Genomic DNA, 72,089 nt, shown 5'->3' with positions numbered 1-72,089 from the left:
TGACCAGAAAAGCATCAGATAAAGGTTCAGTTGGTTTCCAGGGGGCTTGGGAAGCCCGGAGACAGGAAGGTGGGCAGCACACCATGACTGGTGCGTGGGCAGGGGACCTGCCCCAACTTATTTCCCAAGTGTCCACTCAAGGGCGTATCAGTTGCATCTGTCTTGGACCTCTTGGCGAGTTCTTCCGTGAGTGCCCCACAGTCACCCTCTTGCTCCTTCTCAGAATCAGCCCCACCCCCTCACTGAGAGGCTCTGTGAGCCCATGGACAGGCAAGCCCTGTATCCTTTCCTACTGGAACTTTCTCGGGTTCCTCACATGATGTCTTCCTGGACACCTGAATTCAGCCTTCTCGACACCCTTCTGCTTTGGCCCTGACACACAGCAGCATGAAGGCCCACCTCTGCCACCACCTGAGACGTCCCGGTGATTCGAGGTACACAGACAGCTGTCTCTTGCATCACCAGTGCCCGCCTTTTGGTCGGGGTGACCCTACGTTGAAGGTAGTGCTCAGGGTGCTTCTGTATCTCCTTGATGACAGTGAGTTCTCCACGGAGGACAGAAACCAGCACATAGGACGGGGGGCCAGGCTGCCTTGGAGAAAGGAGGGAACTGGAGAACCACAGGCTTCCTGAGATCTTGGAGCCTCAGAAAATAAACCCAGTAAACTTTCCAATTACTTCTTCCACATGATTCATTTGAGGCTTGAGACTTCAGTTGTGGTGAAAGATTGTGCCTCGTTCTGGGTTTTTGGAGGGAGACTCTGCTGCTCCAGACCTGGTCTGGGGAGTTGTTAGCAGTGGAGGGTGGTCGAGGGGTCCTGGGCTGTGCCTGAGTGAGATCCAGGGTCTGTCCTTGGCCAGCATTCCAGGTAAGAGCTGGGGCTGGGACTTGTGCTGAGGCAGAGGCTGGGGTGGCACAGGAGTCAGCGTTCTTTAGATTGGGCCTTGGGGCATTAAAAATTATTTTAAGTCAAAAGAGTGCCTAGAAGGGACAGTCTGCCCAAATCAGGGCTCTGGCCATCACACACTCTCTGTGTCTAGCAAGGACAGCCTAGGCAGCTGGCTTCATGGCTGCAGCACGTGGCCTAGCACAGCTCTAGGGCTTGGGATCTGGCGAAGGCTGCAGCTGCTCTTGTCTCCTTTCAGTGCCCCAGAAGGACTGAGGCTCTCCTTTTAAGCAAGTGACTCTAAGGAATTCAAAGAAGTTAGTTCATGGCCCGGCCTCTGCTGTTTTGGCAGTGATGCCTCCTGTTCTTTCTCCAAGCGTATCTGGAGATTCACCCTCTTTACGATTCATCACTGCCGGCGTTCTTGAACACAAGCCTGAAGATGAAGATGCTACCAGGCTCTGCATGCCTGGTTTCAGGCTTTCCCTAGAGAATGGGCTCCATCTTACAAACAGAAAGTAGTTCTTGATAAAAACCACAATGTGAGGATGTGGGGAGGAGTATACGCTGCTAGATGCCTGCCTCCAGCAGAACACGCAGTGGTCCAAGCCTGAGAACTTTGGAACAAAAGAGGCCAACCGCAGGGCTAAGCTCTCTGTGACCACGTCCTGCAGGATAGGACGGCGGCCACGTGAGGTGAGTCCGAGTGAAAGTGAAGCTACAGTGAAGAACAGAGTGCGGGTGGGAAAGGTGACAGGGCACTGAACCTGGGAAAATCCTCACCTACGAGTGTGTGGTGTCAGGCAAGGGCATCCATGGTTTAGTTTTGACACTGAATAGCAAGAACAACACGAAAGGCGGGGACCCAGGTTTCTCTCTCCTCTCCCTGGGCAAGCTGTAGACATTCATTTTTCATGAATACTACCGTCTTCCTCTTTAAATCGTGGAGCTCTAAGTCCCTTTGTCATTATTCATCTTTCAGAGGTAAATTATGCCACATTGTTCCTTCTTTGAAAAAGTCAAATAAAGGAATGCTTTCTGTCGTGACCCTCAGGAGCCCTCGGCCAAGATGAGTGCGGAATCTCAGACCTGCAGGTGCACATAAGCTCCACTGAGCAGAATCCAGGCCCAGAGGCCGACCTTGCTCTCCAGACCTGCTCAAGGACACTGGACATGGGAGGGCAAGGCAGCTGATGAAGAAGTGGAGATGTTTTCTCTCATAGATATCCTGCTCTTTCTCAATAGTTCCCTCCAGGACCACTGGACAACAGTGGTGGGGATGTTAGCCTGGAACCCTCCGTCACACCACAGAGCTTTGCCTGTGAGCTTCGGATAGAAGGCTTGGTCCCCACCGTAACTCAGGCCCCACTCAGCTGCCTGAGAAGCAGTTAACAGCCATGCCCGTTTTCCCAGGATTCAGGGGATTCCCAAGATGTGAGATTTTCGGGATAAGTTGGTCCCCTTACAAAGGGATAACTGGGATAAGTTGGTTAACTGGGATAAGTTGGTCCCCCTTGCAGGATGATACTTCCATCTTTCCCAAGAGTTCTTACCAAAGGTGTCTCCTGTGAAAACAACTTTAATTTAATACGTTCAGAAAGCAGGAGTCCCAACACCAGCTGAGAGCTGAATCTAGGACTTGCTTACCTGGTTTCCACCTTCATTTTCAGGCATACTGAGGAACATGGATCCTTCTGAGGGGAGCAAAGAAACAGAAGCCAGGACCTCATGCCATGAAGCAAACAGAAAATGGATAAAATATCACCTGAAGTTGAGTTGGAGCTCAGTCATGGTCGCAAAGAACTCACAAACGCAGAGAGGCTCTTCCGTCATCGGAAGCTCACTGCTTCCTCTGGTGTGAGGACACTGAGCAGGTGCTCTCCAGTCTACAGTTCCCCGCCTGCATCACAGAGCAGGACAGCATCACGGCTTCTCATGGAACAAAAAGGAAAAGGTGAACCCCTAGCATCTCAGCCTTCACCAACCTGACAGGCCCCGGCACCCACCTGAGCCTCCTCCATCCCCCCATGCTCCTGGGGGCCTTCCTCCTCCCCAGCTCCAACCTTTCTGCATGTCCCACACACGCTCCATGTAGCTGCCCCACACATGACCCGGTGCTGACTGGATCCACCTTTGGCCTTTGGATAACCCGCTTTTCACACCATCGGTTTCGCAGCCTTGAACGTCTTGACATTTCCTGGAATTTGATTAGTTTTCAGCACCCTGGACTTCCTCTATCCTCACCTCCAGCCTCCCTATATACTATTTTTATCTTGAACCAACCCAGACATAGAACTCGACACCTTCTCAAGGTTTTCTCAAATCAAGCCACGTTCAGGGCGAGCATTAGGAAGTGAGGTGTCCTTCATTAAGGATCTCGTAAGAACGACCGGAAGGAGGTGCTCAGCCACCTTGTAGAAAATGGTTTGTACTAAAACTACTGCTCTGTAGTTGTTTTCCTGTCCACGTCCTTAACTGTTGCACTGCCCCCGAGGTCTCCCCACTCTCCTCCTCCATCCCGCCTCTGGGTCCATCTCTGCTCTCACCCAGGTCCACAGCCGACCCAACATTTTAAAGTCTTCCCCCGTATTACTCATGGAGAGCAATTTAGCTTGCCCCACTTCCTATCCCTAATGACTTAAATCCATCCGGATTTGAAGAATGGGTGATGTTGTCTATTACTCTAAACCCTTTAGGAGGGTAGTTGGAGTTACATATGGCAATATCTTCATTTAGTTGTGTTTGTTTGTTTGTTTTTGTGACGGAGTCTCGCTCTGTTGCCCAGGCTGGAGTGCACTGATGTGATCTCGGCTCACTGCAACATCCACTTCCTGGGTTCAATCGATCCTCCTGCCTCAGCCTCTGGAGCAGCTGGGACTACAGGCATCTGCCGCCACGCCCAGCTAATTTTTGTATTTTTTAGCAGAGACGGGGTTTCACCATTTGGTCGGGTTGGTCTTGAACTCCTGACCTCAGGTGATCCACTTGCCTTGGCCTCCCAATTCATTTAGTTTTGAGTTGTACCTGTGGTGAAGGGCTCCTGATTTTGTATTTACTTTCTTTCTATTAAAATCCCTGTTGGACTCTCAAAACTTAAAAAAAAAAAAAAAAAAAAAAAAAAATCCTTACAGTCATTTAGTTGATAGTAAATAGATAACATGATACGGGAATAGATAAATCTATGATTTGGATACATAGATTTATTTTTACTTTCTGGGTTTTTCCAAAATCCCTACCAGTCTTTCAATAATTCTAAATAATATGAAGTTAGAGATAGGTAGATAGGTAGATGATAGAGCAGTAGAGATAGATAAAAGCTGGTTGACAGTGGGTAGATGACAGAGAGTTAGATAATAAATAGGGAATAAACAGATGTATGGTAGACAGGTGAGTAGAAAACAGAGATAGCGGTCAGGGAGATGTATGTTTATCTCCCCGTGTTACACAAGCATGTGATAGAGTTTCATCGTTAAAACTATAAACTGTTGAAATTTATCATTGTTTCCTTTTCTTTCTTTCACTAACTTGATTTCCCAGCTAATTCTAATGAATCCGCCATGGCCAGAATATTTCCCCCCATGGGATGGGTCTTTCCCAGCATGGGCAGCTCCTCTCTATCTCCTTTGCTACAGCAGCCTGTCAGGTCCGACCCACACAGGCCTCCCCTCCCTCCTTCTCTCCCTTCACCGCGGAGACTTTCTGTTCGGAAAAGTCCCTCTGCACATCTTCTATTTCTGGCACTGTCACTTCTGGCTTGATTCTGGCTCTGAGTAGCCCCAAAGGCTACAAGGATCCCATCTGTAAATTCACCCTTCAAAGTTTGAGCAAAAATAAGCTCCAGGATGAGAATTTCCAGGGGGTAGAATTTCTTATGAAAATAGCTGATCAACTGTACTCCTCAAACATTTCAGTCATAATAGACGTGTTAAAAGGATTGGGGAGCTTTCACAGATGGAAGGAGATGAAAGAGACACGAGCACAATGTGTGATCAGTCCTTCACTGGGGGAAAAACGATGCTCTAAAGGACATTATAAACCGGGAAATGGAAATAGAGAGATAAATTTAAGTTCTCTATTAATAGTCCATTTACTGAAGGAGAAAGTAATACTGTGGGTATAAAAGAGTATTTTTCCTCAGGCAAAGAACCACATGTGTCCTTTTCTCAGATTCACCTGTTTTTGAGACTCTTTTCCCCATTTGCCTCTCTGCATATATACATATTTTCTTTTTAACTGTACATTTGTTTGATAGTAAATCATATATGTATATATATCATGTCCCTTTATCCTAAAATATTTCCCCATCTTTGTGGTTTTATCTGCCTTTGGTCTTTGATGATGGTGATGTACTGATGGGGTTTGGTATGGGTGTCCTTTCTGTTTGTTAGTTTTCCTTCTAACAGTCAGGACCCTCAGCTGTAGGTCTGTTGGAGTTTGCTTGAGGTCCACTCCAGACCCTGTGTGCCTGGGTGTCAGCAGCGGAGGCTGCAGAAGATAGAGTATTGCTGAACAGCGAGTGTTGCTGTCTACTTCTTGCTCTGGAAGCTTCGTCTCAGGGGTGTACCCAGCTGTGTGAGGTGTGAGGTGTCGGTCTGCACCTAGTGGGGGATGTCTGCCAGGTAGGCTACTCAGGGGTCAGGGACCCACTTGGGCAGGCAGTCTGTCCGTTCTCAGATCTCAACCTCTGTGCTGGGAGATCCACTGCTCTCTTCAAAGCTGTCAGACAGGGGCACTTACCTCTGCTGAGGTTTCTGCTGCTTTTTGTTTAGCTATGTCCTGTCCCCAGAGGAGGAGTCTACAGAGGCAGGCTGCCCTCCTTGAGCTGTGGTGGGCTCCACCCATTTCTAGCTTCCCAGCAGCTTTGTTTACCTACTTAAGCCTCAGCAATGATGGGCGCACCCCCCCCAAGCCTTGCTGCTGCCTTGCAGTTAGATCTCAGACTGCTGTGATAGCAATGAGGGAGGCTCTGTGGGCGTGGGACCCTCCAGGCCAGGTGTGGGATATAATCTCCTGGTGTGCCCGTTTGCTAAGACCCTTGGTAAAGCGCAGTATTAGGGTGGGAGTTACCCGATTTTCCAGGTGTTGTGTGTCTCAGTTTCCCTTGGCTAGGAAAAGAAATTCCCTTCCCGCTTGCACTTCCCAGGTGAGGCGATGCCTCGCCCTGCTTCAGCTCTCACTGGTTGGCTGCACCCGCGGACCAGCACCGACTGTCCGATCCGACACGCCCCAGTGAGATGAACTCGGTACCTCCGTTGAAAATGCAGACGTCACCCGTCTTCTGTGTCGCTGGCGCTGGGAGCTGGAGGCTGGAGCTGCTCCTATTCGGCCATCTTGGGTGCTCCGATCTGGTTTTTTACCCAAGATGAATCTTAAGTGGTGCTGCGTATTGTAAAATAAGGTAGGTTTGCTAGTAAGTCAATCAAAATCTACACAAATATGAGAAAGCCCTAGAGAGGGAGAGCAGAACATCCCCTCAGCACTCCCCAACCTCACAGAACCACACACACTTTCAGAGATGCAGGGCCCTTGCCGAGCAATGCAAGATGAGGTTTAACAGGATTGTGCCCCTAGATGGATAGTTTCTTACTCCTCTAAGTGAAAAACAAAATAATCACTTTCCCTAGTCTAGGGAAAATTTGCAACAGAGTGGTCACTTGAAATCAACTTGGAAAAGGCAGATTCAAAGTTCCATTGGCAGTTTGACCTGTAGCCATCTCTCCCATCCTCACAACCAGAAAAAAAGCTGAACAAACTGAGAAACAACAACTCTGCTGAGATCTCTCAGAGAATTGAAGTCATGGGCAAAGGATGCTTCAATAGTTGGAGAGAGAGGTGGGTACAAAGAATCACAGCTCACTGGGAGCAATAGTTCAGGGCAGAAGCCACTGCCGAGCCAGTTCTGACAGGAACACTTAAACTGTAGTTGATGAATTGCTGGAGGCACATGCCTAGCTTGAAATAAACTGAAGTCAACTTATCTTCAATGGAGAAGCAAAAGCAATTCAATGAAGAAAGAGTGTTTTCAACAAACGGTGCTGGAACAACTGGGCATGCACATGCAAAAAAGAGAGGAGATCTATACAGAATTCATATGTGTCACAAAAATCTCAAAACGGATTACAAACTTAAACATAAAACTCAAAATTTTAAAACTTCTAGCAGGTGACATAGGGGAGAATCTAGATGATCTTGGATTTGGTGATGATTTTTTAAATACAACACCTAAAGCCACACTCCGTGAAAGAACAAATTGTGTGAGTGGAAGCGGACATCCGCAAAACTAAAATATTCTGCACTGTGAAAGACACTTAAAAAATTTAAAGACAAACCAAAGACTGGGATAAAAAACTTGCAAAACTCATACTTGAGAGAGGACTTGGGAATGCAATGAACCTTAAAGCTGAACAATTAGAAAGTAACCAACTCAGTTTAAAAATGAGTAAAATATCTGAACAGACATCTCACCAAAGAAGATATACAGATGGAAAATGAGCATGTAAAAAGATGATCAACATCATATGCCATTATGAAACTACAAATTTAAACGAAGAGATACCACTACACTCCTATTAGAATGACAAAATCCAAAATGCTGACATCTCCAAATGCTGACGAGGATGTGGAGCAACAGGAACTCTCATTCATTGCTGGTGGGAACGCACAGTGCTATCGCCACTTTGAAAGACATTTTGGCAATCTTTTACAAAGTTAAATATACTCTGAATATACGATTTAATAATCATATTGCTTTGGTTTCACCCAGATGAGTTGAAAACTTATGTATACAGAAAAACATGCACAAACATGGTTACAGCAGCTTTATTTATAATTTCCAAAACTTGGAAGCAATCAAGATGCCCTTCAGCATGTGAAATGTATAAATAAACTCTGGTACATCTAGACTATGGAATATTATTCAGTGCTAAAAATAAATTAGTGATTGAGCTATGAAAAGATGTGGAAGAAACGTAAAGGTATATTGCTAAGTAAAGATGCCAATCTGAAAACACTGCATACTGTGTAATTCCAACTGTATGGCTGATCCAGTTTGAATTGGTCCTCTCTAAATCTCACACTGAGTTTTAATCCCCAGTGTTGGAAGTGGGTCCTGGTGGCAGGTGTTTGGGTCATGGGGACAGATCCCTCTTGGCTTGGTGCTGCCCTTGTGACAGTGAGTGACTTCTCACGAGACCTGGTTGCTTAAAAGTGTGTGACACCTCCCCCACCCCTTGTTCCTTCTCTGGCCATGTGAGATGCCTGCTCTTGCTTTATCTTTGTAAGACTGTAAGCTTCCTGAGGCCTACCCAGAAGCCCAGCAGATGCCAGCACCCTGCTTCCTGTACATCCTGCAGAACCATGAGCCAATTAAACCTCTTTTCTTTATAAATCACTCAGTCTCAGGTATTTCTTTACAGCAATGCAAGAACAGCCTAACACTATGACATTGTGAAAATGGCAAAACTATGGAGATAGTAAAAAGATCAGTGGTTGCCAGGAGTTGGGGGAGAGTGGGAATCATGGGTAGGTGGAGCACAGGGATCTTTAGGTCAGTGAAGCTGTTCTGGATGACACTATAATTTGTCAAAATCCATACAACTGTACACAAAGAGTGAATCCTAATGCAAGCCATGGCCTTGAGTTAGTAGTCAGGTGTCAAGACTGGTTCATCAGCTGGGTGCAGTGGCTCACGCCTGCAATCTCAGCACTTTGGGAGGCTGAGGTGGATGGATCACCTGAGGTCAGAAGTTCAAGACCAATCTGGTCAACATGGTGAAACTACATCTCCATTGAAAAAAAAATTAGCCAGGCTTGGTGATGCCCACCTGTGGTCCCAGCTCCTCAGGAGGCTGAGGCAGGAGAATCACTTGAACCTGGGAGGCAGAGGTTGCAGTGAGCCAAGATCACACCACTGCACTCCAGCCTGAAGCCTGAATGACAGAGTGAGACTCGTCTCAAAGAAAAAAAAAAAAAAAAGACAGGCTCATCCGTTGCAACAGGTGGACCACACTCGCGTAAGATGCTGGTGACAGAGAAGACTGCAAGCCGCAGTTGTGGGGGAGGGGGCTGTGTGTGGCAACGCTCTGCACTCTCTGAGCAATTTTTCTATAAACCGTAAACTGCTCTACAAAATAAAGTCTACTAATTTTCTTAAAACACATGTTTATTTATGTTTTGTTATTTTGTTTACATAAAAAATCCTCCATAGCCAGAGCTTTCCAGGTATGATAGTGCCACTGTAATTCAAGACATTAACTAAAAAGGGAGAAAAATTACATAATCTTCTTCAGAAACTTTTAAAAGCATTTGTTAAAATTCACAAAGAAAAATCTTAGAAAGTTAGAAGTAGAATGAAATGTCTTTAATCTTATAAATTGTATCTATTTTGTTGAATCACATGAAATTTCCATTCTTGTAAATCAAATCCCAAAAATGAATATCACACTTACCCTGAATTATTGAAAAAACAAGGAAAGGATGCTGCCTTTTATTCCTTCTACTCAATATTGTACTGGAGTTGCTAGTCAGTGCTTAGGATAAGATAAAGAAAAGAAAATCTTGTGGAGGGGAAAGAAAGAAAGAAACTTTTCCCGTAAACAACATGATCATGAACATAGAACCAGAAGTCACTTAACATTTTCAAAGTTAGTGAGTAGTTTTGTGGTGGAGATTCTCTTTCTCTGTCTCACACACACACTCTCATGCCCTTAGCGCAGCCTGGCACCACTCCTCCATCTGCATGGTAGCACAGGGTAGAAAGTTTTATATTGCTGGTATTTTGGAGGATGTCAAGCAAGTCAGTGATTAATCTGTGCTCAGCGCAGTGGCAGCCTTCACTCTGGGTCACTCTAGTGAAAGGCTTGCTGAGGAGCCTTCCCTGCAGTGTGATGGGTTCATTGTGAGGAGAAGATCTGTTCGTTTTGTTATCCCCAGCATCTGGCAAAAGATGGCTTAGAAAGGGCACTACAAGTGTTTGTGCCTGTTGATTTCTGCTCGAATGTATCAGCTCTGGAGAGCATCTCCTGTCTCCAGCCCTAGGCTGTGTGCTCTTCCATTGCCTGAATGTGTGGTGGAGCTCCAGCTTGTCAGGCCACCTAAAACTTCTACTATGGTATAATCCATACCCACTAAAATATTCCAGAGAGTAAAGGAAATTCATACATCTTAGGGAAAAGAAAATGTAGTGAACTCCATAAAATGCAGGTCAATCTCACTTTGAGCAAATTCACTGAGATCTTTTATACATTCAATCAATTAAATCAAGGACTCAACTTTTATAAATGGCTGCCTCTTTTTTGAAGCCAATCAAGGCTTCAAAGAAACTACAAAAGGAAAGTGAACTTCAAATGCCCGTGAAGGATCAATTAACACCTTGAAATTTCCATCTAAAAGCTTTCTTAATGGGTACCTGACTAATGCATGCTTAAATTCTAATAAGCACTGATAATGGAATCCTAATAGAGTTGTTTAGGTTTGGAGTTTTTAATGGCAGTACCTATTTGATAGTCTACATTGAGCAGTAGATAGAGTGTGAGAAGAATCTAATTTTAAGTAAATAAGTAGAGGTGTATATGATTATATAAGTCACAGAGATACAGATATATGTAAATACTCATAGTTTTTAAATAAACTTTTAAATTAATAACACACCTACATAAAATGCTCAAATATGTGTATACTATGATGAATTTCACAAAATGAACACACCCATGTAACCACCACCACCAAAAATAATGAATAGAATCCCTACATTCTGTTCCAGCCACTACTTACATCTTCTTTAAAGCTAACACTGTTCGGACGCTTAATAACACACATTAGTTCTGCTGGTTTGATCTGGAAGTAGAAAAGTATAGCAGAACAGTTGAGTACATAGAAGCTTTGTGTCTGGCTTTTTTGCTCAGCCTTTTATTTGTAAAACACACTGAGGTTGTTGCATGCAGCGGCCGTCTATTGGCATTTTATTATGTGAACACAGCCAGTGTTTTCTACTGATGCTTGAATTGTTTCTCGCTTGAGGCTGTTAAGAATTACGCTGCCATGTTGAGTCTCGTCCGTGGTTGGATTTTGCTTTTGCTGCATCTTGTGTTTCTGATGAGTATACACCAAGATGTGAAAAATCTGCTTCACCACAGTGAATGTGTCCACGACCCTTTAGTAGACACCGTCGGCCAGTTTTCCAAATGGTCTTACTGTTCCGTACGCCAACCCTCGGAATAAAGATTCCAGTTGTTCTACGTGTTCTCTGACACTTAATGGTGTCAGCATTTTATATTTTAGCCATTGCAGTGTGTGCATAGTGTTATCTAATTGTGCCTTTAATTTGTGTTTCCCTGATAACCAACTCATTTGAGCACATTTTCATGTATTTGTTGTGCATTGGATATGCTGATGTGTGAAATGTCTATTCAAGTACTTTGCCCTTTATTCTGTTGACTTGATAGCTCTGTATATATTCTGGGTAAAGATCCTTTGCTCAGTGTAAATATCTTCTGATATGCCCTGGCCTGCCTTTCCAGTCTCACGACGCTCAGATGAACAGTCTTCGTTTTATTGTAATCCAATTTATTGTTTTCTTTGCTTCCTATTTTATGCTTTCCTACTTAAGTTTATTAAGATAGTCTCACATGTGCTAGACTCTTTACTATTTTATTTTTCACATTTAAGGGCATAATCCTGGAAATTATATTGTTTGTTGAGTGAATTAAAAACTAAAGTCAATCTCCCCTTCTTTTCACTCTTTATTTCTCTTAAGCCACTATCTATTTGGTTTATTTTTTAAAATCTCCTTCTAGTTTAATCTTCATTTTAATGTCTATTTTTGTAGTATTTCTATTTATTTTCTTAATTTTTTTTCCTCCTTTCTGAATTTCTCTAACTTTTTAAGGCTGATTTTCATGTCTTCTGTTATTTTCTTAAGTATCTAGAGATTGTTTTGAAATATAAGGTTATAGTTTTTATTTGTTTCGTAGACATGTATTTCTGACATTTTTCCTTTGGCTGTAAGAATATGATTCTGTTCTTCATTCTCATTAAATTCTATAAAAAACATTACATGGCTTCCTCGTACAAGTGAGATCATGAGACATTTTTCTTTCTGCGTTTGGCTTATTTCACTCAGCACAATGTCCTCTGGGTTCATCCATGTGGTTGTAGATAGAAATTTATCCTTTTATAAAGTGTGGATAATGCTCCTTTGCATATGTACAGGAAACCCACTTTATTCATAGTTTTCACTTTCCGTGGTTTCAGTTACCCACCATCAACTGTATTCCAAAAATAGGTGAATACAGTACAGTAATTGTGGGCTGGGTGTGGTGGCTCACACCTGTAATCCCAGAACTCTGGGAGGCTGAGGCGGGCGGATCACAAGGTCAGAAGATCGAGACCACCCTGGCTAACACGGTGAAACCCCGTCTCTACTAAAAATACAAAAATCTAGCCGGGCGTGGTGGCGGCGCCTGTAGTCCCAGCTACTCGGGAGGCTGAGGCAGGAGAATGGCGTGAACCTGGGAGACAGAACTTGCAGTGAGCCAGTGAGCCAAGATCATACCACTGCACTCCAGCCTGGGCGACAGAGCAAGACTCCGTCTCAAAAAAAAAAAAAAAGAAATTGTGAGAGACAGAGATCACATTTACACACCACTTGTTGCACAATCTTATTATTATGTTCTATTTTATCATTATTAGTTATTGTTTTAATCTCTTACTATGTCTAATATATCAATATTTATTGAATTTATTATATAAGTTAGACTTTGCCATAGGTATGGATGTACGGGAAAACACATAGTATCTACAGGTTCAGTACTATCCGCCGTTTCAGGCATCCACTGTGGGTCACAGAAAGTCTCCCCTGTGGGAACGGGGTAGCTCATGTACACCACAATCTCCTCCTCCATTCAACTATAATGGGCACATAGATTGTTTCCGTATCTCGGCTCTTGTGAGTGATGCTGCCTTAATATGGGAGCACAGAAATCTTCATGAAAAAACTCACATAAACAAAAACAGAGCAGAAGTACCAGGGGTGGTGGATGGAGGAAACAGGGAGAAGTAGGTCAAAGGGTGCAAAGTGTAGTTAGATTGGTTAAGCAAATCTAGAGACTTAACGTGGAACAGGAACGTGCAACGTTAACGTTGTTGCATTGTATATTAAAAATCTGCTGAGAGTAGACTTCAGGTGCTCTTACCACAAAAGAAAAAAATAACTGTGGAAGGTGACGGACATGTCAATTTGTTTGAGCGTAGTAATCATTCACTGTGCAAATGCTTGCAGAGACATGTTGTGCGTCTTAAATACATACAATGAAAAAACACTGTAAGTTGAAAAACCTATGTGATTCAACCATCATCCTTTTCTGTTTCTGATTTTTAGATGAAACTAATTTTCCTCAGCTTTTAGCAGGAAGAGAGATCACAAGAGCTCTCCAGCTTCATACCTAAAGTTTCCTCTTCTGTTACTTTAGTAAAGTGGGTGAAAAGCTGACTCAGCACTTCCCACGGCCACCTAGCTCTGTCTTCGCCCCACTTGTGTCTGGACCCTGCACATTTGCCCCGTTGGTCCCGTCCTGCTCTGCTAGGTTGACTGCTGTTCCCAGGAGGTTGTATAGCCACGTGGGGTTCTGTCTTGGAAGGGATCTTCAACTGCTTAGATTTCATAGTTCACGAGGCCCAGATTGCTCTGGCCCTGCAGACACCACCAAAGGCCCCGACCTTCACTTGTGAACTGGAGCAAGCCAAACCCGTCCCCGTGACAGCTGCTTTGCTCAAATTGGCGCTGTTTGCCTTTGGCTGCTGGGGGCTCTGCTTAAGATGTGGTTAAAAACCAGGCATTAATTCAGCTCATGAGAGCCTGTATGAGAACACCAGTGTCTGAAGCTTTTAGGAGAAGACAGAACAAGATGAGAAAAAAGTAGACAAGTAGTAGCTGAAGCACCAAAAATGGTTCTTCCTGCTAAAAGTTCAGAGATTTTGAACAAGCCTCATCTACAAATTCATTATCCATTCTGATTGATTAGAAATACAAGACATGTAATTAGTTAGAATGTGTTTTTCTAAATTATGAAATATCTTGGAAACTCATTTCCCATCAATATGTTAATGGACACTTGGATCATCTCTCTCCATTTAAGAAAGTGTTTCTGTTGCCATCATCGAACAAGTTACCATTCCCAGTTTCCAATCATTGAAAACATTCAACAAATATTTATTAAGCCCCTAATGTATGCCAAGAACGGTTACCGTGATCAGTCAGGTTTCAGGCATGAAACTAACAGGCAGGCAGCCTGAGGAGTAACATGAGGAATAATTACTGAAGGAGATATTTACAGATGTGTGGGCTATTGGATAGGAAGGACTAGGAATCCGGAATACAAATACTCCATAGGAAAATCCACAATGGATGTTGAGATCTCCCAGGGCTGTCAATCAATGTGTGGGGGAGTTAAAATACCATCAGGCGCCAAAGGGCTTGACCAGGGCCAGGGAGAACCGTGACCCTCATTCACTCTCCTCCCACCCTCCAGTCTTCATGCAGGGCTCCCCTTGAAGCTGGCTGGAGCCCAAAGTCAGGAGTCCCCACTGTTGCCCTCAAATGGCTCCACTTCCTGCTGCCCAGAGCAGAGAGGACGGGGCGAGGTGGACGCAGGGGCCAAATGGGTGATCTGATCTGCAAAGCCTCCAGAGAGAGGTAGGACAAACAGGAGCCGTCCCCGGCCCCAGGAGCCACGCTCCGGTGGGGGAAGGAAGACAATGACAAACACACAATTTAAAGTCAAGTAGGAAGAAAAGCCAGATGGGACGAAGGAAAAGACTCGAGGCCCGCGCTGAAGCCGTCGGACAGGGGTCTGGGTGCCAGCCTTTGAGAATGTGCACTATGAGCAGAGACCGTGAACCCCTGGGCAGAGAGAACGGCGCAAAGTGGGTGGGAATCTGCTTCAGAAGCTCGAGGCCTGTTGGGATCAGAAAGTGATTCCTTTTTTTTTTTTCTTTTCATTTTGCTATTGAAACAAGTACAAGGAATTTCCACTTGAATATTACTTCCTATAAGCAATTGCTTTAAAGTTTTAAGGAAAACAAGAAACACTACCAAAAAAAAGACATGTTCTTAAGCTCCAGTGTGGGCAGCGTCGTCCGTGTCTGAAATGTTTGGGGAGGTCACAGCGTCGTCCGTGTCTGAAACGTTTGGGGAGGTCACAGCGTCGTCCGTGTCTGAAACGTTTGGGGAGGTCACAGCGTCGTCCGTGTCTGAAACGTTTGGGGAGGTCACAGCGTCGTCCGTGTCTGAAACGTTTGGGGAGGTCACAGCGTCGTCCGTGTCTGAAACGTTTGGGGAGGTCACAGCGTCGTCTGTGTCTGAAACGTTTGAGGAGGTCACATCTGCCTTCCCTTCCGGGATTGCCTCATGTTTTGCCTTTTTGAGGAGGGAACAGTCAGTAAAATGGAAGCCTGGGAAAATGCAATGCCTCACTGGAGGTTACATACAAGGTGAAGAGCAAGCTTTGTGGAAAGAGCCACCCGAAGAGAGCTGTGCCTCCATGGAGAGAAGCAGCCAGCCCACAGCCCTCCAGGAGGAAGACAGGGATCCATGTCCTGGCCCTGCCCCCCTCCTCTCCACCATTGCTAGTTCTTTCCATTTCTGAAGCCCAGCTGGCAGCAGAGCACAAGAGTGTCTGTTGGTGCAGGGCACCCAGGGAACCTCCCAGGGAGGGGACAGGTGCCCTTCCCCGTCCATAGCAGGGGCAGATGGACGCGGTCAGCACAGTGAAGCGATTGCAAGCATACAGCACACAGCACGAAGGACTGAGGACTGCAGCCTGGGTGTGCAGGGCCCGGGCATTTGACAGGCAAGTGGCGGTTCTGCTCCAGGAAACCCTGCCCGGCCCACCCTCCCTGCCTGCATGGGGAGAATTCATCGCACTGTTTGAGATCGCACTGGGTGCTCTGCTGCCTGTGGTCTTCTAGAACGCCTTGCTGTGAAGGGCAGAAAACCTAGCCTGCGTTGGGTTACACCGTGCTGGCTGCCACACAGCTGACAGACGAGGTGTATAAAGGGCAAAACCAGAATTTGATTTCCGGCATGCTGGTTTTAAAACCCAAGTCACAGGCGAGGAGGTCGTGCATCACTCCCAGAGATGGTCTGTGGCCATTTGGGGAAGAAATGAGCAACATCAGTGTTAGGGAATCCAGGTCACATTTAATAAACATAAAAATAGACAGACAATCAAATACATGCTTTTTTCCTCTTCAGAGAGGAAAGGCTATTAGCTTCTAAACTGGGATACCCTGGGGCATCTGTATTCTTCCAAGAAGGTTTTTAAGAATGGACAAGACTCTATCGGGCAGGGGTATGGAACTTAACAGTGTAGAGAGGCACAAACCGGGTTGTCGAGAAAAACACCCGTGGCCCAGGGCAGGTTCTAAGCAGAATGAAATAAATACAGTGATGATGACAGCCATGTCTGGGGCCTTCTCTGATCCTGCCACGATTCTTTTCGTCTTGCCTAGTCCTCCAATAGGAGAGATTTTTCAGTCCCATCAGTCTATCCTCATCCCCACTCCTGGTTCCCATTCCGGGGAATCCTGAAGTGTTGTGTGCCAGCAGAACAATAGCTAATGTGTTAGCAGACGATAAAGAAAAACCCTAGGACAATCACTAAGCACGCTCACCTTTTAGGGGGCTCATCTCCGAGAACCTCCCTTCTCTTGTTGGTGGCCAGTGCTAGATTGCCTGCTGGGACTCCCCACCCTGAACCTAAACTGTCAGGAGATGAGCACCCGGCCCAAAACCTCCTCAAAGCTGCTAACTTCTCGGGTGGCTGAGGAGATGCGTCTGAGGATGAGGCAAGGCCCCAGATCGGTTTTACCACAGAACACTCGTCTCAGCCCCAGGAGCTCACTGGATCGCAGGGAGTCTGAGACTGCGGGTTTCCCTACACGCCTTTCACTCTTAACTTCAGACCTAGCGAATCTGAGACTGCGGGTTTCCCTACACGTCTTTCACTCTTATCTTCAGACCTAGCGAATCTGAGACTGCGGGTTTCCCTACACGTCTTTCACTCTTATCTTCAGACCTAGCGAATCTGAGATTGGAAGTTTACCTACACATTTTTCACTCTTCAGACCTAGCTATCCAGTTAAATGCTTGTTCTTAGGCTGGGTGTGGTGGCTCATGCCTGTAATCCCAGCACTTTGGGAGGCCGAGGCAGGCAGATCACTTGAGCTCAGGAGTTTGAGACCAGATTGGCCAACATGGCAAAACCTTATACCTACTAAAACTACAAAAAATTAGTCCAGCATGGTGGCGCATGCCTGTAGGAGGCTGAGGTGGGAAGATTGCCTGAGCCGAGGAGGCAGAGGCTGCAGTGAGCTGAGATCTCACCACGGCACTGTAGCCTGGGCAACAGAGAAAGACCCTGTCTCAAAAAAAAAAAAAAAAAAAAGTTTGTTCTTTAGAGATGCTGAATGAAAACAGGTTTTAAGATACCTCTAAGAGAAAAAATGCTAGCATGGGCAATACACTTCGGTTGCCACCACCTGAGTAGGATAAGTTCTGTCTCCCATACAGGTTCAGTTCATGTGGAACGTATTATCCCCCCGGGAAGCACGTCCTGTCTCACGGATCAGGCCATTACTGCCCTTGTGCATAGGGGCCAAGGGAGCTGGGAGGAGGGGCGTTAGCAGCAATGGCCCTCATGTTTCTTGTTCGAAGGTCGTAAATCCTTATTAAGGAGACAGGAATAAGGACGTAGTGGCAGGGAAAGGGCCCACATGAAAAACAGAAAGAACCATCACAAAAGGCCTCTCTCTACAAGGTGATTTGACTTCACCAGGGACTGAGGAGTGACAGGAGAGGAATATTTCTCACGGAACAGTGACAGTGCCTTGATCAAGACAGATCAGACCCTGGGTCTGTGGCACATTGATCTCCGGCCCTGTGCTCCCCCTGAGACCCTGGGTGGTGGCTGCAACCTAGGAGACCTTTAAAAGCTGATGTTCTAGAAAAAGTGCTCAAAAGGGCATCAGGAGACTTGGAGTGGGTCCTGATTTTTCACTAATTAGCATGTGGCCTTGGGCATGTCACTTAACCTCCCTATTTATAAAATGGTAGGAATGGACAAAATGAATTATTTGGAGCATTATTAATGATGAAGTTCCAATCCTAAGTCACCTGTCATTGTAGGGTAGCTTTCTAAAGTACCAAGCTCTCTTTGTTGTAGGGTTTGGGCTCATGGCCCAGGTATTCACTCAGGCTCTTGTTTGTTCATCCACTCAGTCAATTACTATTAATGGAGCACGTTTCCAACAAGGGACTAAGAGCATCTTCAATACTCCTTGGGACCATCTTCAAGCCTCTGTCTTCGCTTCTCTCTCTGCTGCATTTACCCCTATATTTATCCCTATATTTATCCTCTACATTTACCCCCTACATTTACCCCTACATTTATCCCTACATTTATCCCCTACATTTATCCCCTACATTTACCCCTACATTTACCCCTACATTTACCCCTATATTTATCCTCTACATTTACCCCTACATTTACCCCCTACATTTATCCCCTACATTTACCCCCTACATTTATCCCCTACATTTACCCCCTACATTTATCCCCTACATTTATCCCCTACATTTATCCCCTACATTTACCCCTATATTTATCCTCTACATTTACCCCTATATTTATCCCCTACATTTATCCCTACATTTATCCCTACATTTACCCCCTACATTTACCCCCTACATTTATCCCCTACATTTACCCCCTACATTTATCCCCTACATTTATCCCCTACATTTATCCCCTACATTTACCCCTATATTTATCCTCTACATTTACCCCTACATTTACCCCCTACATTTATCCCCTACATTTACCCCCTACATTTATCCCCTACATTTATCCCTACATTTACCCCCTACATTTACCCCCTACATTTACCCCCTACATTTATCCCCTATACATTTATCCCCTATATTTACCACTCCATTTACCCCCTACATTTACCCCCTACATTTACCCCCTACATTTATCCCTACATTTACCCCTACATTTACCCCCTACATTTACCCCCTACATTTACCCCCTACATTTACCCCCTACATTTATCCTCTACATTTACCCCCTACATTTACCCCCTACATTTATCCCTACATTTACCCCTACATTTATCCCCTACATTTACCCCCTACATTTACCCCCTACATTTACCCCCTACATTTATCCCTACATTTATCCCCTACATTTATCCCCTACATTTACCCCCTACATTTACCCCTACATTTATCCTCTACATTTACCCCTACATTTACCCCCTACATTTACCCCTACATTTACCCCTACATTTACCCCCTACATTTACCCCCTACATTTATCCCCTACATTTATCCCCTACATTTATCCCCTACATTTATCCCCTACATTTACCCCCTACATTTACCCCCTACATTTACCCCCTACATTTATCCCTACATTTACCCCTACATTTACCCCCTACATTTATCCCCTACATTTATCCCCTACATTTACCCCCTACATTTATCCCCTACATTTACCCCCTACATTTACCCCTACATTTACCCCCTACATTTACCCCCTACATTTATCCCTACATTTACCCCTACATTTACCCCCTACATTTATCCCCTACATTTATCCCCTACATTTACCCCCTACATTTATCCCCTACATTTATCCCCTACATTTATCCCCTACATTTATCCCCTACATTTATCCCCTACATTTACCCCCTACATTTATCCCCTACATTTACCCCCTACATTTACCCCCTACATTTATCCCCTACATTTACCCCCTACATTTACCCCTACATTTACCCCCTACATTTACCCCCTACATTTACCCCCTACATTTATCCCTACATTTATCCCTACATTTACCCCCTACATTTACCCCCTACATTTACCCCCTACATTTATCCCTACATTTACCCCCTACATTTACCCCCTACATTTACCCCCTACATTTATCCCCTACATTTATCCCCTACATTTATCCCCTACATTTACCCCCTACATTTATCCCCTACATTTACCCCCTACATTTACCCCCTACATTTACCCCCTACATTTATCCCCTACATTTATCCCCTACATTTATCCCTACATTTACCCCCTACATTTACCCCCTACATTTACCCCCTACATTTATCCCCTACATTTACCCCCTACATTTACCCCCTACATTTACCCCCTACATTTACCCCCTACATTTACCCCCTACATTTATCCCCTACATTTACCCCCTACATTTACCCCCTACATTTATCCCCTACATTTATCCCCTACATTTATCCCCTACATTTACCCCCTACATTTACCCCCTACATTTATCCCCTACATTTATCCCCTACATTTATCCCTACATTTACCCCCTACATTTACCCCCTACATTTATCCCCTACATTTACCCCCTACATTTATCCCCTACATTTATCCCCTACATTTACCCCCTACATTTATCCCCTACATTTATCCCCTACATTTATCCCCTACATTTACCCCCTACATTTACCCCCTACATTTATCCCCTACATTTATCCCCTACATTTATCCCCTACATTTACCCCCTACATTTACCCCCTACATTTACCCCCTACATTTATCCCCTACATTTATCCCCTACATTTATCCCTACATTTACCCCCTACATTTACCCCCTACATTTATCCCCTACATTTACCCCCTACATTTATCCCCTACATTTATCCCCTACATTTACCCCCTACATTTATCCCCTACATTTATCCCCTACATTTATCCCCTACATTTACCCCCTACATTTACCCCCTACATTTACCCCCTACATTTATCCCCTACATTTATCCCCTACATTTACCCCCTACATTTATCCCCTACATTTATCCCCTACATTTACCCCCTACATTTACCCCCTACATTTACCCCCTACATTTATCCCCTACATTTATCCCCTACATTTATCCCTACATTTACCCCCTACATTTACCCCCTACATTTATCCCCTACATTTACCCCCTACATTTACCCCCTACATTTACCCCCTACATTTACCCCCTACATTTACCCCCTACATTTATCCCCTACATTTACCCCCTACATTTACCCCCTACATTTACCCCCTACATTTATCCCCTACATTTATCCCCTACATTTACCCCCTACATTTATCCCCTACATTTACCCCCTACATTTACCCCCTACATTTACCCCCTACATTTACCCCCTACATTTACCCCCTACATTTATCCCCTACATTTACCCCCTACATTTACCCCCTACATTTACCCCCTACATTTATCCCCTACATTTATCCCCTACATTTACCCCCTACATTTATCCCCTACATTTATCCCCTACATTTACCCCCTACATTTACCCCCTACATTTACCCCCTACATTTACCCCCTACATTTATCCCCTACATTTATCCCCTACATTTATCCCTACATTTACCCCCTACATTTACCCCCTACATTTATCCCCTACATTTATCCCCTACATTTACCCCCTACATTTACCCCCTACATTTATCCCCTACATTTATCCCCTACATTTACCCCCTACATTTATCCCCTACATTTATCCCCTACATTTACCCCCTACATTTATCCCCTACATTTACCCCCTACATTTACCCCCTACATTTACCCCCTACATTTATCCCCTACATTTATCCCTACATTTATCCCTACATTTATCCCCTACATTTACCCCCTACATTTATCCCCTACATTTATCCCCTACATTTATCCCCTACATTTATCCCCTACATTTACCCCTACATTTATCCCCTACATTTATCCCCTACATTTACCCCTACATTTATCCCCTACATTTACCACTACATTTACCCCCTACATTTACCCCCTACATTTATCCCCTACATTTACCCCTACATTTATCCCCTACATTTATCCCCTACATTTACCCCTACATTTATCCCCTACATTTATCCCCTACATTTACCCCCTACATTTATCCCCTACATTTATCCCCTACATTTATCCCCTACATTTATCCCCTACATTTATCCCCTACATTTACCCCCTACATTTATCCCCTACATTTACCCCCTACATTTATCCCCTACATTTATCCCCTACATTTATCCCCTACATTTATCCCCTACATTTACCCCCTACATTTATCCCCTACATTTACCCCCTACATTTATCCCCTACATTTATCCCCTACATTTATCCCCTACATTTACCCCCTACATTTACCCCCTACATTTACCCCCTACATTTATCCCCTACATTTATCCCCTACATTTATCCCCTACATTTACCCCCTACATTTATCCCCTACATTTACCCCCTACATTTACCCCCTACATTTACCACTACATTTACCCCCTACATTTATCCCTACATTTATCCCCTACATTTATCCCCTACATTTACCCCCTACATTTACCCCCTACATTTATCCCCTACATTTACCCCCTACATTTATCCCCTACATTTATCCCCTACATTTATCCCCTACATTTATCCCCTACATTTATCCCCTACATTTACCCCCTACATTTATCCCCTACATTTACCCCCTACATTTATCCCCTACATTTATCCCCTACATTTATCCCCTACATTTACCCCCTACATTTACCCCCTACATTTACCCCCTACATTTATCCCCTACATTTATCCCCTACATTTATCCCCTACATTTACCCCCTACATTTATCCCCTACATTTACCCCCTACATTTACCCCCTACATTTATCCCCTACATTTACCCCCTACATTTACCCCCTACATTTACCACTACATTTACCCCCTACATTTATCCCTACATTTATCCCCTACATTTATCCCCTACATTTACCCCCTACATTTACCCCCTACATTTATCCCCTACATTTACCCCCTACATTTATCCCCTACATTTATCCCCTACATTTATCCCCTACATTTATCCCCTACATTTATCCCCTACATTTACCCCCTACATTTATCCCCTACATTTACCCCCTACATTTATCCCCTACATTTATCCCCTACATTTACCCCCTACATTTACCCCCTACATTTACCCCCTACATTTATCCCCTACATTTATCCCCTACATTTATCCCCTACATTTACCCCCTACATTTATCCCCTACATTTACCCCCTACATTTACCCCCTACATTTATCCCCTACATTTATCCCCTACATTTATCCCCTACATTTATCCCCTACATTTACCCCCTACATTTACCCCCTACATTTACCCCCTACATTTACCCCCTACATTTATCCCCTACATTTATCCCCTACATTTATCCCCTACATTTACCCCCTACATTTATCCCCTACATTTATCCCCTACATTTATCCCCTACATTTATCCCCTACATTTACCCCCTACATTTATCCCCTACATTTATCCCCTACATTTATCCCCTACATTTATCCCCTACATTTATCCCCTACATTTATCCCCTACATTTATCCCCTACATTTACCCCCTACATTTATCCCCTACATTTATCCCCTACATTTATCCCCTACATTTATCCCCTACATTTATCCCCTACATTTACCCCCTACATTTATCCCCTACATTTATCCCCTACATTTACCCCCTACATTTATCCCCTACATTTGTCCCCTACATTTATCCCTTATATTTATCCCCTACATTTATCCCCTACATTTATCCCTTACATTTATCCCCTACATTTATCCCCTACATTTGTCCCCTACATTTGTCCCCTACATTTATCCCCTACATTTATCCCCTACATTTATCCCCTACATTTATCCCCTACATTTATCCCCCACATTTATCCCTTACACACCCAAATCAGTTACCATTTTGCCAAGGGAAAAAAAAGATTAATTAATTGGCATTAATGTTTGTCTATCAAGTCCACCCCCATACCCAGTAACAACCCCACCAGACCCAGAGTGTAGGGGCTCCCTCCGCTAGGGTGCTCAGAAACGTCCTTTTTTCCTTCCAAGATTGCTCCTCATTATTTTTGACAAGGATTACAGTTAAAGAAACATTATCAAATTCTGTTTTGGGGCAATGATGGAGTCACAAGGAATGGATTTAACCTCCTGCCATAAACAGCTAGACAAAATATATAAAACAACTGTTCTGAGACATTGGATAACAGTTATCACAGAGTTTGTGATCTCTGAGAGGACAGAAGCACATATAAAGAGCTTGTGTTGTTATTCTGCCTGAAAAGATTTTCAAGATTTGGTGATGGAAGGGAAATGCAAACAGAGCCTGTCGGCCCCGCTGAGTTGAGAGGCAGAGATTAGACGTTAGAGCAGTGGATTCATCCAGAACTCGCAGATAAAGAGCTCCAGAAATGTGTGTACTATCCTCTCAAGAGCTTGCTGAGTGTTAGGATGTGCATGTTTGATTGAATCTCCACGAAGCTGACTGAGATTACCATGGAGTTAGAAGCTAACAATTTTCAGAGCTGGTATAGGGCAGGGAGATGTTCAATTCTATCTCAGCTCAGGTTGTTATAACAAATTACCACAGACTGGGTGACTTAAGCAACAAACATTCACTTCTCACAGTTCTAGAGCCTAGGATGTCCAAGATCAAGGTGCCAGCAGATCCAGTGTTTGGAGAGGGCCTGCCTCCTGGTTTGCAGACGGCCGTATTCTTGTTATATCCTCACACGGTGGAGAAGAGAAACAGAGGAAGCAAGTTCTTTCTTGCGTCTTCTTGTAAGAAGGCACTAATCCCATTTAGGCGATGAACCCATTCTCAAGGCTTTCCTCCCAAAGTGCCTACTCTCTAATACCATCCCATTAAGGGCTAGGGTTTTAACTTATGAATTTGGCAGGAGGACACAAACGTGCAGTCCACAGTAAATTTCAACCAGCCACAGTGAAGAGTCTTTAGTGCACACCCAAGACACTCGGTGAAGAGCCAGAGGAGACGTACCTTAGTTGGAGGACTGAATTTCCTAGAGGGAAGATTACTGCAGACTCTTCCTATGACCATTTAAAGATAGATCTCGAAAAGATCAAACTCACTTACAAATGACTTGATTGTAAAACAAAGTCTGTCACTCTTTAAGTGATGACAATAAAACCCACGCATTCATAATGTAACGTACAAAGCAACCAGCGTGCAATCAAAAATTAGTAAACATGCGAAGAAGCAGGTACACATGACCCACAGGGAAGAGAAAAAGAATATACAACACAACTATTAATAATATCTCTTATAAAGAGAGATGCAAAATTTTCTAACAATATAGTAGCAAACCAAATTTAGCAACATTTAAAAATTCACCATGATCATGTGAGATTTATCCCAATTATGCAACATTGGCTTAACATAAAAATTAATGTAATGCACAATATGAATAAAATAAGGGATAAAACCATATTTTCATCTCAATAGACGCAGCAAAAGTATGTTACAAAATCCAATACTTTTCATGATAAAAACTACCAACAAACGAGACATAGAATAAAACTTTTTCAAGCTGATAAGGGCATCTACAAAAATCCCAAACTAATAATCATACTAAATAATGAAAGACTGAAGTCTTTCTCCCAAGACCAGAAATAAGTCAAGAATCTCTGTTGCTTTCAGCTGTTTCCAGCCAGGGCAACTGGGGAGAAGGTGGCCTCAAGTAATGCTCCCACCTTGACCTCCCCAAGTGTTGGGATGACAGGTGTGGGCCCCACACCCAGGCTGGGAACTCATATTAAGTGCAAGTTACACCTTGCTGGTTAACAATAGCAGCCACATCTAACTGTGGAAGTAATGGGAAGGAGTTTCCTGGGAGGAGTGTGTGCCAGGTGCTGGGGCAGAGCAAAGCAATGTGGTGCTCTATTGACAGATATCTGAGTGAAGGAAGGTAGGTTTAAACGTCACAGAAAGAACTGCAGTTAGATTTTAAGAACGCACACCACCATTCTCTTTCTGACATTGAAACTGGAATTGTAGGATTCGATACAAGCTTCTTTCTAAACATAGGTGTAACACACTTCCTCTGCCTTGGGGAATTGAGCAGACCTTGATGTAATGTCCTCTTACTTAGAGCACCAGCCTTAACTGGTGAGGGATGGTCTCTCAGGCTCTGCAGATGCATCACGCAGCAGGGAATCCGGTGCATGTTCACATCGCAGACGCAGCATGTGGCAGGGAAACCGGGCCACGACCCGGACGCTGACCCCAGGCCACAGCCAGCTCGACTGGCCACTCACACCCCATTTGTGGGTATCAGGGGCTGGATTCAGCCACCAGATTTAGACACTACATTCTCCTTTATTTTAAATCATGGTTCTATTTCCAACCCTGAGGTAAATCAAGGGAGAAACACCATGGATTCCAGAGATATTGAAATGTTCTAAATATTTTAAACCAGCTGCAGAAAACGTGATCTACAAGGCAAAATTCTTGAGTTCCACGTCTGGCTTCGAACCTCTGGCTTCTCTAAGGTCTTCTCAAGGTCTGCTCAATTCCCCAAGGCAGAGGAAGCGCGTTACATCGACCTTTGGAAAGAAGCTTGTGTCAATCCTGCAATTCTGGTTTCCATGTCAGAGGTTCCGAGGCTAAACCACAGTCTGGAGCAGCAGGACAGCTGAAGATTATGTGGACTTACTTTGTTTTCTTTGATTCTGGAGGAAGTGAAGCAACCCATCTATTTTCACTTATCTTGTAAAATGGTAGGGAAAAGCCGTCACCTTCGCAGCCCCGGCGGGTGTGCGCACAGGCACAGCGACGGGCAGGTGGTGCTCCCCGCAGGAGTGAGGCCAGGATCAGCAGCATCCCCCGCAACCCTCACAAAGTGCCCGTCTCTCAACACCAGGCCAGTGTCTGTCCAGTTCCGTCGTTCTCTGGGAGGCAGGTGCACCGGTGGCAGCCTCCGCGTTTTCCCTACCACTCCTAACATGTGGAAAACCACCACTGCTCTTCCAAGCGGCTGGATAATGAGGAACCATTTTATGAGTTGAAGGAAATGTGAAATAAAGAGAAGAGGTGCCGAGAAAGGTAGGAAGTGCTTCCTCACCTCGGGGGTGCGTCTGAAAGCTGTCAGCTCTCAATTAACAGGTCCACAATTCAATTCCCAAGTCAGGTTTGTCTCTGTTCAGGTCAAGCAGAATTATTAGAAGTGTCAAGAGAAGTTGTTTTAAAGTCTCCAGAAAGGGGAAGAGCTTCTTCCAAGGAAGCACCAGCCCTGATGGGTCAGGAGGCACCTGAGACAGGCTGCTCCATTTGCAAAGAGGTGGGTGTTTAAGAAGCCCCATGAGTGTCCAGGCAGATGTGCTTATGGAGTAAGGATTCTTCCTCCAGAGAATGAAGCCTGTCTGTGTGTTCTGTGAGCCGCAGGACCCCCACACTATGGCACTGCACCCTCTGCCCTGCTGCTTCCTCTCGTGCAGCCCTCACCACCCCACTTTCATGAGATTCTTCTCCTAGCGGTCACCAGCCCTCTGCCTTCTCCCCTGAGCCTCCACTCTCTCTCCTAAGTGTAGCAGGTCCACTGCCCAGTGATGCACCAAGACACGGGTTGCTGCAGAGAGGCTGAATTATAGGGCCCCGCATTGAGGAGAGAAGAGGAAACCTCCAATCCGTCTCCCTGAGGACTTTGGGACTAGGATTCTTAAGGATTTGGAAGTGGGCTGAAGTGTGGAGATCATTGATTGGTCAAAAAGTGCAGGGTGGGGTCCTGCGACGGGGAGAGGAAGAAGCTGTATTCTCATGCTGGTTCCGTCCTGCTGTGGGAGTCTTCAAACTGGCTGGCATCGGCTGTCCCACTGGCATTCAGGATCTGTTCAATCAATTCTTAAACAAAAGCCGCGCCACCCTAATGTCAGAGAGCGTGTCTACAGGAGCGACTGGGATATGCATGGGCGGTACCTGCTGATTTTTGCCTATAAGGAAGTGGGTCAAACTGCTGGCTGATTAGTGTGTAATTACGGCTCTATTTCCACCCAGAATTCCTGTTAACTCTGTAAGAACAGCTCCACTGTCTGCACAGGATGAAGGGCTGGGAACTGGGTGCTGACACCTACGGCTGGCCTTGGGGCAGCTGCAGCAGGATGTGAGAGAGGAAAGGGGTCAGGGAGACCCACTTTGAGGCCCATTTTGTCTGGGCCTTAGTTTTCTTAACATGCATTCAATCAGCTTCTGCCAGCACCTGGGCCTCCTCGCTGGAGAAAAGCAGTGAGAGTTCTGTGTCCCTGGGTGGGAGGCCCTGATCAATCACCCAGATGAGATGTCCAGTGGGCCTGGAGCCCAGGGACTGGCGCTGAGGAGGCGGAGGTGGTGCAGCGTCTCGGGGCAATGTTCTGCTGGTGGGGGTGCTTTCTGGGCACACACCCCAGATGCCCTGGTTGCTAGCTGTGCATCCCCAGCCTGGACACGTGGCTTCCCCACTGCAGTGTCCAGCAGAACAGAGGTCACAAGCGTGTGTGGCCTGCAGGCTGCTGGGAGGATGAAGCCCATTGATGCCAGGTGCGGAGCTGCTGTGCCTGAGCCCTCCCTGCCGTGCTCCCCTCAGTTCCCACCTCTCACCTGAGTGTTCGCTGCCGTGCTCCCCTCTGTTCCCACCTCTCACCTGAGCCCTTGCTGCCGTGCTCCCCTCTGTTCCCACCTCTCACTTGAGCCCTCGCTGCCGTGCTCCCCTCTGTTCCCACCTCTCACCTGAGTGTTCACTGCCGTGCTCCCCTCTGTTCCCACCTCTCACCTGAGCGCTCACTGCCGTGCTCCCCTCAGTTCCCACCTGTCACCTGAGCCCTCGCTGCTGTGCTCCCCTCAGTTCCCACCTGTCACCTGAGCCCTCGCTGCCATGCTCCCCTCTGTTCCCACCTCTCAGGCCCCTACCTGCCTTGGGTCCCAAGGGGCGTTGCTTTGTGTGTGACAAGGGTGTGTAGCAGAGTCTCTGGGCACCCGAAAGACCTCCAAACATAACAAAGTGTTGGTGACCCTCCCTCACTGAGTGGGAATTACTCCCTGCTTACTGGCCTGGTTTCCTTTCTCCTCCAGAAATAACTGAGGGCGCCTTCCTGCTTTACCCGTAACAGGAATAAAACCAAACGCTGACATCCTGTGCTACAGGTTTTTTTTTTTTGTTTTTTGTTTTTTTTTTTTTTTTAGACGGAGTCTCGCTCTGTCGCCCAGGCTGGAGTGCAGTGGCCGGATCTCAGCTCACTGCAAGCTCCGCCTCCCGGGTTCATGCCATTCTCCTGCCTCAGCCTCCTGAGTAGCTGGGACTACAGGCGCCCGCCACCTCGCCCGCCTAGTTTTTTGTATTTTTTTAGTAGAGATGGGGTTTCACCGTGTTAGCCAGGATGGTCTCGATCTCCCGACCTCGTGATCCGCCCGTCTCGGCCTCCCAAAGTGCTGGGATTACAGGCTTGAGCCACGGCGCCCGGCCTTCTACAGGTTTTATAACCTGCACAATCCACACAAAGCCCTGGACATGTGACATTCCCTATGACACAACTAGGGTGCAAACTGGAGCCTAAGTTCAGAACCAGGACGTCAGCTTGTCAGGGTCACACAGCTAAAAACTGCCAAGGTCTCCAGGAAGGCAGAGAAACAGACAGTTCCACGGGCTTCCCAAGGCCAGACCACAAGCCGAGCTATGGCCAGGCCTTGTGACCAAGTCAACAGCCGCCACTGCTGGGGTAATGCTGAGGTCGGAATGCAGAGTTGGGGGCGGGGCAGAAATAGCTTCCGCTGGCTGTGGGCCACCAGCTATAGAGGAACCTTTTGTCCAGCAAGGAATGAAAGGTAAACAAAAATATCCAAGAAAGAAAGAAAACTTGACAGCAATAGTAAAGGAATTCCGGAGGCTCAGATGAGAGGATTGTTTTATTGAATGGCTGAACTCAGCCAGGGACAAAGAACCATTGTTGGTGGGGCATTGCCAAGGTCCTGGTGAGAAACCAAGTGGGAAATGGAGAAGGAAGGACTGGACCCAGGGACAGTGTCACCTGCCATCACGCTGGAGGGCTGTGGGTGCAGCCGTGCGGGGAGGAGGGGACGCCTTCCGTCCTCAGCCCTGCCTGCTGGTTCAGCCTCACAGGGCATCCGGACTCCCCAAGAAAGCGGCACCGCATGAGCTGCAGAGCGGAGAGAGGGCCGGCAGGTGCAGAGGCCTGGCCCTGACGTGCCTCGGCGCCGTGACCCAGGGTTAAAACTGCTCTACAGTCAAGCTTCAGACTTTCCAAAAACCACGTTTCAAAGCAGTGGCCATCGAGACCAAACTGCAAATCATTCGTTGCTCCGGTTCTTAATTATTTCAGGGAACCGAGGACACACGAATAAAGGACGGCTAATGTCCTAGAAAGGAAAGAGAGTTTGCTCAATCAGCAAATTAATTCTCCCTCAATTCATAAACAGATAACAGGGATGAGTGTGCATCTCCCAGCCCTCACGGAAGGCCTGCCCCCGCCAGAGCAAGCTGGAGCTTCTCCCCCGTGTGGGGAGGCAGCAGTGGGTGGGATTGAGGCAGGAGCAGCACTTGTTTCAGATTCAAACACCACACACAGGGATTGTCGATGAACTCTGACATCTGAAATAGGGCATCAGTGGGATCTGAGGTGTCCAGAGGCCTTCGAAGAGGGCGGCAGCTTCAGATGGTGTCCCCCATGTCCCCCAACACGCCGCTTGTGATGCTGAGTGACCAGGGTTGATGCAGAGGCTCCCCACCAGCCTGCCTCACGTTGTCATCTTTCCACCCGCCGGGCTGCGAGTCACAGGAAATCCCAATAACGGGGACATAATCTGTGGGCACAATCACTGTTTCGGATTCCGTCTAGACGCTCGGACGCAGGCCAGCGCTCGGGTTCCTGCAGCCACTGAGTGGTTGTGGTACGAGCTGCCCGTAGGCTTCCTGCTCTGCTGTCCTCGGAGACAGAAGCCCCTCTCCCTCCGTGTTTGCTGAACCGCCCCCAGCTCAGAACGGAGACACGGCCACGTCCGAGAGTGAGAAGAGCGTGTTTTCTTCCAACCGTCTTATCCAGCAGAAACCCTTTTCCAAACGTTCCGTCTGACTTTCTTGCAGCAGCCGTTGGCTCGGGATGGGGCTTGCTCCCACGACCTAGCCGGAAAAGCAGCTGGAAAAGTGCAGTCTGACGTTTTCAGCCAGTGTGGGGTGATGGACGGACAACTTTAAGAAAGCAAGCAAGTGACAACAGATTCCGCCTCCTCGCTGCCTGGGCACCTCTGTTCCCTCTGCCCTCGCGCCTGTCCACCCTCTGTTCCCTCTGCCCTCGCTGCCTGCCCACCCTGACGCTTCCTATTCTTAGAAAACCCTACGTATCTGGAGAGCTCCCCACTTCCCCCCATGCTGCCACGTGGTCACTGGATTACATCCAGCTCCGTACAACACACTTCTCCAGCTTCCAGGGCCGTTCTTTGAATGTGAATGCCTTCATTTCAGAGATGCCATCTCTACCTTTGTGTGCTCCAACCTCACCTCCTCATGTTCTCATCTCACCCTCACACTAAGCCCAGTCTATGCCACTCACAGGCTCTGCTCAGTAACTCTTTTTTTTTTTGAGACGAAGCCTCATTCTGTCACCCAGGTTGGAGTGCAGTGGTGCGATCTTGGCTCACTGCAACCTCCACCTCGCAGGTTCACGCGATTCTCATGCCTCAGCCTCCCTAGTACTGGGATTACAGGTGCCGGCCACCACACCCAGCTAATTTTTGTATTTTTAACAGAGACGGGGCTTCACCATGTTGATCAGGCTGATCTTAAACTCCTGACCTCAGGTGATCCACCCCCCTCAGCCTCCCAAAGTGCTGGGATTACAGGCGTGAGCCACCAAGCCTGGCCTCTGCTCAACAACTCTTGATGAATGAATGAATGAATGAGCAAGTGAGTGAACAATTGAATGGGTTCAAAGATCACCTACACAGTGCTCATACCCTTTGGAACCTTTGGCGTAACCACGAAGGAAACAGATAGCATGACCCTCTCTAAGTCAACAGGGCTGTGAGTGGCCACTGGTTTGGATGCTGTGTCTGCTCAGGGAAGAAGGAAATGAGGACTGTTGTCCCTCAGTGACATGGAGCTATTTTCAGGGTGTCCAGACCTCAGTGTGACCCTTATGTTAGTCCATCTAGAAACTGTGGTTCTTAAAGTCCCACAGGAGACTGTGACAGTGGATCCATGCCATTATACATTCCACCAAACCCAGAGACTTCGAAGCACCAAGAGGGTGCTCTGATGTCAGCCGTGGGCCTTGGGCGATGATGATGTCAATGCAGATTCCTCACTTGCAAGAAACGTTCCCCATGGCAAGGATGTTGCTACCAGGGAGGCTGTGCATGTATTGGGGCAGAGGGTATCTGGAAATTCTCTGTACCTTCCACTCAGTATTGTTGTGAACCTAAAACTGCTCAAAAAGTAAAGTCTATTAAAATAAATTAATGAATTTTAAAAATGTACAATGTACCCTTGGCGGGGGGGCAGGAGGAACCCAGTATGTGTGTCTGGTTCCCGTTGCTGCTTTCCCAGCAAGTCACACGGTGTAGTGACTTACAACTGCAAACTGCCTGTCTGCAGTCCAGCGGGTCAGGAGTCCGGCATAGCGTGGGTCTCAAGTGTGTGCACAGCACAGGTCCCTGCACCTCTTTCTGGAGATGCTAAGGGAGAGCCCACTCTGCCTGCCTGCCCCAGCTTCTAGAGGCTGCCCTCCATCCTTAGTCGCTGGCCCCTTCCTCCATCCTCAAAGCAAGGTCAGGGGGTCCTTCTCACGTTGTATCTCTGACCCCCGTATAGTGAGTGCTTGTAATTGTGTGCTGACTTCACATCCATGTTTATATAGTACGTTTAGGCCAGGCATGGTGGCTCATGCCTGTAATCTCAGCAATTTAGGAGGCCGAGGTGGGCAGATCACCTGAGGTCTCGAGTTTGAGACAAGCCTGGCCAACGTGGCAAAAAAAAAAAAAAAAAAAGTAGCCAGGCGTGGTGGCCCGTGCCTGTAATCCCAGCTACTCATGAGGCTGAGGCAGGAGAATCACTCGGACCTGGGAGGTGGAGGTTGCAGTGAGCCGAGATGGGCCTCTGCACTCCAGCCTGGGTAACAGAGTGAGATTCCGTCTAAAAAACAAAAATAGTAAGTTTAACCTTCTCGTACAAGAAGCAGGGCTCTGTCACCCTTGACGCAGTTCCCAGTACTACACCCCACCCAGTGCTTCACCCGGCCCCGGAGAGAACGTTCCACCCCACCCAGTGCTTCACCCGGCCCCGGAGAGAACGTTCCACCCCACCCCGTGCTTCACCCGGCCCCGGAGAGAACGTTCCACCCCACCCCGTGGCTTCACCCGGCCCCGGAGAGAACGTTCGGAGGCATCTCTCCCGCCTACCGTGCTGGGCTCTCGCTTTCCCGCACGTCTGTGAAAGGACATTCAGACATTTGTCATTGAACTTGAAGGGACCACGTCTCATTCACGGTCTGACCTCCTGGAGCTCGTGCCTGCTGGCTTTGAACCCACCGATTAAAGCTCCCGCAGGAAACCTGTTTGGATGACGCACCGGGCCCAGTAAAGGCGCTGGCTGAGAGGTCTCTATTCTCCCTCTGCCTGTGCCCTGATCTCCACGTGCCGTGTACTCCTAGGACCTGTGAGGACTGAAAGCTTTTAAACCTTCACATTAGGGTTGTGTCGTTGACACCGTGCCCACAGTCCGGCCCCTGAGGGCTGGCGAGGCCCAGGAGCCCCGCGGACACGGACTCCCTGCTGGTGCTCTTTCGTCCAGGCCTCTCAGCAGCTGGGGCCGAAGTTACCAGCTAAATCGATAGAGTGTCGGTCAAACATCTTCCCCGCGGCCTTGGAACACAGCTGGTAAAGTTTCTCTTATTTTGAGGATTTATGTGATTAGATTGGGTTTGCCCGGATAATCCATGGTAATCCCCCGTCCGTAACCGTAATCCCATCTGCAAAGCCCTTTTTGCTGCATACGGTGCATATTCATAGGTTCTGGGGATTAGGGGCTCCTTAGGCCGTTCTTCTGCCCACCATGGGTGTGAAAGATCCACCCTGGGAACTTGGTCTGGGGAGTCTCAGGTCACACCTGTGGCGATTCAGACCTAGTGTGTCTGGGGCCAGGCCCAGGGACCGGTGGGTGAACAAGTGCCCAGCCAGCTCACGCAGGTGGCCTGGGGAGCACCACTTGAGAAACACCAATTTGGCATGCACACCGGGCTGCCACTCCCATGGCTTGCCCTGATGGCCCCAGGGGCCCCTGGAGGCAGAGAGGAGGAATACTGACGCCCACTCTGAGGCTGGAGGCTGGCGCTCAGGCTGGGAAGAGGGTGCCTTACTGACCAGGACAGAGAGGCGGCTGGGGCTCCAGTCTTCGGGCACACAGTTGGGTGCGGCTGTGCAGGGGGTGGGTGGCCCCTCCCACAGCTCCCCGCAGGCCTTGACGGTAACTGAGCCCTGCCCCGAGCCTGCCACCCTGGACCTGCAGGAGGCACCTTCCACAGGGCTCACGCCTCAGAGCGCCCCACCCACAGGCCTCTGCTCCAGGAGAGAATTCCATCCGCAGGGAGGCTGCTGGCGCTGGGCCCTGCCAGAGCCACTTCCCTTGCAGGCGCTGCTGCGTGTGCGTCACCTGTGCCGCGTCACCTGTGCTGTGTCACCTGTGCCGTGTCACCTGTGCTGCGTCACCTGTGCTGTGTCACCTGTGCCGCGTCACCTGTGCTGTGTCACCTGTGCTGTGTTCTGATCTAATTGTTTGTAATTATAAAGTAGTGGGATATAAAATACTAATTGAAAATTGTCGGTGCTTACCTTCTGGAGTCTGGGGAGAATGTGTGCATGTCTGGTTACTAGGAAAAGGATTGTACTTTCCAGACCATAGATCTGTCACCGTTAAGGCTCAAACACAGCGCCCGATGAGTCGGCACTGGGACATGCTTTGCTGGTTCCCTTTACCTGGGGCTGAAGTCTCCCCCAGTTCTGTGAATGAGAGAGCCACCAGATTCGATGTGCTGTGATGCCACCACTACCCTGTCAGGGGTTATTTATCTTGTTGACTTTCAGAATGGGTGAGTTTAGCGAGCCTCACAATGGTCTCTGCATAGCACGGAATATGAAGAGACGGCCAGGCTGGGGTGCGTGGCATTGAGCTCCTGCCTTGGGGAAGGGCAGCAGGAGGGGCAGCCAGCCCCGTGGTCCCTCTTCCCCTTTCCACACACCCCACCAGTTCACTGCCCCAGGTGACCGTGTTCTCACTGTGCAGGGATTTCCCAGGACAAGGGGAGCCCAAAATGACAAATAGGCAGCTGCACCCTGTCGGGACTGTGGGATGTGATGGAGACCAGACTCCTGAGGAAGGCGTTGCCTGTCAAACTCCATCAAGGTCCGAACCTCCCCAAACCCTCACCTCCCGCCCTACTCCGGGAGCACATCCCTGGCACAAGTCCACAGCATCTGCGCAGGGCGCCTGCAGGCCTGGCCTCCCAGCTCACCGGCAGCAGGTGGCTGCAGTGTCCTAGGGTCAGTCACACTGTCACACAGACACCCACAGAGGTCCCTGCAAAGGGTGACACAGGAGACACACACAGCCCTCCAGGCTCCCTTCCCCTTTCTGCCATCTTCATGCAGACGAGTTCCATGAACACGCTCTGGATTTTACATGAACACAAAATGAATTTATGTAGCATTCTGCCACTGGGATTTGGCGGTTTATCTGTCAGAGCACCTCGCATTACCTGAACAAGTACATACCTCCAGCCAGAAAGTAAGTTCCAGGGGGCAAACACAGTTCCCACTCCCACCGCGCCCTCCGTACCTGCAGCACCTGGAACACAGCAGGTTTCAGCAAACAGTTTTTGGATGAATGAATGAACAAGTGAACAAACGAATGAATGAATGAATCTGTGTGCCGAGAGACCTTCCCATGCCCTGACTTTGCCTACTCACCATTTCTTCAGCACAGACGCCCCTGCGGGTGCAGAAAGGCCGGACGCAGCCTCTGGGAGCTGTGGCCACACTGCCTGGCTTCACCTGTCAGTCTCTGCCGGGCATGGGCGCGGCGCAGCAGGGACCCTGGGATCTCCTTCACCGTGTGCTCCCAGCTCTCGCCGGGATGCTTCTGGTGCAGTAGGGGCTCAGCAAACGTGTGTTCTGTGACTGAACGCATAAACCAGTATTTGTGAGCACTTGAGTCCACACAGCACTTTCACACACAAGGCCCTGCGCACTCCAGCTCCGTTTGACTCCTAGCTTCAGGGCGAGGGTTATGGTAACAAGGACGGCATTATCTGGATCTGCTGGTTCTTGAGTTACAGATAGCAAGTACTAAGAGAGCAGATATTTCTTTAAGATGTGAAAAAAATATCATTTTAGTTAATCTTTTTAGTTCCTAAGTTAGGATACTAAGGTTGTTGCCCAGGAGATTGAAGGGCTAGTTGCAGTTTAATCCATTTGATCTTCACAGTAATCTCCGAGGCATTAACATCCTCATGATAAATCCCAATTTTGGTTCAGGAAGGTTGAGTGACGGCTGGCTGCACCGTGTGGGTCCAGTCAGAGAGCTCAGCCACAGGGCTCTCTCTCCCCTTGTGCTCCCTTCAGAAACCCAAGAGGCTACCTACGAATAGTAACAGCATGGCCTGGATTTTCTGAGAAAGTCCCAATTTTAAACAGGTTTTCCACTCTGCCTGTAAGTGCACTAGAACGTACACAGCTCCCGCTTGGAGAACGCGGTCCCCATTCTTCCAAGGCACAGCTCAAGCAGACGTGGCCAGCCTTGCAACTGCTCACTCAGACTCTGCCTGCTGTGAATTGAGCCCCTGAAACCACTGTACTGCCGTGCCGCTCCCCAGACCCCCATCCCCTGCCTGCCAAGCTTATTCTCTTACTCCCATCCCCACCATAGACCTCCCACCCTCTGGGAATTCCACAAGGGGCCAGCTGGGCAAGCCCTTCCTATTTCTTTGGCCTCCGAGACTTCAGGGGTCCCAACAATGAGTACAGTAAGCTCAGGGAGGGCTACAGACCGGGGGGACAGGGCCCCCAAATCACAGCCAGTTAGTCACCTCACAAAACACCACTTCAAATAATTGGCTTCTGTGCCTGTGAAAATGTAGGTCAGTGCCTCAGCGCAACAAGAAAAAAGCATGACCGTCCAAGAGAAAGACAGAAGGGGAGTAATTACAAAATATAGATTAAATAACCATCAGATAACAAGCCGAATAATAAGCATCAACACACGAGATAAAGGAAAGCAATTAAGCCAATGGATTGTGGCAGGTTCCTGCGCTTGTCACGCGGCCCCTTCCCCTTTATGGCAAATGCGACTCTGGGCCCCGAACACGCTTTCTCTTCTCTCTGCTCCACACTTGGCTCAGCCCCAGGAGGGGCTGATCTTTGTCCCAGAAGAAATCAGGGCCTGGTCCTGCTGCAGGTTTTGAGGCTGGGAAGCAGTGCTTGGATCCTGGAATAAGGGGACCTTCGGGATGTATGCGGCGTGCGGAGAGCTCCATGCCTTGCACTAAAGTCAGCCCTGGAGAGCCGTTCTACACGAGATCCTCCAAAGACTGTGCCAAAAACTCTGGTTTCAATGGAGTTGTCTGAATACCTTTATAGCTTCACCCCTTCTGTTGGCAATTTTACCACCAGAGGAGGGGAGGTGTCTGGAGACCTCTCTTGACCAGGTGCCGGGACACCTGCACTGGGTTCTGTTAGTCGGGTGTTAACCTACTGTGTGACCTTGGGCAAATTAACTAACCTCTCTGGGCCGCTGTGTCTTTGTCAGTAAGAGGAGAGTCCCGGGAGAGTCTCTATAATGCGTTGCTCTTCCTGCCATGGGGCCAGACAGGCCTCCTGTCTGCTGAGTGAGTGGGGCCTGTCTTGACTAAAGCCAGCAGAAGAAAGGCCGCCCTCCCCAGGCCCACCCAGCAGGTTCAGGGACTCACCGAGCCATGAGGGGCCAGCGCATCACCAGAGCTTCCCCCAGGCCCGTGCAGGGCTCCTGCTCTCCTCAGGGCATTCCTCCACTTGAAGCAGAATTTGCCGGCCCTTGTGGCCGAGTCCCTCAGCTTCCTCCGGGGAACGGGAGGCCCAGGGTGTTGGAGGGACCCCACTCCCCTGCCCCGAGCTCCTGAGCTCCAGCAGGCCTGGTGTCGTGAGGAGGCTGCCTGGGCTAAAGATGCCCTGGGACTAATCCCAGCCTCCATGCTTGCTAGCCTGCCTGGGGCTTTGAGCAAACCACCTCCCATTCAGACACAGTTTCCTTACAGGGAGGGCAGGCGTACACAGCAATGATCACAGTGTAAAAAACACGGACCACACCCAACTCACAACTCACATAAGCATTCAAAAGTGATGGGGACTTTTAACACCACAGTTCTCACAACTCACGCATGGCAGGCCTGAAACCAGGATCCAGGCATCCTGTGAGACCCCTGTTCTTCCGATGGCAATGTGTTGCTTCTGGAAAGAAACAGCACCTGAACCTCCCGCCCCTTAGACACCACTAAGCAGAGGACCTGGGCAGAGGTCCACGCTGGCTAAAGGGCAGTGACTTCGATCTTGAGCACAGCAGAAATGGGGCACGGGACGGGGCAGAATCCCTGAGCTCCAGTCTCACCCCCACAGTGGGGCAGCTCTGCTGGGCGACGTGGCAGGACTCTCGACTCTTCTGCCCCTCCTATCCTAGTCTCATCGTCAAGCCAGCGTCGGGGAGCATCGGCCTCCATAACTTCACAGATGCGTGGAGAGGACCTGCCAGGAAAGGCTTTAAGAAAATACCAACACTGGTCCAGTGGAAACATCTGTCATGGTAAGGGGCTTTTTAAACTTTGTGTTATGATGACAATCAGAAAAGATGACGAATGTGAAGGCATTTCGTGGATGTTAAACCCTTCTTATTAGGAAGGCTGGACGGGCTGCTCCAGAGCTGAGAGAGGACCTGGCTTGCCAGTGGACACAGGACACCCAGCCTTCCTTCCCCTGGGCACTCTCCCCCGGTCTGCCTGACGGGGTATCGTGCTGAGAGAGGACGGCCGTGGGCAGGCTCCCAGTTGGGTTTGTTTGCCTGGTGAAAACCCTTCTGTTACAATCCCATTTATCGAAGCAGCTTCCATTTGTCAGAAAGGGCAACTTTGCATAATAAATTACATTGGTGTAATCAAATATTTCCACAGATTGAATTAGGTTTAATTTGTTGTCCTCAAGACGGCTCCCCTCCTTCCCAGCAGAGGTGGCCGCCCCTCCTGCTGCTCCCCTTTTGTCTCTTGTGCCGGGAACAGCCCCTAAAGCAGCCTCTAAGACAAGCCCATGGCAGGGCCTGCCCTGAGACCCCCACGGCCTGACTGGATATAGTCGGGTATTTGGCTGGAGGGCGGACGTGATGATCCCAGATGCCATATGGGCTTCACACTCAGGCTCTATGTCAGTGTGGGCAGAGCGTTTACCCCGTTCTTTTTAATAGCTGCAAAGTATGCTCTTCTATGGATATAACACAATGATTTATCTCTATTAAGGGAACAGATCTGCGTGGAAACTCAGCCACTTATTAACTTGGACAAGTTGCTTTATTCTTAAGTCTCCATTAAATCTTCTGTAAAAAGAAGATAACACGTGCTTTGCAGACCTCACAGGACAGCTGTCAGGCCCTGTCATAGCTCTTTTGGGCTGCCAAAACAAAATACAATAGACTGTGTAGAACCACAGAAACTTTATTTCTTACAGTTCTGGAGGCTGGGGAGTCCAAGATCAAGGCACTGATATACTCTGTCTGGCACAGGCCCACCTCCCGATTCACAAGCAGCCGGCTTCGTGCTGTGTCCTCACGTGGCAGAAAGGGCATGAGGGCTCTCTCAGGCCTTTTTCATAAGGACACTCATCCCACTCACGGATGCCTCATCATTCCCAAAGGCCCCACCTTCTCACACCACCACTTCGGACATTAGTTTTAACATAAGAATTTGGGAGGACACCAACGTTCCGTCTACAGCAACGGCCATTTCCCCAGATTGAGTGATTGCCACGTGGCAGGAAAGCTCCACACCATGTAAGAGCTCCACACACATCATTCCATCCTAGAGCAGCACTACAAAGCAGGATGGCTATCCCCACCTGCAGGTGAGGAAACCAAGACAGAGAGCTGACTTCCCATTTCCAAGGCTGCATCACTGGTAGGCGACACGGCTGGGCCAGTAACAGGCCCAAGAGCACCATGGTGTGTGGAAGCCACTGAAAGTGGAAAAGCTCCACTAGGCCCACCTCTGCGGGGTCAGGGACAGTACAGGGGGTGCCCCGGGGGTGCCAGGGCTGCCCACCGAGCTACAGGGGGTGCCCCGGGGGTGCCAGGGCTGCCACCGAGCCACCTGCTGATGCCTTATTCTGCTCTGAATGGACCAGAAGCCCAGTTTGCCAGAAGGTCAGCAGGAAGGGGCTAGACCCCCCCTCTAGCATCCAGGCCCACCTGCTTGGCCCCAGCTCCCCAGCCAGTGCTGTGCCTTCAGCAGCGACTTCACTACTGTCTTAATCCTGCTGCTGTTACTACAGTTTTGTTTCCTGGCGGTGCCCCCAATGCACAGCTCACTGCATCACACATGCGTGTTGTATGGAATTAAATTTCCTCTAAACGATTTAAAAGAAACAAAATTTAAAGCAGCCAGTCAATGGATGTGAATAGGGAGAGGGTTTCATGGGTGGGAAGCAGAGACAGCAGGAGAGAGAGGCAGTGAGGACCCTTCCCCCCACGGGCCCCTCGTATTTCTGGACTGTGAACTCCAAGGAGGTGATCAGCGGGAGGCCATGGCGAGAGGCAGGCAGAGTGTCCCATTATGGGCACGTGACAAGTCACAAGCTGGGATGCAGAAAAGCAGGTCTCTCCCACTGCCAGAGAGCAGCATCAGCATCAGCGTCAGCATCAGCGTCAGCATCAGCCGTCCACCATCAGCATCAGCCGTCCATCATCAGCATCAGCCGTCCACCATCAGCATCAGCCGTCCACCATCAGCATCAGCCGTCCACCATCAGCATCAGCCGTCCATCATCAGCATCAGCCATCCGGCATCAGCATCAGCCGTCCACCATCAGCATCAGCCATCCACCATCAGCATCAGCCATCCACCATCAGCATCAGCCGTCCACCATCAGCATCAGCCATCCGGCATCAGCATCAGCCATCCACCATCAGCATCAGCCGTCTACCATCAGCATCAGCCGTCCAGCATCAGCATCAGCCGTCCACCATCAGCATCAGCCGTCCAGCATCAGCATCAGCCATCCACCATCAGCATCAGCCATCCATCATCAGCATCAGCCATCCGGCATCAGCATCAGCCGTCCACCATCAGCATCAGCCGTCCACCATCAGCATCAGCCATCCACCATCAGCATCAGCCGTCCACCATCAGCATCAGCCATCCGGCATCAGCATCAGCCGTCCACCATCAGCATCAGCCATCCGGCATCAGCATCAGCCGTCCACCATCAGCATCAGCCGTCCACCATCAGCATCAGCCGTCCACCATCAGCATCAGCCATCCGGCATCAGCATCAGCCATCCACCATCAGCATCAGCCGTCTACCATCAGCATCAGCCGTCCAGCATCAGCATCAGCCGTCCACCATCAGCATCAGCCGTCCACCATCCGCATCAGCCGTCCGGCATCAGCATCAGCCGTCCGGCATCAGCATCAGCCGTCCACCATCAGCATCAGCCATCCACCATCAGCATCAGCCGTCCACCATCAGCATCAGCCATCCACCATCAGCATCAGCCATCCAGCATCAGCATCAGCCGTCTGGCATCAGCATCAGCCGTCCACCATCAGCATCAGCCATCCACCATCAGCATCAGCCATCCACCGTCAGCATCAGCCGTCCGGCATCAGCGTCAGCTGTCCACCATCAGCATCAGCCGTCCGGCATCAGCGTCAGCCATCCAGCATCAGCATCAGCCGTCTACCATCAGCATCAGCCGTCCAGCATCGGCATCAGCTGTCCACCATCAGCATCAGCCATCCGGCATGCTCCTCACAGCCTGTGCACTTGTCACACTGGGAGGGTCTCCTCCTTGGCCTTCCTGCAACATGCACCATGACGGGGCTGCTGTGGGCAGGAACCTGGGACCAAATCCAGCCACCACCCGCGTCTGTAAAGAAAGTGTTATGGGAACACAAGGCCACAAGGAACTGAGCCAAGCCCACGCTTTTAGCGACTGTCTATGGATGGTTTGCTACAATGACTGCATTTAGTAGTTGTGAGAGAGACCATATGGCCCACAAAGTCTGAAATATTTGCTTTCTGTCCCTTTCCAGGAGAAGTCTGCTGATGCTGGCCTCGAGAGAAGGTCGGGGACTCCATTCTCCACCACAAGCAGCTCCAGCCCCTTCCTGCCTCCTCTGCTCCCATCCCCGGTCTTAGAACAAGGGCAGCTCCCAGCAGGGTCATATTCAAGATATTTAACAACTGGTGTGATGCCACCACCACTCACAGCAGAAGCCTCAGACCTGGGGCAGAAAGGGTGCTGAGCCCCTAAGTGGCCCTTGGATTCCAGGAGGCTCAGGGGCCATCAGGAGGCCAAGGAAGGCGAGGGCGGCACGGACCACAGGGAGATGGGCACTGGGAGACTCAGGGCTGTCTACCAAACAGCACAGCCACAGTGGGGCCTGTCAACACCCCACCAGGCATACACGAGAACTGAGAAGAGGAATGAGGGCCAGAAGCGTGTTTGCAAGCCCAGCCGCCACGTCTCTTTCCTCCCTCGACCGCAGTGAACGAAGCAGGAGAAGGTGAGGCTTTGGTTCCAGGCCTATGTGCAGTTTCCGGGTCAGGTTCCCAGCTGAGCGGGCATAGAGCTGCCTGGCACATCCCAGACCTGCTCAGCCTCCCTGGCGGCTGCCTGCCTTGGGCCGCCTGCGGCAGCCTCATCTCCCCATGCTGGGGAGGATGGATAAGCGCCGGCCAGAGGGAAAACTGCCCAGGGTGTCTCTCAGCACGTTCTGGCCGTGGTCTGCAGAATAATCTTTTTTAAAAATAAATCCAGCTGGAGTCTCAGCTGAAAACAGCTTCCTCAAAATGGCAGGATAAATTGGACACTTTATTTCAGTGGTAAAATAGCTTGGCTGCTGAATAACTGGGGAAAGGGCTCATTTCGGCAACGTCATTTCAGGCTGGAGTCTCAGGCTCATCCGGCGTGGGCAGCGGCCTCTCCCACTGTGCCTCGCGCGGACGGGTGAGAGGATGCAGGACCCTGCCTGGCCACGTTGGATGTCCTGGGTGGTCAGATCAGTCCTAGAACGGTCATGACTTCTCCGATTTTTCCCAGTGGTCCAGGTTCCCCAAAGCACTGCCTCTGCTCTGTCCTGAGGGAGCACAAGCCTTGTCTGCTTTCCTGAAGATGGTTACATCTGAAGGCTGGACCTCTGGATGCTGTTTTGATCCAAGAGAAAAACTCTCAAATGAATCCTGACATTGAATACCGATTTAGAATAAAAACGAGTGAGGCGGTATTTCTCCTGGAGTGCGTCTTCTGTGGTGTCGACTAAGGAACAGAAGTGTCTGCGCTTTCAGGGTGAGCAGACCTTTATTAGTCTAAGGCTGCAGAAACTCACAGGGCCCGTCTCCAAACTCTGACTTGTTTAGCCCTCACTAGAACCCCAAGAGAGACACAATTCTCTTTTCTCCATTTAACAGTTAGAAAAACAGAGGATGCAAAGACTTACATACCTCTTCTCAAACTACAGAGCTGCAAATGGAACCCAAGTCCTCTAATTCAAAATGCCACATGGACTGTGCATGTTCCACCAACCAGAAAGGAACGGTTCTCTCTGGTTAGTGTAAGTGTCTTTTGAAACTGAACCAACAGACAGACAGCATGGGGCTGTGGATGAGGCATGAACTGTAGAAACTGAAATCTCTGTTACCCATCTACCTCTTGCCCTGGAAGGTTCTGGAAGGATTCTACAGACTTGAGTTGACATATGTTCATTCTGCACCCATTCCCATCCAATTTCCTTAACCCTGAATCCCGTGGTGCACACCAGACGGTCATTTAAGGGAAGGACCCCATGCCCTGACCTGCTTAGCCAGCTGTGCCTTCATCTGCACCATCAGCCGAAGGGAACACGCTCCATCTTGCAGGGGCACAGCAGAATTCACTTTTGGAATTAAGAGAAAAATGTTAACTTCTTCTTCTGAGTAGAATGCAGTAGGTCATAAGAGAAAAATACTTCTTCTGCAGTAATTAAAATAAGCAGAATAAAATTTTTAAAATCATATTTTTAAAGGCACTGAAATTCCAGACACAAAAGAGCCCTGCCCAGGTGAGCTGAGGCTTGCAAGTTATTCTTTCCCAGTGGGCACATTTGCTGATTCTGGGTTTAGATCCGTGGCAGTGCCTGGCCCGGCCTTGCTGGAGGAAACTCTGACTCGTGAAGCTTGCAGCCATTGAATAGGGCAGGAGCAGGGAGCTGGATGCTGGAGCTACCTCAGCACACAGCTAGTTTCTGCCATGGGACCTTTGCTGATTCAGGCAAGGAGACTGTGGGTGCAGCTCAGAGCTAGGCCTGATGCTTCTAAAAGTCAGGTGAAATCACCTGAGGACTCTTGTGTTCAGGAAACAAAGGTGGGCCAGGGGTCAGGGGGTCTGCCTCAAAAACACTGCAAGTCTCTCCATCAAGATATTCGCTAGGTTTTGAGCCTTCTTGGACAGTGAGGCTGGAGTCCAGGCTTTGGGACCCTGAAGGACAACAGGGAACATCTCACAGTTCAGGGCTGAGGCAAGCAAGGGCAAACCAGAGACAGGCTGAGTTTGTATTGTTCCTTTCTTTTGCACTCTGCATATCTGTATTTAAAATTCATGTTGTCGAGATGCTGTGCAGGTGGGCATTGCCTTTTAACCCAGGCTGCATCTCTGCTTTCTGATCAGAACCTTCCGTCCGTTTCCTCAGAGTCTAACTGTATTGGCAGGTGTGAATCTGCCTTCTGACCAATTGTTTCCATTTTCTCCTTTGGTTTTTGCTGTTCTGTGGCTCCTTTTCTGTCTTATTTTAGGTCCGTGGAATACGTTTCAGCGTTCCATTGTGTTCTCTCTATTAGCTTTTAGGCTAGACCTCTTCGTTATTAGGTTAGTAGTTACTCTAGGGATTACAATATTTGTCCTTCTCCCAGTATAATTAGCATTAATATTGTGTCACTTCACACCTGGCCCTCCACTCTTCCTGCTTCATATTTCACACATGAAAGAACTTTGAAAAGGTTTAATTTTATTAACCTGGCTCCATCCTTTGTGTTGTTATTGTTATACCTTTTACTTCCACATGTTAAGTTCCCTATCTTGGAGTCACATTATTTTTGCCTTGAACACATCATCTGCCTATGAAGAAAATTAATACAAGGAAACAGATGGTTCTTATATTGACTCATATATTTAATGTAGTAAACATTTAATGTATTAAACTCCTCATTTCTTCTTGTAAATACCAGTTTTTATCTGACATAATTTCCTCTCAGCCCCAAACACATTCTTTAGTATTTATTTCAATGTGGCTCTGCTGGAAACAAAATCTCACAAATTTTGATTATTAGAAAATATCTTTATTTTTGCAGCCGTATTCGAGCGGTATGTTTATTGGTCATAAAATTCTGGGTTAGCATCATTTTTGTTTTTTTCTCTCAGGTATTTAAAGTATTGCTCTATTATCTTTTGGCCTGTGTTGTTTCTTATGAGAAGTCACCGTCATGCATATAGGTGACCCTCTGTAGGTTTATGTGCTCATGCTGTTTCCAGGATTTGATCTTCATCTTTTTTTTTTTATGTAATCTGCATAGGCACAAGGTTTTCCTTGTACTTATCCTACTAAGTTATTGCCGAGCTTCTCAGATCTGTATGTAATGTTTTTCTTCAAATTCAGGAAATATTTGGCTATTATTTTTTCAAATAATTTTTACTACCACATTCTTATTATCTACTCCTTCCGGGACTCAGGGACATTGTGTCATGTTGTCTCATGAGTTAGTGACACCTTTTTCTTCATTTCTTTCCATTTCCTTTTCTTCCGTGTTCTCCAGATTGACGATCTTATTGGATCATTTCATAATTTTTTCCTTTTATTTCCCGTTTGCCATTTAACCCATCCAATGAATTTTTCGTTTAAATTATTAAGGATTTTAGTCCTGAATTTCTTTTTATTCTTGTTTATAAATTCCATTCCTTTGTTGGCAGTTCATATCTGTTCATTCATTAAAATTAATTTTATAAAGTTTTCTAACACATTTATAACTACTGCTTTGAATTTTTTGTTTTCTAATCCCAACACCTGGGCCATCCTATTTCTTCGCTTTGTTAATATTTTTATTGTATGCTGGATGTTGTGATCACACATTCTAGAAATTCTGAATTCTGTTATAATCATCTGAAGACCGTGGATATTTTTTCTAGAACCTAACTCAGTTACGAGTGGACTGCCTCTAAATGTGGCCTTGTTTCTATATTTTGTCATGGTGTAGGCCTATGAAAATCCAAGCCCTTCTAGCTGGCAAGATTCAATTTCCAAATCCCAAATTATTTTTAAAGTGTTTCACTAATTTTAGACTTTGTTAAGGTGACTATAAAGGAGTCTTGACTCTAGAATATAGTCCCTGGTCCAGAGCTGTGGGCTCCTTGGCGTTTCAATCAGATGCCCAGGCATACGATTCCTCTCATCTGACTGAGCTAACATTCTGATGCCATGGTTAACCTCTAGCACCTTTCCTCTCTTCCCAAATCCACAGCAGCTGCTCCATGGCAGACTCCCTATAGTCTCTTCCTAATCAAAAGCATCCTGGCCATTGGAAAAGAGCTCGGAGGCATCTCCACACAGGTCTCTGTGACCTCCCCATGCAGCTTTCCCTGCTCCCATCCTCTGCCATCTGAGCCTTAGTAAAACCACCAACCTAGCCCAAATTCAGCTCATGTCATTACCAAAGTAAGATAAGCCCATAGCCCTTCTGCCTAACAGAAGAAAGTGAAACTGCAGGAATAATCTATCACCTGAGTCTTTATAGTGCTTTTACAGACAATATACGGTGCACAGTAAAACAAAAAAAATCACTAGGCTGGCAAAGAAGCTATATATATATGTGTGTGTGTGTGTGTGTGTGTATATATATATATTCTAGACCATATTCTAAAGACTATAGTAACGTTAACAAAACCTAATTAAGTATGTATGTGTATATATAATTATCACATGTGTACTTAAGTATACACTTAAGTCTATATATACATAATTAGCAAGCGTGTGTGTGTGTGTATATGTAAGGTGTGTGGTGTGTATCTGCTATATATACCATAACAAACTATACTTGTGTATATACATGTATGGTATGTGGTGTGTATCTGCTATATATACCATAACAAACTATACTTGTGTGTATATATGTATGGTATGTGGTGTGTATCTGCTATATATACCATAACAAACTATACTTGTGTATATACATGTATGGTATGTGGTGTGTATCTGCTATATATACCATAACAAACTATACTTGTGTGTATATATGTATGGTATGTGGTGTGTATCTGCTATATATACCATAACAAACTATACTTGTGTATATATATGTATGGTATGTGGCGTGTATCTGCTATATATACCATAACAAACTATACCTGTGTGTATATATGTATGGTATGTGGTGTGTATCTGCTATATATACCATAACAAACTATACTTGTGTGTATATATGTATGGTATGTGTTGTGTATCTGCTATATATACCATAACAAACTATACTTGTGTATATACATGTATGGTATGTGGTGTGGATCTGCTATATACACCATAACAACTATACTTGCTAATTAAGAGAAATAACAGACCAATGATTTAGGTATTATAATTAGCAGCAAAACCTTTTAAAACTGATTTAATAGTGGTATTAATAGAAGAAAAATGATTATGTAGATGAAAAGTTGGAAATTTTGACGTGTATAATTGGAACCTATAAGGAAGTGAAAATGCAATGTCTCAGTATTAATCAATTATTAAGACCGTATTGGATTTAGGCGAACACAGAATTAGTGAACTGTAAAAGAAGTCAGAGGAAAGCACACGGAGGAAAAAGAACTAAGAATACATCCCGAGATCAAGAGACATGCGGGACACACTTGGTCCCTTGGTAGGTCTAAAAATGAGTAAAGTGAGCACAACTGAAATACTGAAATAATAGGAGTGATGGCATGCTCCAGAAGCAGTATTCAAAAAGGTGAAGACTGAAAACTGATCAAGGACAGCAACACAGAGATTAAAGAAAATCAGTAAACCTAAAGCAGGATAATTACCCAAAAATCTACTGGCAGGCATATTATAGTAAAATTGATTTTTAAAATACTTTAAGGCAACTAGGGATTAATAATATTACCTTCAAAGAAAGAAAGAGTGGTAGGAGCTGACTTCTCAAGAGCAAGTGTGGGAAACAAAAGATAATGAAATGTTATTTTTAAAGGGCCAAAAGATTTAAACAAAAATGCAAATCTTATAAAAATAAAGATTAAATTTTTTAAAATAAAGCTTGGCTAAACAAAATGTGAGCAAATTAATGGCCATCAAATCTTAACTACAATAAATACTAAAGGAAATTAATCAGTCTGAAGAAAATATTGCAGACGGAAATGGAATTGCATGAATAATGAAGATAATCAGAAAGTGAACATACGTGAGTAAATAAAAACGAATATCAGCCGTGCGCGGTGGCTCACGCCTGTAGTCCCAGCACTTTTGAAGGCCAAGGCGGGCAGATTACCTGAGGTCAGGAGTTCGAGACCAGCCTGACCAACATGAAGATACCCCGTCTCTACTAAAAATACAAAATTAGCTGGGCGTAGTGGTGCATGCCTGTAATCCCAGCTACTTCGGAGGCTGAGGCAGGAGAATCATTTGAACATGGGAGGTGAAGGTTGTGGTGAGCCGAAGTTGCACCATTGCATTCCAGCCTGGGCAACAAGAGTGAAGCTCTGTCTCAAAAAAAAAAAAGAAAAAAAAAAAGAATATCAACCGTGGATTACAACAATAATAGTAATGGCTTGTACAGTTTCAACTATATGCAGACTTAAAATGGACAGTAACTGTAGAGCAAAGGGCGGCAGTGGTGAATGTAGCTGAAAGGGTCTGAAGGTCCAACAACGTCACGGAAGTGGTAAAAATACAATTTGTATTAGAAAGGAAGACATCAAGGATGTATATTGTACTAGCTAGAGTAACTATGGAAAAAATAACAAAAAAAAAGATACATGACAAGCTAATTTAAATAATGGAATAATAGAAAATATGGGATGAATTCAGAGGAACTCAAAAAATGAGGGGAAAATAAACATAAAGCTGTTTGTACAAACAGGAAATTAATAGGAACAAAGTAACTGTAAGCCCACCCAACTCAGTAAAAACACTCAATGTAAATGGAATCCTGGTGATATTCTGCTTCTTGATCTAGGAACTCATTATCTCAGTGGGTTCAGAATGTGGGAATGTAAACTTAAGATTTCAACACTATTCTATTTGTATTCATTTATATTTTATGTATCTTTTAAAAGGCACTTTTAAGCGTTATCAAAATGTTTGCATTCTGGAAAATTATATTGCCAAAATGCCAAAGGTAATGGAAAATGAGCTTGTAAAAATATTTTCATCTTTTGTTTATGTTTGTTTTCTAATATCTTAAAAAAAAAACCTATGGATTTTGCATAGTTACCAAAAATTAAAATGGATATCTTTTTTCTTTATTAATACTAAATATAGATAAAGTATACATTAGAAGCCCATGAATGCAAAGATGGTAGTGTCATCTGGCCCTTCTCCTAAGCCCACCATTCTCAACATTTCACACTGAACGTACAAGGAACAGTCACCCCTTTCCTGCATCTGTCAATGTACCTGGGTTCCAAGTTTCAGAGCAGAAACCAAAATAGATTGGATTGGAAATGTAGGCTTCTTAGCCATTGGAGAAGCAGACAAGATGCTTGTAAGCCTGCAATATCTCTTTTCTTCTCTCTTCTTCCCTGGCCCTAAAAAACCTACCAGGATGCCTGAGCAGCATTTGGTATCCAGCAGGACAAGACTCTACTCAACACCCAAGGCAGTAGATGGAGCTGCTGGGGCTGGGATTGCAGGCTGCAGAAGGGATCCAGATAGGACCACAACGTCATTGCTGTGTGGGTGATGGAAAAAGAGAAAGAGAATTCTCTGGCCTGTTTCATTGGCTGAAAAATACTATAAATTCTTTCCAATGTCTGGGAGAAAAATTGCCCAGTTTCAGTTCCAGTGGCTGGGATGTCTGGAGTTTTCTTCAGCACAGGGAAGAGATTTAGCGTAGGGAGCTCTATGTCTCCTTCAGTCCAATTCCTAGAAGCAAACATTTCGATGTCAACAAACTCTATAGAGCAAAGTGCAGCTACAGGGATAAGTGAGTAGCTCTCAAGGCTGGCTCCTAGGTGGTCACAGTCAAATAAACCTCACCATATTTTCTCCTACTCTTTCCTCTCATAATTCTTACTAGCAACATTATATCACTTTGAGCAACTGCATGAGGGGATGAGTGTGAAGGCATGGGACATGAAGGCTCCACTTAAACATTCTATGTGTGCCCCAAACCCAGCACATCCAGAATCAGGCTTATCACCTCCCCACAAAACCTCCTTCTCCTTCAGTATTCTTTCTCCCCATTTGCCCAAACTAGAAACTTTGGAGTCATCCCGCATAGCCTCATACTCTCATTTTTCATGTATAACATTCTAACAGTGCCCTTGTTTCTACAGGCCTCATCTAAGAGTCATTTAAATCTGTCTTTTTCTGCTTCCCCCTGGCCTTCATCATCATCACTGTCCCCATCATCACCATCATCACATCATCATCACCATCATCATCACCATCATCACCATCATCATCACTGTCTCCATCATCACCATCATCACCATCATCACCATCATCACCATCATCATCACCATCACCATCACCATCATCATCATCACCATCATCACCATCATCACCATCATCACCATCATCATCACCATCACCATCATCATCATCACCATCATCACCATCATCACCATTATCATCACCACCATCATCATCATCACCATCATCACCATCATCATCACCATCATCATCACCATCATCATCACCATCATCATCACTGTCTCCATCATCACCATCATCACCATCATCATCACTGTCTCCATCATCACCATCACCACCATCACCACCATCACCATCATCACCATCATCATTGTACCCATCATCATCATCACCATCATCATCATCATCACCATCATCACCATTATCATCACCACCATCATCACCATCATCACCATCATCATCACTGTCTCCATCATCACCATCATCACCATCATCACCATCATCATCACTGTCACCATCATCATTGTCCCCATCATCACCATTATCACCATCATCACCATCATCACCATCATCATCACCATCATCACCATCATCATCACTGTCTCCATCATCACCATTATCACCATCATCACCATCATCATCACTGTCTCCATCATCACCATTATCACCATCATCACTATCATCACCACCACCATCACCATCATCACCATCATCACTATCACCATCATCATCACCATCATCATCATCATCATCATCACCATTGTCACCATCATCATCACCATCACCATCATCACCACCATCATCACCAACATCATCACCATCATCACCATTGTCATCACTGTCACCATTGTGAAAGGACCCACAAAATCACTACTGAAAACTCAAGCTGAAAACTGCTCAGGGCAAACCTGCCTCCCATTCTATTCAAAGTTATCCCTCTGCTCACTGAGATCGATGCATTTCTGATTTGCCTCCTTTGGAAAGACTAATCAGAAACTCCAAAGAATGCAACCGTTTGTGTCTCCCTTATCTGTGACCTGGAAGCTCCTCCCTACTTCAAGTCTTCAAGTCTTCCTGCCTTTGCTTCAAGTGGCCCCGCCCTTCCAGTCCGAGCCAATGTACTTCTTATATATATATTGATTGATGTATCATGTCTCTCTAAAATGTAGAAAACTGAGCTATGCCCCAACCACCTTGGACACAGGTCATCAGGACTTCCTGAGGCTGTGTCATGGGCACATCTTTCCCCTTGGAAAAACAAACCTTCTAAATTAACTGAGACCCGTCTCAGATTTTCTGGGTTCACATCATCATCATTATTGTCATTACCATCATCATTGTCATCATCACCATCACTGTCATTACCATAACTATCATCATCACCTTCAGCAACAGCATCATTATTGTCATCATTATTGTCATTACCATCATCATTGTCATCATCACCATCACTATCATTACCATAACTATCATCATCACCTTCAGCAACAACATCATTATTGTCATTATTACTGTCATTTTCATCATCATTGTCATCATCATTATCATTATTGTCATTTCTGTGGACTGATCACACTGGCCTTCATCTTCTCCCTCTACAACACACACCCAACTGCCAAGCTGGCCCCAAGAATCTCAAATCTTACTGTTTCAACTTCATTTTCAAATTCCTGAAGTTCCCATGTGGCTGGCAGGGTTAAATCAACCACTGAGGCACAGCAGAGGGTCTTGTCATCATGAGGTTGTCACTGACCTTACTGGCCTCACTCCCTGCTTCCCTTCTCTGGGCGTGGCCTCACAGAATCTCTCTCCAACACTTGAAGAAGGCACATGATTTGGCATCTCTAAGCTTTGGGTTATGCTCTTTGCTTTTTCCTCTTCCTGCGTTCTGACCCCTCCAACTCCTCCGTCACAATCTGGCACGGATGTCACCTCTCCCGAGAAGTCTTTTCTGGATCTTCGCTCCTGCTGCTTTTACCAGCCTTTGCACATCTATTTCTCTTTTTTGTTCTCAATTTTTAAGCATTTACTACATATGAAATATCACACTAAGTGCCTTAAATAATACAGCCCGTCTAATTTAATACCCATAACAATCCTGCAAGGCAGATACCATAATTATCCCCATTTTACTGATGAAGAGAATGAGCCCTAAGTCAGATAACTTATCCAAAGTCTTGGCCGGGCACAGTGGCTCATGCCTGTAATCCAAGCACTTGGGAGGCCCAGGCGGGCAGATCACCTGAGGTCAGGAGTTCAAGACCAGCCTGGCCAACTTGGTGAAATCCCATCTCTACTAAAAACACAAAATTAACTGGGCATGGTGGTGGGTGCCTGTAATCCCAGCTACACAGGAAACTGAGGCAGCAGAATCACTTGAACCCAGGAGACGGCAGTTGCAGAGAGCCAAGATCGCACCATTGCACTCCAGCCTGGGCCAAAAAGCAAAACTCCATCTCAAAAAAAAAAAAAAAAAAGAGTCTCAAATCCAGCCATAACTGAGATTTTAACCCATTTCTGAGTGCCTCTGAGTCCTGGCCTTCTCACCGAGTGGAATAGTTCCCATGGCTTTGTGCTGCCCCTGCACGGCTGTGGGCTTGGTGACAATGGACATGAGTGGTGCCCGCACAGAACAGAAGCTCCATCATTCTTCTGAAGACGGTGGCAATCCCACCATGCCTACAATGAGGAGCACACGAGGTGTCTCCAGTCTCCTGTTTTTAAACGCCACTTCAGATAACTCACTACGGCGCCAGAGGCCCTGAGATGAACAAACGCCATCCCTGTCCTTGAGGAGCACATTTCACAATAGAATCCAGCTGAAGAGGAAGGAATGCTCACAAGCCCACCGCATGTCAGGGCTGGAACTCAGCCTCGCCTTACCCGTCCTCCAGCTCCTCTCAGCCATCCTCTGAAGGGAAGGCCCCATCCCTGGACCTACCTCGGAGGCTCCTCAGACCTACCACCTGAGCCAGCCGAGCTCCAGTCTGAAATGAAGTCACTTTGAGGGAGGCCTCCCGTCCCCTCCCACTGCCCCCACCCAGAGCCGGCTTCTCCTTCCTCATCAGCTGCCCCACCTGACACCTGCCCTCCCCAGCCAGTCCCACAGCTGGTCTGGAGAACGTTCCCCATCTCAGCCTCCAGCTTCCCCAAGGGCCCAGAGCAGCACTTCGACCCCCTGTGAACAGGAGGAGTCAGACCACCCGGCGCTGCCCGGCTGCCCGGGGCAGACTCCCGTGTCCTCTGGTGAGGAGGGGCTGGGCAGCGGCCTGGGGCAGTGGGACTGCAGTGCACTCTCCTGCCAGCCTGGAGTCTCCCAGGGGCAAGCCACAGAGGTGGGGACAGGCAGAGACACTGATGCCAGGGGGCTGAGAGGGCCTTTCTCCCCCGAAGAGGGCTCATGAGCACCTGTGAACACACACAAGGGACTGTGGGACCAGCGAGCGGACTCCAACTGCCCCTCTATGGACCAGCGAGCGGACTCTAACTGCTCCTCTATGCGAGCAGCCTCAGGCAGGGAGCCACCCACAGCCTAGGCTCAGTCTGCAGAAGCCTCCAGCTCTGTGGCCCTGGGCAAGTTAAACAGCCTCAGTGGCCTTTCTTTTGCCTTTTCCAAGGTGGACACTGTGATAATAGTATCTTCCTGGTAGGGTTTTGGAAGGATGAAAGAGTTATCATATGTTAATTAGGTCGAGTAGTCTCAGGAAAATATCAATAGTGTCATTTCATCCTTGATATGGGGCCCGGTGCAATGGGGCTGTGTAGCCACAGTGAAGGGATTAGAAAGAAGGATTTCCTCGTGACTGTTGTGCTTTCAATCCGCAGAGGAGGCTCAACTTCCTTTGCCTGCTTTACCTTCATATGATGTCAAACTCCAGGAACTCCTGTGGGCCTCAGTCCCCATCCGCTCCTCCCAGAACAAGGGGAGAGGCAGCTACTTAGACCCTGAGATGAGATGCCTGGTGCAAAAACTTCCAGGCACAGAGGTGCGGCCTGTGGCGTGGAGAGTGGGCAGTCCCAGCCCAGGCTGTCCTTTCCCTGACCTCCAAGACAGGCTTGAGAGCTGTTCTCTGAGCTCCATGGGCAGTAGCCTTGACCATGGCACCAGGAAAACAGTAGTTGCTCAATAAATGTTAGACAGATGAATGAATGAATGAATGAATGAATGAATGAATGAATGAAGTTCAGGGTAAGATTGGGAAGACAAGAATTGAAGCCACAACAAAGAGCTCTTCCCCAGGCTCCTGGGCCGACGTGCTGCTGCATCCCTGGTGTGAGAAAATCCTGGGGTGAGACCCCTTCACCGTCAGCCGTTCCAAACGGCAACAGCCTCTAATGCAGGGCGTGGCCTTTTGGGCGCTGGGTGGGGCATCTCTGCAGTTCCTATAACAGTCACCAAATTGATGTTGTATTTGATGGTGTGTTGATTAATATCCTAATATAATTTATTTCTAGTTGTGTTTGAAATGTGTGTCTGTAAGTACTGATTTGACACAAATATTAAATAAAGTAGAATATTTACAAAATTCTTTACCTGGAGACTCCAGGAAAATCCATAGCTCTGTAACTGGGAAGCCTGTGAAACTTCCACTTTGACAGGGAGAGGCAAACCCCTCTGAGGGCACCGACCAACCCTGCTCTCCCAGCGGAAAGGCCTGCCCCGGAGGGCACCCGGCTTCCCAGTGGGGACCAAGAGGCTGGACAACAATAAAACAAGCCCTGGACACTTGCAAAGCTCCTCAAAAGGCAGCCCTGAGGGAGGAGGAAGTGTCTCACTTACGCCATTTGACAGTTGGGAAAACCGAGGCTCTGTGCAATTTAAGTGCCAACCACTACTAGACACCCTCCAGAAAGGAGGGTGCTCCAGGCAAAGCCCCTCCCTGGAGCTGGCCAGGGCTCTTCAGCCCCCCTTGGAGCCCAAGCCCACCCACCTGGGCACAGCCTGGGGCCCCATGTCACCCCCTCACATGCATAAAGGGCTGCGACAAGAACATTCTAATTCACGCCGCAAACATTCCTGAAAGGCTCACTGTGGGGCAGCAGAGCCAGCCTGAGAGCTGTGCCTGGCACAGCTGCCTGCCCAAGGGAAGCGGGATGCATTCCTGAGATGCGGCTGGCTCCAGGGGGCTCCAGGGGGCTCCAGCCCCACAGCAGCAGTGCAGGCTGCAAACTGTGGAGAGCCTTCCCTGGGTGTCCCCGGGATCTGTCAGCACCACCAGCAAGTGTTTTCCAAGCCCTCCTAAGCACCAGCCCCTGCCGCTCAGCCAGGGCCGGCTGGGGGCTGAGGTTACAGAGGCCGGAGAGGAGACGGCCCCTCCAGGCCTCCCCGGGCCCTGCTGGCCCCTCTCACAAGCTGCTGCACTGCAGAAAAATAAAACCTCAAACAAATTTTTTTTTTTAAGCAAGAGGAGGAGGGGGTAAAAAATAGCAGCACACAATTAGGGAGCTGCTGAACTTCTGTGCAAACTAATGAATAAACCAGCCCTTGACAACTTCCCCCAACTGCTGCCGACAGGATAATTGTGCCTAATTTCTTAATTTTAATGCCGTTGTTGCATTTGGCTTCTGCTAATGAGATGTAAATATGTGTTGCGGGTTTGTGGATTTGTTTAATTGCAGGGTATCTAAACTGAGATTGGCCAGAAGGTTAGTCTTACTTATTTTTTATTTTTATATGCCCCTGCATTCAGCAAAGACAGTGAAGCTGGGAGGGTGGTGGCTGTGGCTGTTGTTTGCCTCCGTCCCTGTCCCCCTCTTCTTTGGAAGAGAGAAAGGAAGACCTGGTGCTTCCTGGTTGAGGGCTGGTGGTTTTGAGGTATGGAAAGGGGGATGAAGGGAGGGCTACTTAAACCCTCTCCCTCCCCAGGCCAACCTGCTGCTACACCCCTCCTTGGCCAGGCTGATCAGGATACCCTTCTCCTCACCAAGGAAGGAGGAGGACGCGGACTGGGCCCAGCTGTGGACTGGATCAGCAGGTGGGGTTCAGACCAAAGCTGCATGCAGAGTGGCAGCCACACAGCAGGGGGGGGAGAGCCTGAGGTCCCACGTCTCATCTCCGACACACCAGCCTTGGGGGCATGGAGGAGCCAGTCCAGAGACTGGGGATACAGTGGATGTTCAAGCCTCCCAGCTGCGCTGCTTCCCTGTCTGAGTGCCGGGGCTGTTCTCGGCCTCACCTCCTGTCCTCAGCTGGGATATGGGTATCAACAGCCCTGTGAGGAAGGGGCTGTCATTGGCACATGGGACAACAAGGTAAGAGGTTTGTAAGTTTCTCAGAGTCACAGAGCCAAGTGGCACGACGGGGTTGGAAGCTGGCGCAGTCCCACAGCAAAGCGGAGGCTCTCAGCTGGAGTCACACTTCGTCTTATCCACACAGTCAGTCTGGCACGGATCCCAACGCCAGCCCCCACAGAAACCCACCTCTGTGCTTGGGGAACGTACCACAGCAGCAACACGGAAGAGAATCTGCTGGGCCGGCAGCTAAGGCGGATCCCAGGCCCTACTGGGAGGTCATCTCGTCTACCCCTCCGTGGCAGGGCTGTGCCTGGTCATCCGGCAGAGTTGGACCTCTCCCCACACTCACCACGTCCCAGAAGCAGTCAGGCACCCGGCAGCCTCCATGCCAGCATTTGCACCCTCTGGAGAAGGGGGCACTTCCTCAGGCCTGAGAGAAGTCCTTGATCCAAGGTTTTAAGTGGAGTCTTCGCCAGCCACTCTCAAGAACAATTTCAGATATTTAAAGAAAGACACGAGGTACCCCCTCAGGCTTCTCTTTGTAGAGATAAACCATCTTGATTGCCTCGGCCTCTCCTGAGCTAGGTTCCTCTGAGACCCTCTGACAGCTCCTCCCGGGGTCTCTTCAATGCTTTGGACCCCGGACTCACTTGAGAACCACTTTAGTCAGAGTGAGAGTAGCAAACATATTCCTTCTTGGTCCTCACAAGGAGTGATGCTTAGAAATCGGCAACGTGCTTCTTTGGAACCCTCCTCCCTGCCCCGTCCTTGCCTCTCTGCCCTCCCGTCTCTAGTCTGGGTTCCATTTCCAGACCACTTTGATGTCTTTTGGGGAAAGAAACTGATGAAACAGTGCGTCCAGGTGGCACCTTCTGTGTTACTTCTCCCAGAGGTATCTGCATTTTAACCAGGGTGTTCTGATAGACTGAGAAGATCTTAACGCCCAGCAGAAGGAATTCCTAAAGGCAAAATTTCCCAGTCAACTAAGACAAACAAACTTAACTTTAAGAAGAGAATCCTCCCATCTCAGTATTGAGGTTGGGGGGGTGTGGGCACAACCACTGTCCCTGCCAGTGCAGATGCCCTGCCTGTGTGCCCACGTCTCCCCGTGTTTCTCCTTCTCTGGGATCTTTGCACTCCTAAGTTTTCCTTCGTGTGATGCTCCCAGCTCCTGCTTCTCTCCTTCGCTTTCCTGAGTGCCTCCAGATGAAGTACAAGGTGCTCTCAGCAGGCATCAGGACCACGCACCCTCTAGTCCCAGCTCAGATGCCCAACACGAGCCTGGAGAAATACACTCCAGGACTCTTCCCCAAGGCAAAGGCTCCCAGCATGGGGAGGAGAGGCACCTGGTCTCCCATCCATCTACAGGGAACATCCTGCCCCACATTCCAGGCAACAGCTTGTCCAGCCTATGCTTGGACCCTTCCAAGAACCCACTTTCCAGTGAGCCCTTTCACCCCTGAGCAGTTCTGAGGTAGGGACGTCACTCGTCGGACTGGTCTGGTCCACCCACAGGGGGTCACACGGGGAAAACAGGAGATGGGGGACCTGGGCTCACCCTTCCCCGCGGCCATGTGTTCTTGGGCACTCATTTGTCCCCATTTGTACAGCAGGAATAATAATCTCCACCTCAGCGTGGCTATTGTGAGGACTAAGTGAGTTTACGTGTGTAGATTGCCTCCTCCACATAGGAGGGGATTGATTACTTAAAGCTCAGCCTCCTCCACATAGGAGGGGATTGATTACTTAAAGCTCAGCCTCCTCCACATAGGAGGGGATTGATTACTTAAAGCTCAGCCTCCTCCACATAGGAGGGGATTGATTACTTAAAGCTCAGCCTTCTCTACACAAGGCCTTTTCAAATTCTGTAGACAGCAGTAATGCCTCACCTCCATTCTTCTGAGACGTGCTTTAGGCATTTAGGTAAAATGACCCCACGTCCCACCACAATTCCGGTTTCTTCATGGAAATGACACAGTAACTACCTTCACTTACCCTGTTTACCTCCAACGACCACGTAACGTGTCAAATACAGTCATAAACCTGGCAAAACTGCAAAGCACTAAAACCGAGTTAGGTATCGTTCCTTCCAGTTTTCCTGTACCTCCTTCTCCTTCTATTTCCCTTTGCCGCCTGCCTCTTGCCCTTGTCTCTTTCTCTTCTTTCTTCAGCCGCCACATCGCTCCCCACCAGCCCTTTCTCTTTCTTCCTCTGCCTTCTCCACTCCGCTGCAGCAGCTGCCCTGGGCTCCACACATTCCTGCTGGCTGGGGTGCGGAGCAGAGCGGGAGGCAGACTTGGGGCCCCTCCACCAGCCTCCGAGAGAATTCACAGCTATTCATTCCCTTGCACGTGTGGTGGAAAAAAGTATATCTGCCTTCGTTTAATAATGATAATAGAAAACAACATTTATCCTAGGAAGAAAGCCAGGTGAACACTTTGCAAAGAAGATGATCCTCCTTAGCCAGCCAGTCAGCTCATGAGACAGCTCCAATGTAATTGATGATGTTGTCGATCTCACCGAAGGCCTGTGTCTCCCTGGGTTGGCTACCTGGACCCATCACAATAGCACTGAGCAAGAAAACCTGGCTGGAAAAGTGCCTCATCCATAAGCCCTTCTGACAGGCACAAGGAGTAAAATGTAGGGATATGTAATAAATTCGGCACAGTGCCCCACTGTGCCCTATTCTTGAAGAGAAATGATTCACAACCTTAGATGCTCATTAAAATTACAGAGAAATCTTTCCATGTCGATACCCGAGTCCTACCCTAGACTAAGTGTGTCTGTCTTTAGGATTCTTGTCTGGGCATTATTGTTGCTTTTGTTTGTTTTTGAGAGCTCAACAGAAAAACTGTCCAACCCTTAGGATGGTTCTCTGAGAAGAAGGGGTCTGCGGCTCTGGGTTTAGAGGTACCAGATCCCACAACCTGTTCAGTCCTCAACCTTGACCTTGTTGGAGCTCAGAAACCAATAGCCCAGAAGGCCTCAGAAGCAACCTCAGAAGTAAGAGGTTCTCTCTGACCTTCTCCTCGCCTCCTGTCTCTCAGTCATACTCCCCCCCCGCCCCCCAGACTGAAGCTGGCCATAGAAATCAGAATCCCTCTTCCCCAAGGCAGGTCGTAGATATCAGAAACCCCTTTTCCCCACAGCCAGTCACACAACTAAAATATGACTCTAATTTTTCTGTGCCTTATTTGCGTACAAACTGGCCACAAAGAAATGATCTGACCTGCCTTGTTTGACGGGAGGTCCCAAGACCCCCATTCCAGAGAGAGCTCTGCCCCTTACCCACAAAGCAGGGAGCTGCTCAGGGAGGCCGGGGAGAACCTAGACAGACAGGCCTGGCTGGTCTCCCCACTCAGTTTAGTAGCATGACATCAGACTGCTTTTGTCCAATCTTCTTTCTGTGTGGTTGTCTATACTTTGCTGAACCGAAGCATAAAAATGGACAATTTCCCCTGTAACTTTGGATCTTCATCCTGAACGCCTCCTCCATGTACACACATTAAACAAACCTGTGTGCCTTTTCTCCATCAGTCTGCCTTTTGTGAGTTGGTTTTTCAGTCAGCCTTCAGAGGGTAAAGGATAACTCTCCTGCCTTGGCCTCTAAAACCTCCTGGGGCCAGCTGGAGCGCTGGGATCCCACGCATGAGGCTGCAGACAAGAGCCCAGTAGGCAGCCCCTGCCCAAGCTCAGCCCAGAGTCTTCCTCCCGGGAAAAATGGTCATTCCAGACACAGGCATCTGGATCCCACCAGCTGCTCCTGGAAGAAACATTCCAGTACAATTTATTCTCTGGCTGAAAACGACACAGAACCAGTGTTCACATGGTGGTGAGACAGGAGACCACTGGATTGGGCCTGTGTGTAGAAGTGGACCGATTTCCTTTTTGAGCTTCCAAAGCCCCAGATAACCTTCAGACAATTCATAGAGAAAACCTAAAAAAGTAGGTAATATACTAACTTCCCTACCAATATCTACAGTGTCAACATTTGTTTGGAAAAACAAATTCGTTGCATCAGCATTTGCACCTCAAGTTTGCAGAGCAGCTCTTACAAATTGTGTAACAAGAGCCAGCCCATCTCTGCTTATGTCATCATCAGTACACATTTAACCTTCCTCACAGCCTCGACAAGGTCAACCACTCTCAGGGCAGTCAGTCCCAAAGTTCTCTGACCAGAGGAGTTTTTGTCCTGAAGTCACCGCTCCTGCCTCTGCTCCCACATCAACGAAGGCCGTCAGCGTGTACGTCCTTCCCCACGACATCGTGCAGCCTGACCTGGAAGCTGCCACAGCTTGCGTCCTGGCCTGCAGCCTTCCCAGGGCCAAACTCTGTTCTTCCCCGACCCAGAGACTTGGGTGCTTTGAGAGCTGGGAGGTGAAAGGCGTGGGTGTGTGGAGGAAGGCTGCCCGGGAGTCCGAAGACCTCAGTCTCAGCCCTGGTGGTTCCATCTGCCCTGTGCGACCTTGAGGGGAGTCCCTCATTTCTCTGGCCTGTAGATTCTTCATCAATAAAAGAAAAAGGTGACTTGAGATGGTCTCAGAGGACTTGTTAGTTCCAGTTACCTGTGGCTCATGGAGGGGAGGTGCTAGTAAAAGGGTTGGAGAGGACCCTGTGGGGGACCAATTTCTCCACACTTTTGTGTGCACCAATTCATCCCCAATATTTGATAACCTTACTCAGTCTCTGAAACTTTTATGAAAAATACTTTTAAAAAGTCTTATACATTTATTCCTCCCCAGTTTCAGTCTCTGGGATCTGGCCTCTGTGCAGACATAAGGATGTTGAAAGGAATGATGGCATCCACCAATCCAACCTCCCACTGGCACAGTCACCTAAAGGCTTGTGAAAATCTCCATTGCATCAACCCCAGTATCAAAGCCTCAGTGTGCCTCATTTTGCTAGGAGAAGTGCCACATCTCCTATCCCTGGATAGAAGGAGGGCTCCAGGAGAACTGAAGTGTGTGAGTCCCTGTGGCCTGGAAGGAGAGGAATCGGGGGCATAGTGCCAAGGACTGAGTATCCCGGGGCTTCCAGCTGCAGGAAAGGTGCCTGAGGATGGAAGCCGGAGGCCAGGACCCGGGGGACAACTCCTAATCAAGAAGCCAACAAACCACAAATTGGGCATTAATGCTGTGTTAAAACTAGAGAGAAAAGACCATTCAATGCTATGTTAAAACTAGAGAGAAAAGACCCTCCAAGTAGGAGATACGTAAGCTGTAAGTCAGCTAAGGGAGGAAAAAGAAAAGCAGGTTGAAAATGGACAGTGGGTGGTGCAGGGCCTGGATCTTTTCTTGCACCGCAGTGAAAGTGATTGTGGAAGCTTTTTATCCAGTTCCTGAGGCATTTAAAGGGGAAATGCCAGCCAGAGTGGACCCAGAGTGCGTGAACCGGGCTGAGATTTGCTTTTTATTTATTTTTTTTATTTTCCAAAGAAGAGATCTCCGTTTAGAGTCCCAGTCTCATTCTGTCAAGACATCCTGAATCTCAGTCCCCAGGTCCACAAGAGACCCCTCCCCAGAACAGCCGTGCATTGACCTCACTGACTACACACAGCCCCAAGCCCACGTCAGTCAAAACCACCATCCTCAGCCTATGGGCCAGGTGCCGGTCTCAGGGAATTCAGTGACACAAGAGCCCTGAGCAGCTGTCCTGGAGCCACTGGCCAAGCCCATGGAAACATCCCTCCTCGTCACTCACCCACTGTCACGCCAGGGAGCTGGGGAGTCTGCACCCCGGCAGCAGGAAAAGGGGTCTGATGTTATGCGTTTTTTGATGAACATTTTTGTTCTATGTATTTATTCCTATATGTATTTATTTCTTTTTTGAGAGATGGTGTCTCACTCCGTTGCCCTCGCTGGAGTGCTGTGGTGCCATCTCGGCTTACTGCAACTTCTACCTCTCAGATTCAAGAGATTCTCCTGCTTCAGCTTCCCAAGTAGCTGGGACTACAGGTATGCACCACTATGCCAGCTAATTTTTGTATTTTAGTAAAGACAGGGTTTCAGTATATGTTGGTCAGGCTGGTCTCAAACTCCTTAACTCAGGTGATCCACCTGCCTTGGCCCCTCAAAGTGCTGGGATTACAGGCATGAGCCACTGCAATCAGCCTATTTATTTTTAATTAATAGACCTTTAAAAACAGTTTAAGGTTTACAGAATAGTTTAACGGAAAATCCAAAAACCCCCATAGATCCCCTTACCCTCCCTGTACATCTTCCCTATTTTTGACATCTTGCCTAAATGTGGTATGTTTGTTACAATTGATGAGCCAAGAGTGAGACGTTATTTCACTAAAAGTACATACTTTACATTAGAGGCCGCCCTTGGTATTATGCACTCTATGGATTTTGACAAATATGTAATGACATGTGCCCATCATTACAGTATTGTATAGAATAGTCGCAAGGTCCTCTGTGCCCCCCAGTGCATCCCTCCCTCCCCCGACACCCACCAGCCCCGGCACTCAGCGACCTGTCTTCACGGTTCTCTGGAGTGCCTTACAGTGGCAATCATACAGAATGACCCTTTTCAGATTGGAGTTTTTTCTACTTAGCAATGTGCATTTAAGGTTTCTGTATGTCTTTTCATGATTTGATAGCTCATTTCTAAAAAACCATGGAACATTTCATTGTCCGAACGTACCACAGTTTGACAACTTGGTTGCTTCCAAGTTTTGGCAATTGTGACTAAGGCTGCCGTGGACAGTCATGTGCAGGGTTTTTGCAGACACAAGTTTTCAATTCATTTGGGTAAATACCTAGGAGAACAATTGCTGGATTTATGGTAAGAGTATGTTTAATTTTATTATTTTAAAAAACTGCCAAGCTGTCTTCAAAAGTAGCTGTGCCAGTTTGCATTTCCACCAGAAATAAGCAAGAGTTCCTGTTGCTCCACATCCTTTTGCCAATATTTGATGTTGTCAGCGTTTTGGATTTTACTGTTCTAATAAGTGTATAGTGGTATCTCATTCTTTTACTTTGCAATCCTCTGATGACATGATGTTGAGTATTTCTTCACAGGCTTATTTGCCAGCTGCATATCTTGTTTGGTGAGGTGTCTGTTCTGATATTTTCCCCATTTTTAAATTAGGTTGTTGGTTTTCTTTTGGTTGAGTTGTAAGAGTTCTTTTCAGATGCCTGTCCAACAAGTTTGCAAACTTATTGGATAACGTTTTGCAAATGTTGTTTCCCAGTCTGACTCGTGTTTTCATTCTCTTAGCAGTGTGTTTCACAGAGTAGAAGTTTTTAATTATAATGCTGTCCAATTTGTCAATTTGTTCTTTCATGGATTATGCTTTTGGCATTGTAACTAAAATGTCATCACCAAACCAAAGCTCACTTAGCTTATCTCCTGTTATATGCTGGAAATTTTATACTTTCGCATTTTACATTTAGGTCTATGATCCATTCGAGTTCACTGTTGTGAAAGGTGGAAGCTCTCTGTATGATTTTGCATGTGGTTGTCCAATTGTTCCAAAACTCTTTGTTGAAAAGCCTCGTTCTCCATTAAGTGGGCTTTGCTTCTTTGTCGAGGTTAGTTGAGTGTGTTTGTGTAGGTCTGTATCTGGGCTCTGTACTCTGCTCCATGGACGCATTTGTCTATTCTTTTTCCAGCAGGGCACAGTGTTGTTCACTATGGCTTGGCGTTAAATCTTAAAGTCATGTAGGGTCATCCTCCAACTTTCTTCTTCCAGTGAATCTTTTTTTTTTTTTTTTTTGCCTTTTCCAATAATCTTTAGAGTCAGTTTTGTTAAAATATCTACAGGATAACTTGCTGGGACTTTAACTGGGATTGCATTAAATCCATAGATCAGGTAGAGAAGAACTGACATCTTGATAATATTGGGTATTCCTGTACATGTACATGGAATGTCTATTTTATTTACATCTTCTTTGATTTCTTTCATGAGATTTTGGTAGTTTTCCTCATACGAATATTGTACATATTTTGTTGGATATTTACCGAAGTACTTTTTGCTGGTAATATAGCCAGCATTGAGCTTTTAATTTTAAATTCTAGTCATTCATTTCTCAAAAGAAAGCATAACCTGTATTCTGCAACTTTGTCATAATCACTTATTAATTCCAAGAGTTTGTTGTCGTTGTTGGTGGTGGTGATGGTGGTGGTGGTGGTGGTGATGGTGGTTCTTTGGGATTTTTTACATAGACAATCATGTCATCTGTGGACAAAGACAATTTTATTTCTTCCTTCCCAATCTGTATACATTTTATTTCCTTTATTTTTCTTGTTGCATTAGCTAGCACTTCAGTACAATGTTAAAAAGGAGTGGCAGGAGAGACATTCTTGCCTTCTTCCTGATCTTAGCAGGACAGCATCTAATTTCTCGCCATTCACATGTTTCTCCCCATTCACATGTTTCTCCCCATGCTCTCACCATGGTAGATGTGGTCGTTTTGTAGAGGTTCTTAATCAAGTTAAGAAAGATTCCCCCTCTATTTCATGCTTATTGAGAGTTCTTGTCACGAAGAGGTATTAGATTTTTGTCAACTGCTTTTTCTCCATCTATTGACATAATAATATGTTTTTTCCCTTTAACCTGTTGATATCTTGAATTACACTAATTTAACTTCAACTCTCGAGTCACCCTTGTATACCTGGGATAAATCCTACGTAGCCATGGTATGTAATTCTTTCTCTGCCTTGTTGTGATTGGTATTTGGCTGAGATTTTTTACATGTACATTTATGAGAACTATAAGTTTGTGGCTTTCCTTTAATGTAATGTCTACGTGGTTTAGGTATTAACATAATGCTGGTCTGATACAACGAGTATGAAGTACTCAATCTACTTCTAGTTTCTGAAAGAGATTGTTGAGAATTATAATAATTTCTTCCTTAAATGTATTGTAGAATTCACCAGCGAAACCATGTGGGCTTGTACTTTCTGTTTTGGAAGGTTATTATCTATTAATTCAGTGTCTTTAATAGACATAGGCCTATTCAAATTATCTATTTCTTTTGTTGTGAGTTTTGAAAAATTGTGTCTTTCGAAGAATTGGTCCATTTCACCTAGGTTATCCAATTTGTGGGTGTAGAGTTGTTCTTATAACATTTTCTCATTATCCTTTTTATGTCCATAAGGTCAGTACAGATTAGCTCTCTTTCATTTCTGATAGCCGTCATTTGTGTCTTCTCTCTTTCTTTCTTAGTTAACGTGGTTAGTGGCTTATCAATTTTATTGAGCTTTTCAAAGAACCATCTTTTGGTCCTGTTGCTGTTCTCTATTGATCTCCTGTTTTCAGTTTCATTGATTTGTGCTCTACTTTGTATTACTTTTCTTCTACATACTTTGAATTTAATTTTCTCTCCTTATTGTAGCTTCCCAGGTAGAAAATTTGATTATTAATTTTTTCTTTCCTAATATCTGCATCCAATGCTAAAAATAGCCCTCTAAGCACTGACTTAACTGTATCCTGTCAATTTTGATAAGTTGTATTTTAATTTTTCATTTATTTTGAAATATTTTTAAATTACTATGGAGACTTTCTTTGACTCATGTATTATTTAGATGTGTGTTGTTTAATCTCCAAATATTGTGGATTTTCTGGCTACTTTTCTATTATTGATTTCAATTTTAATTTCATTAATGTTTTAGAGATGATCTAAGACATCTTGGTATAATTTCTGTTATTTTAAATATGTTAAGGTATGTTTTATGTCCTATAATTCTTTCCATTTTGGTGAAAATTTCACGTGGTCTTGAGAAGAATGTGCATTCTGCTTCTGTTGAATAAACTATTCTACAAATATCAATTAGACCCAGTTGACTGATGGTGCTGTTCAGTTCAACTCTGTCCTTCCTGATTTTCTGCCTGCTGGGCCTGTCGGTTACTGATAGAAGAGTGTTGAAATCTACAACTATAATAGCGGATTAACCATTTCTCCTTGCAGGTCTATCAGTGTTTGCTCCGTGTATTTTGACACTCTGTTGTTAGATGCAAACACTTTAAGAACTGCTATGTCTCCTTGGAGAATTAACCCTTTTTTCCCTCTTTATCCTGATAATTTTCCTTGCTCTGAAGTCTGGCCTTTTTTTTTTTTTTTTTTTTTTTTTTTTTTTGATATGGAGTCTCGCTCTGTCACCCGGGCTGGAGTGTAGTGGCTGGATCTCAGCTCACTGCAAGCTCCGCCTCCCGGGTTCACGCCATTCTCCTGCCTCAGCCTCCCGAGTAGCTGGGACTGCAGGTGCCGCCACCACGCCCGGCTAGTTTTTTGTATTTTTTAGTAGAGACGGGGTTTCACCGTGTTAGCCAGGATGGTCTCGAACTCCTGACCTCGTGATCCGCCCGCCTCGGCCTCCCAGAGTGCTGGGATTACAGACGAGAGCCACCGCAACTGGCCAAGTTTGGTCTTTTTTAAATTAATATCTATTCCAGCTTTCTTTTGATTAGTGTTAGCACGGTATCTGTTTCTCCATCTATTTTTATGCTGTGTCTTTATATTTAAAACAGGCTTCTTGCAGACAACATAGAGTTGGGTCTTGTTTTTTCATCCACTCTGACAGTCTTTGCCTTTTAATTAGTGTATTTAGAACACTGATATTTAAAATTATTATTGGTATCTATTTTTTGTTGATATTTATTGCGTTTGTTACCCTTTTGTATTTAATTCCTTTGTTCTTTGTTTCTTTTTCTTTTCTTATTGTGTCTTCCACTCATTTTCTGCCCTCTCTGGTTTAAATGGAATATTTTGTATAATTATATTTCTTCTTCTTTCTTAGCATATGAATTATACTACATTTTTACTTTTTATAACGGTTTTTTTACGCTTTTCTTGAGTTTACAATACGTATTTATAACTAATTTTAGCCCTCTCTCTAATAGCACTATACCACTTAGCGAGTAGTGCAAGTACCATATAACGAGGATTTCCAATTCCTTCCTCTCCTCCGATCACTTATAGCATTGCTGTCATTCCTCTCACTTATCCATAAGCTATAATCATCACATACATTGTGACTATTATTATTTCAAACAAACTATTCTGTGTTACTGTGAGAACAGAAAATAAAAAGATCTTATTTTACTTTCATTTATTCCTTCTCTTGTGCTCTTCTGTATTTACATATATCCAATTTCTGACCTGTATCATTTTTTATCTCTCTGAAAAATTTCATTTAATGTTTCTTTCAAGGCAGTCTACTGATAAGAAACTTTCTCATTTTCATACGTCTGAGAAAATGTTTCTCCATCACTCATGAAGCATAATTTCGCTGGATACAGAATTCTAGATATGTTGTTCTTTTAACACATAACATATTTCACTCCAATCTCTTCTTGCCTATATGATTTCTAAAAAGAAGACTAATGTAATTCTTATCCTTGCTCCTCTGTAAGTAAAATGTTTTTCTCCTTTGGTTTCTTTTAAGATTTTCTTCCTCTTTGATTTTCTGTGGTTTTAAATTGGTATATCCAGGTATTGATTTATATATACATGTATCATGCTTGGTGTTCTCTGAGCTCCTTGTAGCTACGGTTTAGTGTCTTGCCTTAATCTGAGGAAATTATCGGTCACCATTGCTTTTAATACTTATTGTTTCTTTATTTTCTGTCCTTCCAGCATTCCCATTATGTGTCTGTTACACCTTTTGTAAGCATCCCACAGCCCTTGGATAGTCTGTCTTGTCCTCATTCTTACTGTCTCTTTGCTTCTCAGCTTTGGAAGTTTGTTTTAACATTTCTTCAAACCTGCGAGTTCTTTCCTCAGCCATATCCAGTTTGTTGATGAACCCTTCAAAGGCGCTTCATTTCTATCACAGTGTTTTTGACTTTCTAGCATTTCCTTTTGATTCTTCCTTAGATTTTCCATCTCTGCGTCCGTTACGCATGTGTTGGCACATCCACTTTTCCCATGAGACCCCGAGCATATTGATCATGGATGTCTTATACCCCTGGTCTGGTGGTTCCATCATGTCTGCTCAGTCTGGGTCTGGATCTGATGCTCGCCCTTTCTCTTCAAGTGGTTTCTTTGCCTGTGTCCACGGTGTGCTGTGCTGTGGCTATCCGAGTTTAAAATCGCTTCTGGATCCTTGTTTACATCTCTCCTCCCGTCTTAGATTTTCCCCAGAAACTCCTCCTTAAGTAGAGTCTGAATCTCGCACTTATTTTAGCTGTAATCCCTGTGATTCTACAGGAGCCCCAACGGTGTGGGGGCTGGAAGCATCCTATGGCCCTGTGACGGAGTCTCAGTCTCTTACTGAGCCTGTGTCCCTGGGCTGTGACCGTCCTGCATTCTTCTAAGTTGTGCTTTGTTTTCCTCCTTAAGTGACACAGAGTGGTTAGACAGAGCTAGAGCTGCATGTTTTCCCAGGTTGGTTAGGCCCTGCTAAAACCCTAGTCAGTCCCGCTTGGGTGAAACAGATTCCCCTGGGGTCAGGTCTTGGGAAGACCTGTTTGGAAATGGCTGCTTTTCCCTCCCTCTGCTGCCAGCCTGAGGGGGTCGTTCTCCTGCCCTCACTGTGAAAACCTGGTGGGGTTTCTGGAGGTAAAACTCATGAGGATGTGTGGGCCCCGACAACCACGACCCCCTCCTGCGGTTTCTGACTCGCAAACGTGTCTACACGGAGCCTCCGCTTTGTCAGTTCTAGTTTGGGCTCCCCCGCTCTGGCCCAGGGTTCTGTGGCAGCTCCTAATCTTGGGCGTCTGCTCCAGTGAGAGCCCATCTCTGTGTCACTCCGGGGACAGACGTTTGCTTGTGACCTCCATTCTTTAACAGATCTAAGAAGAGTTGTTAATTTTCAGTTTGTTCAGTGTTTTCTTATTGTTAGGATCGAGTCATGACTTCCAAGCTCTTTACATGTCAAACCATAAACTGAAGTCCTTTAGTAAGCATTTTTTTTTTTTTTTTATTCAGAGTCTCACTGTGTCACCCAGGCTGGAGTGCAGTGGCATGATCTTAGCTCCCTGCAGCCTCCGCCTTCTACGTTCACGTTCTTCTCAAGCCTCATCCTTCCGAGGAGCTGGGACCACAGGCATGGGCCACCATGCCCAGCTAATTTTTGTACTTTTAGTAGAGGCAGGGTTTCACCATGTTGCCCAGGCCAATCTTAAACTCCTGGCCTCAAGTGATCCACCAGCCTCGGCCTCCCAAACTGCTGGGACATGTCCGGCCTTTAATAAACTTTGAGTTTTAAAATAATTTCAGATACACAGGAAATTTGAGAAGACAGCCCGGAGAGTCTCCCTGTACCCCACAGTCAGGCTCCCGCTGTCAGTATCCTGCATTAGTGTGAGCCCAGAGAGTCTCCCTGTACCCCACAGTCAGGCTCCCGCTGTCCGCATCCTACATTAGTGTGAGCCCAGAGAGTCTCCCTGTACCCCACAGTCAGGCTCCCGCTGTCCGCATCCTGCATTAGTGTGAGCCCAGAGAGTCTCCCTGTACCCCACAGTCAGGCTCCCGCTGTCCGCATCCTACATTAGTGTGAGCCCAGAGAGTCTCCCTGTACCCCACAGTCAGGCTCCCGCTGTCCGCATCCTGCATTAGTGTGAGCCCAGAGAGTCTCCCTGTACCCCACAGTCAGGCTCCCGCTGTCAGTATCCTGCATTAGTGTGGTTTAGTTGTTACAACTCGTGATCCAATATTGATGCATTAATATCAGCTAAAGTCTGTATTTTAGTCCTATTTTCTTAAATTTCCCCTAATATTCTTTTTCTTTCCCAGGATCCCATACAGCAGGAGTCCCCAATTTCTGGGCCTTGGACCAGTGCCCGTTCGTGGCCTGTTAGGAACTGGCCACACAGCAGGAGGTGAGTGGCAGGCAAGGGAGCATGACCTAAGTCACCTGAGTTCTGACTCCTGTCAGATCAGAGGCCCCCTTAGATTCTCGTAGGAGCGTGAACCCTATTGTGAACTGCGCACGTGAGAGTTCTAGGCTGCACACTCCTTACGAGAATCTAATGACTGATGATCTGAGGTGGAACAGCTTCATCCTGAAACCTTCCCCCCACCATCATCCATGGAAAAAGGTCGCCAAAAAGGTTGGGGACTGCTGCCATCCAGGACATGACATTACCTCTTACCATCATGTCTCCTCAGACCCCTCTTGGCTGGGACAATGTCCCAGACTTTTCTTGTTTTTGGTCAGTTTTGAAGAGCATGATTAGGTCACTGTGTAGAACAACCTTCTGTCGGAGTTTGTCTGGTGGTTTTGTTATGATTAGACTGCGCTGTGCATCTTTGGGAGGAAGACCCTGGAGGTAAAATGCCGTTCCCGTCCCATCTCTTCAAGGGCACTTAGTGCCAGCATGACTCATCCCTGCGGATGCTGCCTTGGTCGCCTGGCCGAGGGAGTGCTTGTGAAGTTCACTGCAGTTACTTTTCTCCTCTTTTCCCTTTTTCGAAGGAAGTCAGTATTTGACAGGATTTTTCAACTCAGGATTCTCATAGAGGGCTTTCCTTCCTGTTTCTTCAAAGGAAAAAGCAAACCAGGGGTCCACACACTCTCACTCACTCATTCACTCACTCAGTAACACTTGTCTGCTGTCCACCCAGAGCCTGACCCCCGGCGGGCCCTGGCTATCAAGTGGAGAAATGAGCAGAGGGGGGCCTTGTCCTCAGGAAACCTGCAGTCCAGTGGGAAGTCAGCCTCTAAACCAGCAATCACAGCCCTCAGAGAGCCGTGAAGTGGAGTGCACAGAGCAGGGGAGGGCAGAAGTGATCTGAATCAGATCGGGTTGGAGGAGGCAAAGCCTGTCTGAGATCCAAGGGGACAGAGGCCAAGAGCTGGTGTGCATGAGGCCCTGCACGTGCAAAGGCCCTGGGGTTGGGTGGTGGACAGTGACTGAGCCGCACTGCTCTCCGCCCTCTAGTCCACCTGCTCATTCTTTTCATCAGACTTCGCTCTACTCAAGGTCAGACACCATGTCCTGTCTGTGTCTCTGCCTAATGCAGGTTGACTGACAGAATCAGGGCAGTTGTGAGGATCTGCGTGGCTTGTTCAGGGGCCATCAGACACTCCACGGGCCTGAATTTTTGCAACTCCAAAGACCTTGTGCTAAGGAAGAGGGAGGAAGTGGGAGGTCTGGCAGTGGGAGGGCAAAGGTAGCCGGCAGTCAGCAGGACGCAGGCACCTGCCCATGGGCAGATGAAACAAGGCCCAGGAATGGGGAGGGTGGAAAAGGCCCAAAGACGCTTTGAGGAAA

Source organism: Macaca fascicularis, chromosome 14 (assembly GCF_037993035.2).
Source record: "Macaca fascicularis isolate 582-1 chromosome 14, T2T-MFA8v1.1".
Lineage (NCBI taxonomy): Eukaryota > Metazoa > Chordata > Mammalia > Primates > Cercopithecidae > Macaca > Macaca fascicularis.
This window is presented reverse-complemented; position numbering follows the sequence as displayed.